The sequence below is a fragment of the Strongylocentrotus purpuratus genome, unplaced genomic scaffold (genome assembly GCF_000002235.5).
Source record: "Strongylocentrotus purpuratus isolate Spur 01 unplaced genomic scaffold, Spur_5.0 spur5_scaffold_5, whole genome shotgun sequence".
Lineage (NCBI taxonomy): Eukaryota > Metazoa > Echinodermata > Echinoidea > Camarodonta > Strongylocentrotidae > Strongylocentrotus > Strongylocentrotus purpuratus.
In genome coordinates this window covers 44,701,935-44,762,882 of record NW_022145611.1, presented here as the reverse complement: position 1 = coordinate 44,762,882, position 60,948 = coordinate 44,701,935, and the positions used below count along the sequence as shown (strand labels likewise).

Sequence of the window (60,948 nt, the reverse complement as noted above, 5' to 3'; positions counted from 1 at the left end):
ATTGTTGTTAGGCCTAATATTATTATTAAGTGCCTTGGTATAACCAGCTTATGGAACATAATCATTTGAAGTTTGAAGTGATTAAATCTGTCGAGTATTTTCTCTTTGACAGTAGATAAATAGGTCTCTTAAAAAATATTTTCAAACCATTTTAAAATCAGATATGCAATCTCAAAAGAAAGGCGTTTCCAAAAGTTATATTTCAGCTGAAAGTATGTAATGGGCCTTTTGAAAGAGCGCATCTGTCTTGAAAGCGTGCATCTTCGCAGACCGTTGTCAATAAATAAACATTGTGTGTTAACACAAAAGTGATAAAAAAAAATACAAAAGGGATAATGTTCATCGTTTCTGAAGGGTCTTTTCAAAGCTGCTTGAGAAGCTTCCGTCATGAAACATGGTGGAGTAAGAAGGACAAGACATCCGACAACTTCGATCTTGTTAATGACTTCCATAATTATATCACAAGAAATAGCCGATTCAACTTTAAATTAACACAAAGAGTAGGTAGTATTGGAAAATCGTTTTATTACATTGCCATAAAACATTGGAATTCCCTTCCTAATGATAAAAAGGAAATAGACAACTTAGCCAATTTTAAGAGGAAATTAAAGGAATACCTAAAACTTGAGAGGCACAGGAGAGAATCAAATGACATGTTATATGATTGACTTTTTTCTTCTTCTGCCTGTTCTGCCGGTTCATTCTTTTTAATTTTGTATGTACTTACGTTTTTGTAGGTGATAGAAATTCAACATATTCATCATCATTTTCCTCCTCTTCTTCCTCCTCCTCCTCCTCCTCCTCTTCTTTTTCTTCTTCTCCTTCTTCTTTTTCTTATTGTACTTAATATTATCATTTCTATCATCGGTTTAATGTTGTTATTATTTTCATCATTATTATCTTTAATAAGTTTCTTGTCTTATCTGTCTGTAAATATTACTGTTTTAACTAATTAATTATGTACATGTATGCCGGGGCCCCCAGTGGAAATAAAATCTCGAGCTTTCACGGGCTATCCTATTGAAGCTGAATTAACTTTGATATGTTATTCTTGTTTATTGTTGTATGTTGGAAGCTTGGCGAATAATTTTTTTTTAAAACAAAAAGGAATCAATCAATAAAATAGTGCAGAACCTTGCAGTATACACAACAATACTTATATCCTACCTGATTTGACGATCAACCATTTCTGATCGATTCCACAATGTTTCTTTCACAATGGAATTGCGTGATCTGGGGGGGGGGGGGCATTTCATGAAAGAATTAGTCGGTGGTTTTCACCGACTAATATCATTTCACCAACAATTTTATTGTCACCGACTATTTTCAAGGCCTCTGATTGGTCAAATTTAGTCAGTGCTGACTAAATTGTCGGTGAAAATGATATTAGTCGGTGCAAACCACCGACTAATTATTTCATGAAACGCCCCCCCCCCCCTCCCCAGAACTCAACTTTATTTTAAGTATGATAGTACATCTTTAAGTTGTAAAGCGCTTAGAGTCATTTATATAAAGCGCTTTATAAAAGCTAAATATTTTTATATCATGGCATGGTTTACCTGATTCTCTCTTGCACTGATCAGCAAACTTCACTTTCTTACATTCTGACAGCGTTGCTTGTCGAAGCTTTCTTTTAGCGCCTGGAAGGTAGTTAAATAAGACATCAAAAAATGTTTATCCTCTGATTCTTTCAAAACTCATCTCAAAACATTTCTTTTCAAGTCTTGATCTTTTTTTCCTGTTTACACGCGCCTTGAGCACTCCACAGAGTGGATTTGGCGCGATATAAGTTACATTATTATTATTATTATTATTATTATTAGAACATCAACTGCACCCTGTTGATATATATGCCTACACCTGCAACACAATTGTTTGGATGGAATATTCTGTTATCTTCTTTTGCGTCATTATGCAATGCATTTAATAATAATAAGTCTGAACTGAGTAAAATAACTGGCTAAGGCTTTCTCAATCTTTACTTACAGAATTTATGCGTCTTCAGTATTGAGGTTTGGGCATGTAATCCGAGAGAGTCATCAGAAGCGACTTTGAGGTGTTCGTGACTCGACGCAACTAAAAGAAAAAAGAGTATAGTATGCAAAACAAGGAATGGTTTTAAGTTCAACAGTGCGAATATTTTCAAGGAATGTAATGTGTGAACGCTCGCCTAAAACATTCTTTCTTTTCATCGCTATCCAAATCGCACTAACTGTTCTCAGTGTGTAAACGAGACTAAAGAAGGGCTCCCACTTAGCCGAGTTGGAGCCTTGAGTTGTGGCGAGCTGGCGCGATCTTATGGCAAGCAGTTTTATCATTAAAACATATTTCTTGATATCAAGAAATAATTTTACGTTGTAATGCAATGGTAATTCTTGATATCAAGAATTTGATTTCGTGATATTAAGAACTGAATTTTTCATATCAAGAAATATGTTTTAATGATAAAACGGCTAGCCATAAGCTTGCACCAGCTCGGCCTGCTTTACGATCCGTTTCGAGGGTTCGACATAAGAGTCGTGTTGAACCGTGAACGGTTTATGACCCGGTCACAAATACCATTACGAACTGCTACGGACGCCGTAAGAACGATTTTCATACCATTTCGTAAGATTCTTTTGAGAAGACCGTACGAAACCAACGGTCTACAAACGCTGATTTCGTACGGCCTTCTTATGAAGGTCTTACGAAATGGTATGAAAATCGTTCTAACGGCGTCCGTAGCACTTCGTAATGGTATTTGTGACCGAGTCTTTAAATGTTTTTAAATGTTGTTTTTTAAATATTTTTTTAACGGATTATCTACCTTAATTATGATAAAGAATAATTGTATTAATAAGTCTAAAGCAAATCCATACAAATCTAAAAACAGCAAACACTACATTAAGATTGTGGCGGCTGGGGAGGGGGGGGGGGGGGTATTTAAACTGACTCACCAGCGAGGGTGGGTGGTTTCTCATTATCTCTCTTTCCGTGCTGCACATTTTGCTCCAGTTCAGGCTCTAATTTTTTGGGGAAAAAAAAGGAATGAAAAATAGAATGAATTTTGTTAGCCTATATAATGGTTAAAACGTTTTATATGATTTCTTTTTGCAGCACGACGTCATATTCACACTAGTGACAATTTTTTAAAAATAAATATATTGGTGCACTTAAACATAGTGTTAACCATGATATTAGAATTCAACAAATCACACTCTAAACGGTATTTTACATAAACACTAGCCTAATATAAACCACAAAGTTCAATTGTATATCCTGCAAAGTTAATTTTGAATGGGGTATGGACAATTTATGCCAGTTTCTGTTTTCTAACGTATCTTTGACATACTCGACGTTGCTTGACATGTATTTTAATGCTGTTTTTAAGCAAATTTTTAAACAGATTGTCAACGTAATTACGATTAAAAATATACGATTACGTAAAAGGAGATCTATATTTGCAAATAGCCGACACTACATTAAGATTGTGGCGGCTAGGGGGGGGGGGGGTGTTTAAACTGACTCACCAGCGAGGGTGGGTGGTTTCTCATTATCTCTCTTTCCGTGCTGCACATTTTGCTCCAGATCAGGCTCTAAATTTAAAGAAAAAATTGAAATAAAGATATAATAATTTTGTTAGCTCATATACAATATGGTTAACACATTTTATATGATTTCTTTTTGCAGCACGACGTCATATTCACCCTGGTGACAAAACCTTTTTATCTTTTTGTACACTTAAACTCACATTTAACCATAACATTGGAATTCAACACATCACACTCTGAACGGTTATTTATAATTATAAACAATAGCCTAATATAAACAACAAAGTTCAATTTTATGCCCAGCAAAGTTAATTTTGTATGTATTTTAAACATATTATCAACGAAGTTATGATTAGGAATATACGATTACGTATATGCAGATCCATACAAATCTAAAAACAGCCAACACTACATTAAGATTGTGGCGGCTGGGGAGGGGGGGGGGGGGGGGTGTATTTAAACTGACTCACCAGCGAGGGTGGGTGCTTTCTCATTATCTCTCTTTCCGTGCTGCACATTTTGCTCCAGATCAGGCTCTAATTTTTTTGGGGAAAAAAAGGAATGAAAAATAGAATGAATTTTGTTAGCCTATATAATGGTTAAAACATTTTATATGATTTCTTTTTGCAGCACGACGTCATATTCACACTAGTGACAATTTTTTTTAAAATAAATATAGTGGTGCACTTAAACATAGTGTTAACCATGATATTAGAATTCAACAAATCACACTCTAAACGGTATTTTATATAAACACTAGCCTAATATAAACCACAAAGTTCAATTGTATATCCTGCAAAGTTAATTTTGAATGGGGTATGGACAATTTATGCCAGTTTCTGTTTTCTAACGTATCTTTGACATACTCGACGTTGCTTGACATGTATTTTAATGCTGTTTTTAAGCAAATTTTTAAACAGATTGTCAACGTAATTACGATTAAAAATATACGATTACGTCAAAGCAGACCCATACAAATCTGAAAACAGCAAACACTACATTAAGATTGTGGCGGCTGGGGAGGGGGGGGGGGGGGTATTTAAACTGACTCACCAGCGAGGGTGGGTGGTTTCTCATTATCTCTCTTTCCGTGCTGCACATTTTGCTCCAGATCAGGCTCTAAATTTAAAGAAAAAATTGAAATAAAGATATAATAATTTTGTTAGCTCATATACAATATGGTTAACACATTTTATATGATTTCTTTTTGCAGCACGACGTCATATTCACCCTAGTGACAAAACCTTTTTATCTTTTTGTACACTTAAACTCACATTTAACCATAACATTGGAATTCAACACAACACACTCTAAACGGTTATTTATAATTATAAACAATAGCCTAATATAAACAACAAAGTTCAATTTTATGCCCAGCAAAGTTAATTTTGTATTTATTTTAAACAGATTATCAACGAAGTTATGATTAGGAATATACGATTACGTATAAGCAGATCCATACAAATCTGAAAACAGCCAACACTACATTAAGATTGTGGCGGCTGGGGAGGGGGGGGGGGTGTATTTAAACTGACTCACCAGCGAGGGTGGGTGGTTTCTCATTATCTCTCTTTCCGTGCTGCACATTTTGCTCCAGATCAGGCTCTAAATTTAAAGAAAAAATTGAAATAAAGATATAATAATTTCGTTAGCTCATATACAATATGGTTAACACATTTTATATGATTTCTTTTTGCAGCACGACGTCATATTCACCCTGGTGACAAAACCTTTTTATCTTTTTGTACACTTAAACTCACATTTAACCATAACATTGGAATTCAACACATCACACTCTAAACGGTTATTTATAATTATAAACAATAGCCTAATATAAACAACAAAGTTCAATTTTATGCCCAGCAAAGTTAATTTTGTATGTATTTTAAACAGATTATCAACGAAGTTATGATTAGGAATATACGATTACGTATAAGCAGATCCATACAAATCTGAAAACAGCCAACACTACATTAAGATTGTGGCGGCTGGGGAGGGGGGGGGGGGGGTATTTAAACTGACTCACCAGCGAGGGTGGGTGGTTTCTCATTATCTCTCTTTCCGTGCTGCACATTTTGCTCCAGATCAGGCTCTAAATTTAAAGAAAAAAATAACGATTTTTGTTTAAACATCAAAACATTTAAACATCAAACCGCGACACAAGTAAGGAACAGCAACGATGACATATAGGTTTGTATATTTATCGTTAACTAACAATCTCCTAATTTGATATCTTGGAAACTTCTTTGAATGGATTTGGGGTTGACAGGCTGTTGCTCCGCGGAAAGTTGTTAAGACCCTAAAATCAGCCCTATTAGTGCAAGCTTTATTCGGGAAAGCATCATGCAATATGAGGGCAATAAAAAAAAAAACTGGGCAAAAGACAACAGCCCCCCCCCCCCTCCTCCGGCAATAATGTGAACCTATTAAACATTCAAATAGTGGTGACTATACATACCGTTGGTGGTAGGTGCTACTTGTTTGTCAGCTTCGTTACTAGCCTTCTTTGAATCAGCACCTGGGTAAGTTAAAGACATTAAATTTCATTTTTATAAAAATCCAGTCTGATTTAATAACCCCAACACTGCCTGGGCATGATTTCTTTCTAAAACATGTCGTTCGGTGCCATTTTAATGGAGATTTCAGAACCCGAATGTCCATATTCTAGAACACAACATAACGATGATCATGTTAAAAAATGAACGTACTGTTCCTTTTTTTCAATTTCCTTTCAAAATAATATTTTTAATTAATAATTTGGTAGACTTTTTCAGCTTCTTCTCCCACCCTTTTGTAGCAAAAGTGTAATATTAATTTCATGAAATTTCATTCTGAAATGTAATTGATATCATAGACCAACACTTTAAGTATTTTATTGTACTTGCAAATAGGGGACACTACATTAAAGTTAATTTTTATATCACAAATAGGACATACGTTTACATATTCATAATTCCTGTAAAAGTCTACAGAATCAGATGTTGGCTACAAAAGGGACAGAGTATCTTTAAGAGGTGTGGATAAAATTACTTAAGTTATGACAATATTATATTTAAAAAAAAATAAATCATAAATTACCAGCGTGGATGGGCGATTCTCCGGTATCCCTCTTTCTGTGCACATCCGGCTTCAAGCGAGGCACTACGTTTGAGAAAAATAAGCAAAGAAAACACTTTTTATGATCCGACTTTTGTTATTCTTACTTAATTATCAAACGCGACACAAATAAAGAACAGTAAATGGGGCAATAAAACGGTGTATATTTATCATTAAACTTCAAATTTCCAAATTGTATATATTTTTTTTTTGTAATACATTTTTATCAATCTCGCAAGTGCTACACTATTTTGGAAACGGGAAGAGATTTCTTAATTATTTATTTGAGACACTAATGAAGAAAAGTAAACGGGAACCAATTCACGGTGTAAATGCATGAAATGCTTTTCAAGTAATATCCCCACCCCCCCCCCCGCAAAATATTTTGCAGATTTAACTTTATGCCTGTATGTTTTTATATATAATTTATATTTTTATTACATATCTTCTCTTCGTCAAAATATTTTTTACCATACTTCATGACGTCTTTCGTGGTGGTTGATTATTTATGGCCTCTTATTGGCCAGTTATTCTTCATGTGAGGTTATCTCTACTTTCTCTCTCTACTTTTAATGCATTCATAATAAACTACATTAGAAGAATATTTCTCAAATCTTAATAATGTTACCAGTCCCCATAAAAAAGACAAGAATATTATTCTTTTAAATTAGACGATTATTCTCAAAACCAGTTAAATGAGCCCATCTTTACTTCTTCAATTAGCCACTTTGATTTCATATTCCAGTGAAATACCTTGATTAGGAACCTTTTTGGAAATCTAAATAATTTAAAAAGAAATGGACAAACCCTATAGATCCGTACTGTATTGTTTGATATGTTAAATGATTTTGTTTCAACTTAAGATTAAAGAAGTACCTCCACTGACAAGAGGACTGTCGTTATTTTTCTTTTGTCGTCTCCCGGGTCGTTTTCTCCTCTTGGGAATTTTCTTGTGTATAGATCCCCGTATAGATTGACGCACGTTTGATTGGCCCTGTTTGGAGTTAAGGAGAGGCAGTCCCTCGTCCACGGGAACGTTAATTCGCATGAACGTGAGAGCATCTTCGGTCTTCTGTTTAAGCTCTTCAAGGACTTCCTCGTCCTTACAGAGGAAGGTAAAGCTGCTCAGCAGTTGCAGCTTTTCCCTGCACATGACTGCAGCTGCTTGCAGCTTCGATTTCCTCGTTGGCAGAGGAATGTAATTAGGAGTGTCCCCTTCATCACCTACTTCCTCGATATCAAGTAAAGGTTCATTGGCATCGGTTTTGTAGACAAAGCTGTCTACATCATCATCCAATGTGAAATAGGGTGACTGGCGATATTTATCGGGCAAACTCTCCCATGCATACCCATCAACATGAGTGATTATGGCAAACATATGTTTGCATGGGAGATTCGCCCTTTGCCAGTCCCGACACTCACAGTGCGCCATTCCGCCGGAAGAAAGTGACACCCTGTATGGTCTGTGACCTCCACAGGTTTCACTTTTGACCTGCACAAAAAAATACAAACCATGTCAAGTCAAATAAACCAGAGATAAGTATTTGTTAAATTAATGTATAACATTAATAACACGAGTTACCTTATTGTTTCCATTTTAATTGGGTCAATGTTCAAAAATTTCGTTACAAAGCGGTCTAATATACCACTAAAAGGAGTTTATATTACGAGCAACAACAACAATACCGCTTAAAATTATAAAGTAACAAATAAGAACTATGCCAATGCAAAATAGGAGTACGCATAATATGCATTCCAGAAGAGTGAGAAAAAATGATTTGCTAATTTTTTAGTCGTACATGAAAAATGTCATCTTCAACTAGCTGAATATCCTTTCTCTCGAGCACTTCTGCCTTTTCTATTCTAGCCATGCAATGTTGAACGAAGGCAGGAGGCCTGTTCCACAAGAATGGCGGAATGCCATCGTTGTATGAGCGTCCATAGGCCGCGTCCGCCTTCACGTTGGCCATGATGTACCTGATTGTATGACAAACACCACACCAAAAAACAAAATTAACATTATTATTTACTGGTATATATATTTGGTTACCTATCCTAGAGGATTGATAAAACAAATTACGAACGCATTACGTTTGCCGAATCTTATGTTGCATACAACATGTCGAAAGTAATCACGGATCAGAGATAAATTTAGGCAATAGGTTGTCAAATATCATTTTGCGTATAATTATGATGAGTATTTGCTGTTAGAGTGAGCTGGTAACATTTAACACACATCTAATATATATTTATAAGTTAAAACTTCAAGGCCATAAAAGCTACTGGCCGGGTACAGTTACCTCATTTTGATCAATTGTCAATAACACTGGGTTTCACGAAACTGTCAATCTTTTTACTTTTATATCAGTGAAGACATATTTATACGAACATGTCTATTGCACGGGTTCTACCCTTTTATTAAAGATAGCGATATATGAGTATGAAGCATCATATTTCAACAGTTCGCTTTCATATCTATGCATTATGTTACCAGTTCCGTTTGAACGAAATAGCCCTGAATTTGAAAAGACTATAGGGAAGAGTATAATGAAGCATATTATAAGTTTTTACAAAATTATTCCCCATCTACATTCAGTTTACTTCGTGGCCAACCCCACCCGGGCTACCTGACCCCACAAACATTAACCTACCGTCTCATTGCACTTGGTATAAAGTCGATGATAAGAGCTGCTGTCATGCCAGACAATGAGAAGTCTCCTTTTGCGTTCAAGAACTTCTCCTTGAATACTCTGTTTTGTCTTTCTAGTCCGTTGTTAGTGAAGGCTGGAAGACCGTCTGTTCGGTATGACCAGGACCAGCGCTAATAATAACAGGGACAAAAATTGTGGGTATATCACGCTAAATTCAAATTAACTTTAAGCATCCCAGTATAAGCATCAATTATAATTAAAATAAAAATACCAAGAACTGTTGGGAACAAAATGAGGTAGAATGGCACAGTTCAGCAGATACAAGAATAAATAGTTTTCCTAATAATGTTTGCATAGTCTACCTCTACGTGTGGAAGCCATGTTGTGTCAAACCAACGCCGTAGTTTGGGGTTCTCCGTCCAGGGAGTTGAGCTTTTCAGTTTCGTAACTGCTTTGTCCAGATCCTCACGAGATAGTACGTGTGCGCAGTTTCGCAGGAGAGACAAGACATTCTCCTCTGCTGATCCTACTCCGTTGTCCTTCTTCCGTATCCATCGAACCCAGGCTTGTTCCCGGTGGAAATCGCACAGGAAAACTTTCGCGGCTGAGGAAGAGAGATTCAGATGATAATATCTCAATTATAAGACAAAGTCCACCCAATTAAAGCATTACCATACCAATGTACAACATGCAAGGTAAACACGTGCATGTTATCATATTTATAATTATTACGATACACTGGAAACTGTATCACTTTAAGCCCATTGATTTGTACATGATTGTGATGACAAGCTGATAATGGACACCATACAAACAGTTTTACATCTCACCGCCTCCGAGTTTTGTGAAACAAAAACGATTTTGTTAACCATATTTCAGACTCCATATAAGAAGACGTACTCTTAAAGTCATTGGAAGCAGCATTATCGTGATTATATTAAATACAATGATACTGTTATGTTACAAAATTTACTTCAAGTTTGAAGGCGAGGGCAGCCTAATATCAATCTAAGTATCCAGACTTAATTATTTTCCATTTTTTCATCCTGCTGTACATTTCTATTAAGTTCATTAATAAAATTCTCTCAGAGGCTCAACTTACTGGTACATTGTTTTAACTTATCCGATTTCAAACAAGTGTCTACAAACATAAATTTACTCTTTGATAAATCTATAAAGCAAGGCTTGAATTGTAAGTAAAAATATGTTTATTTCGGGTCTACAAATAAACAACCTTATGATAATTACTGTTGGATAAAGATCCCAGTTTCATAAAGCAGCAACATTACATCTGAATGAAAATAATACCAATACTCACCAGGAAACACTTCCTCTATCGCATAGATTTCCCTCTCTGAGAAATCGGTCATGAAGGCTGAAGGCTCCCATTTAAGTTGATCTTCTGCCATCCATTCGCTGATCATCTTCAGACCTTTCACGATGACTTCACGTGTTTCTGATTGCACGACAAACTGTGCAACTACACTATACCCCACGTTTGTTTTGACTGCGACGAAGAACAGCGGGAGTGCGTAGTGAGATGTTTTGTAGGTGGCATCTAAAAATGTCATTTCATTGCCATATCTGCAATAGCAATATTGTGCATGACAAATTATTTTTGAACCGGTCGTCGTCTATGTTCTAATTTTAAAATTTCATAATGTGCCCCCAATTAATTTTATTTCAATTAATTTACAAAACATTTCACACTTAGTACAATATGTTTGCGTCCATCATATACCCATTGTAATATTCAGATAACAGGGTTCTCCTGCTGATAATGGTCTTTGGCCAGGAGATAGGAGAGAGAGGAGATAGATGAAAGAGATAACAGTGGTCGAGTAAGTAATGATTATATCAGTCATTTGTAACTGCAGTAAGTCCTTTAAAATAGATGCAAATCAATTGATCAATGTAAATGTAACAAAGAGTAGAAAAAAGAGTAGACTTTACGATGTTCATTGTACTAAGCAAGAAGCATGTAGAATCAAACAAGTTTAATCCAAACCTAGAGAGAAGATGCCTCTGAAATTTTGTCTGGTGGCAAAAGAAGAACTCATCAGGGGACGAGGATGAAGGCAGGACTTCGTCGTCTTCGATTACAAAGCTTCCCTCTTGTGGTGGCTTTGTCGGCAGTTGGATGAAAAATCTGTCTTCTGGATTTTGAAATTGCCATTCTTCCACCTGCTTCTGAAGGTTGTCTTGATCTACCTTTGAATATCTAAATCAGAGTGAGGAAGGCAGTTACCACAAGATGAAGGGAATATATAAATCCATATACCTCGTCATTGAGAATTAATGAAAATGTCAGTTCTTTCAAACTATCTATAAGAAAAAAGAGAGTCAGACTGAACATTGATGGATTTATTTGTGCTAACAATTTCGCTCCGACGACCGCAATAGAAAATTGCACTCCCTGGATAAGACTGGCGTCGATGATTATTGTACCATCCACTCTTGCACACCAGCACTATCAATGAAGCAGTGGTAACAAACAGAAAGTATTCGAATAACAAGTGGAAAGAAAGTAAAGAAAGTATAAACAAATTGCTCAATGGCCCATTTTTTTTGTGTTCAAGTACTCAAGTGTGTAGCCCGTTTTTTCCTTTAAAGTTACCCTTTTCCATCTGATCAAACATCCCTTTTTATTTATTACAAGCGCCCTTTTCGTTAATGCAATTTGTCCTTTTTCAGTTTGTTTTAAAGTTCCTCTTGTTATTTCTGATAACTGCTTGTTTTCTTCTTAGAAGTGCCCCTTTTCCATTGTTTTATGTGCCCCTTTTCTATATTTTTATTTTCATATCTGCTTTCAATTATGTGACCTTATGCCGTTCATATAATCTCTCTCTCTCTCTCATTAATATACGACACTCCCATCACAACGCTTTGCTTTCCGCCCTTTTCAAAGCGATTTTGCTCTTCCATGAGACCCCCTTCCCTCCCGGCTCCCCCCGCCAACAAATTAATAAATAAATAAAGTACAAAAATAAATAAATAAAGACTATCTATAATTTCTCGTTTAATCTATCAATCTATGTAGACACGGTCTTTTCCAAAATTGCATAAAAGCTGGCTTCTGTTTAATTGCTCTGTTTGGAGTGTCCTCTTTTACCAGTATCACACTCGCAATATATCGTAAACAGGGGAACGATAAGTCGGCGAAGGAGTAAAGAAAATGAAATTATCGTCACAGCTTTGCAAAATTGGCTATTTCGCCGTCAAAACCACCTGATAAACACAAGTCCGTTAAAATTAAATTTTTACAAAATCGTCCAAATATATATTTCATTCCGTTGATTCAGAGCGATATATGAAATTTACAAAAAAATCTTCCTCAAAATTAATATACAATTACTCATTAAATTTGTTACCATGAGCATGCAATATCCTGCACATAACAGACAGACGACTATGAGGCTGTTCACACCGCAATGAGATAGCAAGGTCTATCGTAGCACCCCCTTTTTTCTAGCGCGGTCTAGCGCGCGCTATCTCTGCCGGTGTGAACAGCCTCAGAGATCTGATGGAAGGAGGTCAACTCTTCAACATACTCATAAAAGGGCCGGAATGGAAACGATTAAACAGTAAACAAAATAAAACATTTTAATATCCACTTTTTACAATTATTTTAAACATGGATCCTGGCTTACCTCATGCTCATCTTAGCTGAGTAGATGTGCTGTGCAATGCATTCGTCACTTGGGAAATACCCTGTATCCCAGGTTGAAGGCCTATTACTTGGGTCGGGAAACAATTCGTTTTCGACGAAAATCCGTAAATGTCTCCTCATCTCACCCACTCTACCAACGCCGAGACCCACCAACTGATTGATCTTTGCAGAAACGTCCTTACTCAGTGGTCTGAGAAGCCCTGTCAGCTATTTTGTGAAAACGATAATAATAAAATCTAGTTTGAAATTCGTATTTCCTATAAATTTAGTTTTTACAGCAAAAGGCATTCTAAAGTATCGTTCTTTATAGGTAGTTAAATTATCGAGGGCAAAATCTAAGATATTACTTGCTTAGTTACTGAAATGACATTCATAGAACAGTAAAATTCCTTTATTTTGTATTACATATAAAATATAATTCGATCGAAGTATTACACTATATTGACCGAATTCAACTTGTAGTCTTTATTTATTTTCTACCAAAAAAAGAGAACAAAGAAATGAAACCTTTCCCTTTCATAATTAAATAATAATAATAATAATAACGTTTTATTTACCCAGGTAGCCACTTCATTTATGAAACTGCTCTTCCTGCATAACGTAATATGTATTACTATTACTACCCTTCTCCAATCTAATATGCTGAGCACAGAGCTAGAAGGCAGAAGGTCCCACTGTTATAAGTATTTGGTATGACTCGGCCGGGGTTCGAACCCACGACCTTCCGGGCATGAGGCGGGCGCTCTAACCACTGAGCCACCATGCTGATTATGCTTTGACTACATTTCGCCTGCGATGAATTTACGGGGCCCGAATCCCGCCCGTATCCCCATTTCCGTGCGGCCTCCGTGGGGAGGCAGGAGGCGGTCGTGAGATTTTCGTACGGATTCACGGGCTCCGCGACGACTACGATTTTGTTTAGCGGGGGAGTTAAAGTAACCACACGAAGGATCCACATTACTTCCAAATTCAGAAACACCGATTCCTTCCCCGACTTAGTAACCGGAGATGTTTCACTGAAGGGTAGTGAATACGTTCGAGACCTGGGTGTTTTAATCGACAAAAATCTTACATTTCAACAGCACATTAAAAACGTGTGTAAATCGGCATCTTTTGGAATCTTCAAAATCGGGAAAATTAGGAAACTATTTGACCGGCCCACAATTGCAAAATTAACCCATGCATTTGTATCCTCCCACCTTGATTATTGTCATTCAATTTTTTCTGGTCTTCCGCATTCGTCCCTACTTCCACTTCAAAGAATTCAGAATACTGCTGCAAGGCTTGTTACTCTCTCGAGAAAGTTTGAGCACATAACCCCAATATTGCGTTCTCTTCATTGGCTTCCCATACACCATCGTATAACATTTAAAGTTCTTCTTCTTACATACAAAATTCTCCATGACCAAGCCCCTAAATATCTTTCAGATTTGATTTCCTTACGTTCTTCTAGTTCTTTAAGACCTCTTCGATCATCATCAACCTTGCAGTTAACCCTCGGACCTCGTACCGTTACAAAATATGGCGATCGAGCTTTCTCAGTAAATGCCCCTATCCTTTGGAATAAATTACCAGAGCACTTTCATAATATTCATTCTCTTGACCAATTCAAGTCCTTGCTGAAAACGCATCTTTTTAATTCATAAATGATATTCTGCAGTTGTGAGTCGGTCAAAGGAGGTGCACACCGTCTTTTTTTTTTTGTTCGATCTTATGTTTGATCCTATGTTTGACCTCTTGTATGTATGTTTGATCTCACTCTTATCTTATTTTTTATTATTATATATGCATGATTCATTGAATAAAGAACAGATGTATAAGTTGCGTGTTTATTATAAGTTTTGGTAAATAATTGTTTAGTCAGAATATGGTGCGCTTAGAGACACCAGTATTAAGCGCCTTATAAATATTGTGTATTATTATTATTATTGTTTTGAATTCATGCAAAACTCATATCATTGCGAAGGGGGAAGCCTTGCCGATCAAATACAACAACTCTTCTCTTCAAAAAAAAATTTCAGTGAACATGGGGGCTACAGACGCCGAAAAATCAGCACAGAGGCTGCACGGAGGCTACGGGCTACGATGTTTGTGTTTACATTATCTACGAGCATCGTGCCATTTCTTGTATTGGCCCTCGGGGGCAGAACGGGACACATCCGCACAGAGGCTGCTCGGAGATTGCACGGAAATTTTGCAATTTCAATGCAGTAGCCGTGCAGCCTCCGTAGCCTCCGCACGGAAATCGTACGGAGCCCGTGCAGCTTCCGTGCAGAGGTTGCGCGGAGAAGGCGCGGTGACCGTGCAGCCGCCGTGCCGTGCCGTTTTAAGCGTTTTTTTTGTCTCCATGTTTACCCCAAAATTCGTGCGTTTGCTGCATGATCAGCGCGAGTCCTCCGCGCGATGACCGTGCGGGGATCGTGCAATGATACCTACGACATGACATGTCTACAGACCACGGGCTTTCGATTTTTCACATTTGTAGAACTTTCTGCGATACAAAATCGTAGAGCCGGCGGAGCCCCACGGAGCCCGTGAATCCGTACGAAAATCTCACGGCCGCCTCCTGCTTCCGTACAGAGGCCGCACGGAAAAGGGGATACGGACAGGATACGGGCTCCGTAGAGTAATTGGAGGCAAAATGTAATAATAATAATAATAATAGTTCATATTTATAAAGCGCCTGATACTGTGTTTCTAGGCGCAGCACATTATTACCCCGGTCATAAGTAAAAGAAATGATGAAATAAACCTTTTCAGATTTAGCTAAAAAATGTAAACTGAAATAGTTAAATTACCTTTCCCAGCTTGTGGACTGATCGATGCTTCTCTTCTTCAGGAAACTTTATGTAAACCCTTGTTTCCTTCTGAAGTTCCTGCTGTTTATCGAGACAGGCATGAATGCTTTTGCTTATTAATTTTCTCTCGTAGTCTGTGTTTCTCTCCATCTGTAACACAAACAGTGTATAAATTGATTTTGTTTATAAAAACAACAACCGCGAACAATTCCAACATCATGAAAGATTAACGAAAACAAGTTTACGCTTCGTACATCTGTAAAAGTAAATGAAAGTGGCAAGACAAACAAACATTATAATAGTCATCTGTTATGATTTATAATATATGCACATTTTGGACTACAACTGGTATGAATGATTTAAACATACCTTGAATCCTGTACACAAAACCACCTCTTTGATAATCAGCTTCGCAGAGCAACCTTTTTTACGAGACGGTTGACGCTTCTTGTAAGCCCTCTTCATTGGCACGGGGTGATCCTCCTAAAACATGTGAACCAAACATTATATAAATATACTCATTTAAAATCCCTATGTATTACCTCTATGGAAAGGCAGAGGAACTTTTTTACGAATCTGTAACAATCTGCCCCTGAGTTAAGTATAATATACCAGGAACGGTTCATTATTCAGTGAAGAGTGTTGTAATAGGCAGCCTAATCTAGTGCACCATTAAGGAGTGGCCGTGTCGAAGGAAAAGGGGACAGCTAAGATAATGAGTGGAAATTTGATTTCAATCAAATATTGGAATTAATTTTCCATTTGAAAAAAGTTAACTCTTTCAAAAATAGAAAATGGTTTCAATCTATATCTAAACAAAAATTAAAGGAACTAATGACTGGAAGTATTTTTAATAGAATAAATCAATGAATAAAGGTAAAAGGATAATAAATTACAGATATTGCTGTTTATTGTAGATTTAATTTTCCTTCTGGATAACAATAACAAATTTCTGTTCGTTTATTTAAACATTTAAACAGCTTACACCCAGTAAATAATAAGATAAGATTGATTGATCGATCTCTAATTGAAAACAAGTCTGAACTATCATGGAACCCGCGGGACTTGAACCTGCATCTACTGCTTGCCAGGCAGCGACTCTACCACCGGGCCATCACTGGTCCATGGCACAGTCAAGATGAACTTGAAACAAATACCCAATCTCTCCTGATTCCTTCTGACTTATTATTATTGATTAGTCCGCCATAGGACAATAACTTTTATAAATGTAAGGAAGCATTACATTTATGAACAATTTCTGTTCTATCTGAGAAGTTTGTAGTTGAAATTAACAATTTCGCAAACAGTGCAATTGGGGGCTCCGACACAATAGGCTACTTAAATGATAACTTTATCTTGACGTTACACACTACAACACAGTCATGAAAATCAAAAGTTGCTAATTTATATTACTCGGGATTTTCTTTTCGATAGAACCACCCACCCTCACTATATAAAAGCCTCATTTTGTTTTGTCTCTACATTTAATACTACTTGAAAAAGGAGATATGTAACTTAAATTAACAAGGAGGTATGAAATAAACATGAATAAACACGAGTAAGATTTCAAGTTTTATAAGAAATTAATTTCTGGAGAAGTGACGCATTTAGTCTGTTAAATTGCTTTCGTTTGGTAATTGATTGCTTTCGTGAAAAGTGGAAAGAGTGGAAAATCAAACCATGAATCTTTTTTCCTTTTCCATTGTTTCCCTCTGAATGCGAGCACCATGCCTCTCGGGGCCAAACATGCACACATAAGTGTCTGTGCGGACAGTAATAAACGGATGAATGTTGCCATAGATAACACCAGTTGCATCTGTAAAGCGGATTTCTCTGGGTTTCATCATCACTGCAAAAAAAAAAAAAACAACATTTGTATGGTTTTCAAATCGACTTGACATGAAGCAGAGACGACACTCCGGGGGATGGGACAGGGGGAACATTGCACCATTTTTTAAGTACCCCCAAAGTGCCTCTTTTTACATAGGAAATTGTTCCTTTAAATTTGTAAAAAGTGACTCTTTTTACTTTAACAAGTGCCCCTATCACTTTTTCAAAAATGCCCCTTCCCTCTTTTAACTCTGATAAGAGCCCCCTTTTTCTTAGATGAGCCCTTTTTCCTTCGAAAAGTTCGTTTTCTTGCTTTGCAATAAGTTTGCATTTTCCATTCTCATAAATGTCCTTTCAATCTCTAGGTGACCCTTTTCAGATAAGATAAGTGCCCCCTCCACCTCTAATAGTTGCCCTTTTTGAATCTCAGAGGTGCCGTGTATAGTTTGACAAGTGGCCCTTTTCCTTTGTTAGAAGTGTCCCTATAGGTCCCTTCCCCTTTTCATAAATATCCCCTTTTTTACAGCTCAGATGGGGGATCTTTTTTATTTTTATTATTTAACTATTCCTTTGATAAGTGGCCCCATTACAACAATTATTTGTCTTCTTGTCATAAATGCCCCCTTTCATTCTCGTAAGTGACAAATTTCATCTCTGGTAAATGACCCCTTTTCCCCTCTGATAATATTATTGCCCCTATTTAAATCCGAGAAATGCTCGTTTTACTTTTATACAAGTGCCTCTTCCCCTCCTGATAAGTGCTCTTTTCATCTCTGATGAGTGCCCCTTTTATCATTTTGACACGTACCCTTCGTCTAGTAAATGCTCATGTTTTTTCCTTATAAGTGCTCCTTCTCCTTCTTATAAGTACATACCCCTTTTCATTTCTGATAAGTTCCCTGTTTGTTTTAACATGTGCCTCCTTTTCTTTCAATTAAGGCTACTTCCCCCTTCTCTTAAAAGTTCCCTTTTACCTGCAATAAATGCCCCTATCAAAATCTAATTAGTGCTCTTTTAACAAAAAATGCACATGTTCCTTTATTACAAGTGCCCCCTTTTCATTCTCAAAAGTGCTTTTCTTCGTCCCTGGTGAGTGCCTCTTTTAAGGTGTAATAGGTGCCCCATTTTCACCTTTGATAACTACTTAACGCTACTTAATTACTATAACGCTTAAGTAATACCTCGTATGATGTATAAAGAAAAACAAAATATTGAAAACATCCCTGGTAACGTAATCACAATATATTGGTATATACCAATGTCTAAAACAAACAAAAAACATTATATTTTCGCTTTTAAATTTCCCTTTGTAGGTACCCTTTTTTCTCTACATAAAATGCCCTTTTTTATTGGTGCCCCCCCCCCCCGACTCTGGAAGTTGCTCCGTCGACGACGAAGATCAACATTCTAGCAAGAATGTGGAGGCTGAAATGAATTCAGACAAATGTAGAATTATTATCTTTCCCTGTCTTATTACCTTTACTTTTCTATAATTTTCGCTTTCTACCTTTCCTCCATATCGCTTTATGCTTCTTTCATCTCTTATGATATTCTTTATTTTATATCATTCTATCACTCTTACTTTCTGTCTTTCTCATGTTAGACTTATTTTTCCTTCTCTCGTTTTCTTTCCTTATGTGCGTCATTGTTTTCCTGTTTTCACTTCTCATGTTATTCATTATTTTTCCTTTTCTCATTTTCTATGTATCTTGTGTGTTTTTTTATTCGTTGTTTTTTCCATCCATCATTTTCTCTTCTGTGTTTAAATTTTCTATTTCTCATATTTTCCTCTTCTTTCTTTTCCTTATGGAATTCATTGTTTCTTTCTTCTATCACCGTCTCTTATGATCTTCTTTTTTTTTATAATTCTATCACCATATTAGTATTTCTTTCCGCATGTTTTTCTTCGTTTCTTCCTTCTATCATCTTCTCTTATCTTAGCTTCGTTTCTACTTATAATCACATTTTCTCGTGGTATTCTTAGTTTTTATCATTCGTTTCTTCCTTGTACCACCTTCTCATATGTTATTGTTTGTTCTCTATCTTTCCTTACATTACTCAACGGTCCATGAAGTGAATGAGAACGGGGTCCCGCTTCGACAAGCATCGGGCTATATTTAGGTAAATAACATTCGGGGAAAAGACAGTCTCCGTAACGTTATTAAAACGGGACCCGTGCCCGGACCCGTGCACCCATAAGTGAAATTAAGAAAAGGAAAGAGGAGAAATAAAAGAAGGAAAAGACGAGGTATGTGTAGAAACATACCTTTCATAGAGCTACTATCACTCTAAAAATTTTCGGGCAAACAATTACTAAATTTTTACCCAACATAAGGGCGATTATGTGTCCAACCAACTTTAGGGCAAATTAAAGATTTTGCTTGATTTACCCAGTGTTTGATAAAAAGAAAATACCCAACAAAAGAAACAAACACACATTTACCCAATCGGAAATTCACCCAATCTTACTAAAATGTGTAGCGTATTAACCACTATAGTTGGGCAAATGAGTTGGATAAATATCATGTATAAAAGGACTTTCATTTATGTCGCGGCGGGACTCAAACCGCGGACCTTTGTGATCCACAGTCCTGTGATATATCCACTCGACCACGACACCTCTAAGAACAGAACCCTATTTACCCTTACGTTTACCCAGAAACATCTGCCTGACTAATTTTTAACACCTAATAATTGGGTAACTAAACATGTAGTAAATGGTCGGGAGAAAATAACTCAATTGTTGGACAAAAATGACCCAACTTTAATTTACCCAATAACATCACCCAATTATTCATCGGTAACTTCATGGTTGGTAGGAAATAACCCAATTAATGAACAACATTTGCCCAATATCGATTTTTTTTTTTTAAACCTTTCATTAGGTAACTTCATATAGTAAATGGTTGGGAGAATATAATCCAATGAACACAATTTAACCATATTCGATTTACCCAGTGGCATTTGCCCAACTTTTTGTTTACAGTGTACTACTTTCGTATTTGATTGTGTTCGAATTGTTCTAGAATGAGATCGAAACCTTTAGTTTTGGAGATTATGTTCGAGTAATTTCCATTGCGTTAATTCCAAACTGTCAAAAAGACGACTGCTTCATCGGGAAACATCAAAAATTAATCTCCCGATTGCCAGTCCGCCCGCCCTTGTCTGATAACTGCAATCATCCCCCACTCCTCAGATCATATAATGGGAAATTTGCTTGAGGTGAATATCATGTGTATTTATATTAACATCTAAATCTCTATATAAAGATAATTTTTTGAAACTTACGACCATCCTGTTGACGAGCCTGATTACTATTGTAGTCGCTAAGACGGATGAAATTTACACCGGACTGAATTTCAAAATTCTTCTTCACCTGCAGTGCTTGGTCTGAGGTAGAAACCCATCCCCGGTAATTATTGTCATCACCTGGGCATTTGCTTAGTCCCTCAATGTCAAAGCCCATGCCTGACATGGCAACGGATGAACCTCTATAAACTCAGAGGGAATATGATGAGTTGTGACAGAGTTTTTTACGCCAAGATAAACTCGTATCCTGATGATCTGCTATCCATGACGACTCTCTCATGAACTACATCTACTATCCCCAAGTCAACCACGTGCAGATATCATGGTTCAAGCTTTTTAAAGTCACATTACGCGTTATATTATTTAGAACTAACTAGATGCTTGTGCCAAAAAAAATTGCAAAATAATTCACGGCGAGATCATTAGTGTTGAATTCAGAGTATACTAACCGCCTCTGAAATGCATGAAATGAAATATTTGAGATCAATTGGAGAGTCTTCTGATATGAATACCATATTATAGGCAATCATTAATTTGGATTAACCTCAACAAAATCCGCGATAATTAAAGTTTGTATACATCACGGTCATAATTATGATATAATTATTAAACATAAATGTCTAATTGATGTTCATGATCAATTTAAAACGTAATAGCATGTTGCGTAATAGGCTTCAGTGCTTCACGGTAGATCCGAACACTTTGCATATGACCCAAGTAAAATCTTTTTCTATATCTGCTTGGACTAGAAAGTAGGTCCAGGTTGTTAAGTCGGTAACCTTATTGAAACCACTTGATTGGCAAGATAAGGTGTCAATCAATATTCGTCCTATGCAAAATATAAGTGATACATCTATTAACTTTAAAATGTATACATTGAATTTATTTATTTAATACTGTAGAGTCTATAGATGAAGAGTATGGCTTGTAAAATTATGTATGTCAGAACCTGTTTCTTTACAAAGGTTTTTATTATAAACCAGGGATTTTTTCTTTAAACTGCTAAACCACACTCATTTGTTTTTATAATTCTTCCTTCAAAATGTAATTTATGTGCTTGAAAGTATTCTTGATAGTATGAGCCCGGGATGTATTAGAGCAGAGGCTCAGCGGGTGTCCCGGTAGATGGGATTTATGAACAAGGCAAAGTAATTTAACCAAGGTCCTGTATGTGTCAGATCGAGGTCAACAATGTGGCCTACCCCCAGAGTACCCTTTCTCAGACGTCATCAATGTCCAGTGAGTCACAGATTATTATTTATTATCTGGAAACGCATAGTTGTTTGTGTTTTTTTGTAATTTAAGGACCAGAGGCGATGGACGTGTTTAAAGGGATCCGGTAACTTTGTCTTAGATTCTTTAGAAATAATCCTGGATTTTAGCTCATGCTGCAATGATAATTATAAACCTTAAGGTCAGTCAGGAACTCCATGACTTTTAAAAGCCGATCGCCTGTCTGATTTTCAAGATATTAATGATTGGAATTACACATTTTTAAAACCGTTCGCCGAAGGGTTTTCATTACACTGCAGTCTATTGGGGAAAACTATTATGGTAAAACCGGTCACTCAAAGATTTTTACTTTTTTTAAGGCACTTCTTGATCATTTTGAAACGCGATTTTTTTTTTTAGGGCTTCAATATTACATCATATTACAGACACTGGTAACATGTAGGACCGTGTATCTCAGATTTAACATTGTTAAATTTTACAATTTGGGGAGCAGGAGGGCATAACACAAAAAGGGGGCACTTTCGAAGAGTTTTAGAGCACATTCGAAAGAATATTTAGAAAGGGGTAGAAAACAGATAAAACCGAAGTATAATTTTTTTGGTTCTTTTCAAGCCATGCGTTGGAAATTTGGAATTATATTTACTGTTTCATCATTATTTATTTCCGACAAATAAAGAAATGCAGTGTCAATAAAGCAGAATGTTATCTTTTGTATGATTGCATTTTTGGATGAACCTAATTAAAAGCCTTTTTAATGTCTTATTAATGATATATATCTCGAATCAAATCAATCTTAAGGATGTCATGGAACAACTTAACATTATCAATCTTCCGAGTCCGTTTTCCTAACTAATCTTTGGACACCGCGGTCTTTATAAACGCACCAAACGTATTACCAAATTTGAAGCATGGTTTAATGGTGTGTTGGCACCGGCGTTGGTTCGTTCGAAACTCGTACAGCCTTTATACTGTTTTATTAATGAGATATATCTCGAATCAAATCAAACTGAGTAATGTTATGGAACAAATTAACAATATCAATCTTCCGTTCTCCTATATTCCAACCCCGGGTCTTTATAGACACACAAAACGTATTACTAAATTTGGAGCATGGTTTAACGGTGTTGGCACCAAGATTAGTGGCGGTCGTTCGTGTGAGACTCATACAGCCTTTATACTCTTTCATTAATGAGATATATCTCGAATCAAATCAAACTGAGTGATGTTATGGAACAACTTAACAATATCAATCTTCCGTTCTCCTAAATAATCCAACCCCGGGTCTTTATAGGGCACAAAAAATGTATTACTAAATTTGGAGCATAGATTAACGGTGTTGGCACCAAGATTAGTGGCGATGGTTCGTTCGAGACTCATACAGCCTTTATACTGTTTTATTAATGAGATATATCTCGAATCAAATCAAACTAAGAGATGTTATGGAACAACTTAACAATATCAATCTTCTGTTCTCCTAAATAATCCAACCCCGGGTCTTTATAGGGCACAAAAAATGTATTACTAAATTTGGAGCATAGTTTAACGGTGTTGGCACCAAGATTAGTGGCGATGGTTCGTTCGAGACTCATACAGCCTTTATACTGTTTTAGTATAGAGATATATCTCGAATCAAATCAAACTGAGCGATGTTATGAAACAACTTAACAATATCAATCTTCTGTTCTCCTAAATAATCCAACCCCGGGTCATTATAGGGCACACAAAATGTATTACTAAATTTTGGAGCATAGTTTAACGGTGTTGGCACCAAGATTAGTGGCGATGGTTCGTTCGAGACTCATACAGCCTTTATACTGTTTTATTAATGAGATATATCTCGAATCAAATCAAACTAAGAGATATTATGGAACAACTTAACAATATCAATCTTCCGTTCTCCTAAATAATCCAACCCCGGGTCATTATAGGCCACACAAAATGTATTACTAAATTTGGAGCATAGATTAACGGTGTTGGCACCAAGATTAGTGGCGATGGTTCGTTCGAGACTCATACAGCCTTTATACTGTTTTAGTAATGAGATATATCTCGAATCAAATCAAACTGAGCGATGTTATGAAACAACTTAACAATATCAATCTTCCGTTCTCCTAAATAATCCAACCCCGGGTCTTTATAGGGCACAAAAAATGTATTACTAAATTTGGAGCATAGTTTAACGGTGTTGGCACCAAGATTAGTGGCGATGGTTCGTTCGAGACTCATACAGCCTTTATACTGTTTTAGTATAGAGATATATCTCGAATCAAATCAAACTGAGAGATGTTATGGAACAACTTAACAATACCAATCTTTTGTTCTCCTAAATATTCCAACCCCGGGTCTTTATAGGGCACACAAAATGTATTACTAAATTTGGAGCATAGATTAACGGTGTTGGCACCAAGATTAGTGGCGATGGTTCGTTCGAGACTCATACAGCCTTTATACTGTTTTAGTATAGAGATATATCTCGAATCAAATCAAACTGAGAGATGTTATGGAACAACTTAACAATACCAATCTTTTGTTCTCCTAAATAATCCAACCCCGGGTCATTATAGGGCACACAAAATGTATTACTAAATTTGGAGCATAGATTAACGGTGTTGGCACCAAGATTAGTGGCGATGGTTCGTTCGAGACTCATACAGCCTTTATACTGTTTTAGTATAGAGATATATCTCGAATCAAATCAAACTGAGAGATGTTATGGAACAACTTAACAATACCAATCTTTTGTTCTCCTAAATAATCCAACCCCGGGTCATTATAGGGCACACAAAATGTATTACTAAATTTGGAGCATAGATTAACGGTGTTGGCACCAAGATTAGTGGCGATGGTTCGTTCGAGACTCATACAGCCTTTATACTGTTTTTTTAAATGAGATATATCTCGAATCAAATCAAACTGAGTGATGTTATGGAACAACTTAACAACATCAATCTTCCGTTCTCCTAAATATTGCAACCCCGGGTCTTTATAGACACACAAAACGTATTACTAAATTTGGAGCATAGTTTAACGGTGTTGGCACCAAGATTAGTGGCGATGGTTCGTTCGAGACTCATACAGCCTTTATACTGTTTTATTAATGAGATATATCTCGAATCAAATCAAACTGAGTGATTTTATTGAACAACTAAACAGTAGGCCTACTAAATGTCCATTTTCCTATAAACTGTCATTACAAAACTAGCTAGATTAGGGATTGTATAGCCGCTCCGAGGAACGTTTGCTATTTCAATTCCCTGCTTGTACTTGGCTTCACGGAGTAATTTGTCCTTTATAATGATTCTCTTCATTCCGGAGCAATGTATGTAGTAATGCTTGCGAACGTACTCTTGTACTAGTACAGTACATGTACCTGTGTATAAGACAGATCCTTAGACAGAGTACGCACGCCGCACGTCTGTGACGTAGGGAATAATGAATATTCATATCGCCGTTAATCTTGGTGCCAATATATGCTACCTTAATAAACAAGCCAACTCGCTCCTTGTAACTGGCGACCATTAAGACCACGGCCAACAAGGAGGAAGATAGCCACCAATAATGAGAGTTATAGTGTCTTCAGATTGTACAATCGAAAAGAAAAAAGAAAATTGTGCACGTCACGGTTGACGGTAACAGAAACATACAGGAGTAAGAAACTAGATTCGTATACATATCCATACATGAGTTACAAAGAAAAAGAAAATATACATAGTTGAACCATATAATCATATCATCATGTCATATCAAACCTGTGAATTAGCCATAATTTAATATCACGTAAAGATTTGGGTGCATTCCTTAAAGATACATGATAAAAGTGGGGCTTGAATTGAAATTCACAGAGTTCCAATAGTGTATAAGTGATTCAAATAAAGGATATTTAAACTTAAAAACTTTAAATGTTGTTAAAGGGAGAACCAAACGTTAGCACGAGTGCTTTAAGTCGGAATTGGTTCTCCGAGTTTCTAAAACTGTAATTATGCAAAACGGTCATACCAAATGTCAATATGTATTCACACACAACAATTAAGAAGCAACATTTATTTTGACTTAATATCATATTATTTGATCCTTATGATTCATCTCTGCTTAAGAGTTTAATTCTGAGATTTTACGAAATGATGAGCTTTTTTTTCTTCTCTTATATAGTATGGGCACTATAGCGTACTGATGGGTAGGGAGAGCTTGGGGGCACTGGCGTAGGAGCGGTTAAAACACGGTTTATTTCTAATTCGAAGTCCAGTGATTTACAAATGTTGCTGAAATGACATGATTTTCGGCGTTTTTAAATCACTTTTGCCCATTACGCCAGAGGCGGCACTCCTGTTGGGGGGAGGGGAGGGGCTCTGTGCCACCCACTTTCTCAGGTACCCCCAAAGTGCCCATTTTGACATAGGACAAGTGCCCCTTCTCTTTTCTAATTTACTGTCCCTTTCCTCTCTTTTCATCTCTGATGAGTGGGCCTGTGATATGATATCATTTTATATCTACATGTATGTTCAACAAATGACCTATATCATATGCCCATGATTATTGCTACCGCAGATTGTAATGCGGCTTCACATACATCTAATAAATACAACAAGTTGTTCATATTTGAGTTCTACAAAATCCAGCCTCAAGAAGACTCTTATTATAAATCATAATTCGTGTACAACACTTTACATGGTGGCAGCAGTGCCAGGACTTTGCTAGACCATTTTGAGTGCAGGTGGAGCCCGGATTTGGATTTTATGGACAATTTAAGCACCGTTTACCGGCCAGGCCTAGGTTGGGATTTCGTTTACGCGCATCGACCCCCTGTGCTAATTTGGCTCGTGTGTATATGCGGTATGGAACTGACTAGCACGTACGAAAAATTACGCGCGCTAACCGCGGAGGAATTTTGAACGGAACAGTGTGAGTCGATTGTTTACATTGTGAATGACGGAAACTTCGCGATTTGAGCAAGTTAGTTTTCCTCTACAACGATTTTGGACTGATATTCCGCTGAGATGAATTTTGAACTGAGAAAGGTGAAGCTCTGAACAGGTCAGCGATATATTTGAGGGACGTTTGAGTACTGCAGAAAACGACACTGATTATTTGGTGAGTCGCAAATATGAGATTTTAAACCCCATACGAACTGAGACCGAGTGAGCCTACCGTCCGATAGCACAGCACTGATCGAGAAGTGATTATTTGCCCTACATTCAGGACCAGCTTGATGCGGAGGCAGAACCAGAGCCTAGAGGCTCGCCAGGAGCAGAGCCTAGAGGCTCGTCAGGAGCAGAGCCTAGAGGCTCGTCAGGAGCAGAGCCTAGAGGCTCGTCAGGAGCAGAGCCTAGAGGCTCGACCGGGACCGGGAACAGTACAGTACAGCTAGGGCGCTATACTCCCAGCCCTGCATTTTGGTTTGGAACTGAGCCACACGGACTCGGAGCTCATCGGGAGGATCGACGACGTCGCTGGAGCTGGACACCTCGATCGACACCTACATACTCCTATAGTAGTATAGACCTATATGAGAGTGAAACCTGGGAATACAGATCTCCGTGGAATAAGATATGAACTTGAACTGAGAGACACTAGATTTTAATCAAGATTCAACATTTTGAAATAATGGACGCCTTGCTGAATTCATTATTTGCACATGTTTGAATAGAATAGTTGAATCACCAACCTGACCAGGATCATTTAATGTGAGTAAATCCATGGATAGTATTGAAGGACCGGCTTATATTTAATAGAGACATGGAAGAGTTGGACTGACAAAGGAATAAATTGCTTTGGAATTGTATTATTGATGATGTTTGTTGCGATGCAGTATAACGAATGCCATAGATATTTTGTCTCATTGCAGTATTGATAACACAGGATAGGGTGTGAATTTTAATGTAACCCTACTCCTATTTGTATATTAGGATAAGGCACACTATATGACCTTACTCCTTTATGTATAAGGCTGAATATGACTAGTAGTAGTTTTTTTTTTTTTATGTGACTTAGACTTCTAGGCTATATTAGATTTTATTGGCTGTTACAAAGTCACACACACAAACAAACAACATGGGAGAGATGACAGGAATCAACCCTCCCTGCATGGATTGGGCATCCAAAGATTTGCCGACTGAATTTAGAAATTTTCAATACTATTGTGAGTTGATATTTTCAGGGCCGCTTAACAAGAAGTCTGACCAAGAGAAATGTACATACATCCTGTTGTGGCTGGGTCAAGAGGGTATCAGGATTCACAAATCCTGGGGAAAGGACTTCAAGACCCCAGCTGAGGTCTTCGGAGCTTTCATAAAACATTTCGAACCAAAGACCAATTTCCGTCTGGCAAGATTTCAGCTGCAGAAATTGGCACAGGAACCAGCCGAAGCCATAGACGACTTCATGGCCAGATGCAAAATACAAGCACAAAAATGCAAGTTTGCGGACATTGAACTTGAAGGTCGCCTCATAGAACAGATCGTCATTGGCACCTCAAGCAAGAAGGTACAGCAAACATTGTTGGCCAAGGATGAGAAACTGACGTTAAATACAGCTTTGGACATCGCCAGAACCCAGGAGGCAACTGAGGCGGATATGAGACTCCTTCATGGTCAAGCCGTCAACGTTGATATGACGAAGCAACATATCCAAAGGAAGAAACAGTGCTCATTCTGTGGACTGAACCATCCACCGAGGAAGTGCCCTGCTTATGGCACCAAATGCAGAAACTGTGATAAAATGAATCACTGGGAGAAATGCTGCCGACTGAAGAAACAGGAACAAGAATCTAAACAGCAGTGGCAAAGGAAACAAGAAGCTACAAAGACGTATCCGAAAAGGTCGCAAGCACAGAGATCAAAGAGACTCCATGAGATGAAAGAAGAGGAAGAAACAGAAGAAACTGACGACATGCGGTTTGAGACCATCTGTGTAGACCAGATCAGAAAGAACGAAGCCTTCGCTGTGATCGGAGTTGAGATCGGAAGAGGACCAGCGACTCTAAAAGCCAAAGTTGACACAGGATCTGAAGGGAACATTCTTCCATTACGCATTTATCAGAAGATGTACCCTGATCGCGTGGACTCTAATGGGGAACCTATCACAGGAAAGCTAAGAAAGTCACCGATAACGATAACAGGCTATGGTGAAAAGAGTGTTATTCCACAAGTAGGCCTACATACGCTGAGCTGTAACCACCAGGACAGACAAGCAAATGGAGAATTCTTTGTGGTGAAGACTCAAAGACCGGCCATCCTTGGACTTGAGTTGTGCCTGGATCTAGGATTAGTAGTCTTGAATTGCAGTCTGATGGAGAGCCATGATAGTCCCATCAAAGATAGAGAGCATTTGAAGATTTTGTATCCCGATAGATTTGATGGAATCGGAAAATTTGATGGGAAATACCACATCGTGATCGACAAAGATGCTGCTCCTGTGATACATGCAGTTCGACGATGCCCGATAGGCATAAAGGATGACATCAAGAAAGAACTTGATGAGATGGAGAGTCTTGAAGTGATAGAAAGTGTCACTAAGCCAACAGACTGGGTATCAAGCTTGGCATACACCCAGAAGCCCAATGGAAGATGGAGAATTTGCCTTGACCCAAAAGACTTAAATAAGGCAATCAAGAGAAGCCATATGCCGATGCCAACCATTGAAGAAGTCCGACACCAGTTTGAAGGAGCAACAGTGTTCAGTACCCTGGATGCCAGACATGGATATTGGGCTATACAGCTAGATGAAGAATCAAGCCATTTGACGACCTTCAATAGTCCCTTTGGTCGTTACCGTTTCAAAAGACTACCTTTTGGCTTGTGTGTTTCTCAGGACGTGTTCCAGCAACGAATGAATCAAATACTAGAGAAATGTCCTGGAGTCATAGGAATGGCCGATGACATAGCAGTCGTAGGAAAGACGGCAGTGGAACATGACGCCAACTTACACAATCTGATGCGCGTCGCAAAGGAGCATGGACTCGTCCTGAACTGGAACAAATGCCACATCAAGCAAGACCGAGTGAGATTCTATGGCCTTGTCTTCAGCAAAGATGGAGTGCAACCAGACCCACAGAAGACAGCAGCCATATCAGCCCTGAACGCACCACAGAACGTGACAGAACTCCGAGAGTTCCTAGGCATTGTGACCTACATGTCACCATTCATTCCAAGACTTGCCTCACTGACTGCACCACTTCGGGAACTTGTGAAGAAAGATGTGATATATAGCTGGACTGAATCACATCAGAAGGTGTTTGAGACCATCAAAGATATGATCTGCAAGGAGACCACACTTGCTTACTTTGATCCAAAGAAACCTGTTGTCCTAGAAGTAGATGCATCGATGAAAGGCGTTGGAGCAGCCCTCACACAGGAAGGGAGACCAATAGCGTTTGCCTCAAAGTCCCTCACTGACACCGAGCAGCGATACGCTAACATTGAGAGAGAGATGCTAGCAGTTGTCTACGCATGTGAAAAGTTTCACACGTTCGTCTTCGGCAGAAGTTTCACTATCCTCTCAGATCACAAACCACTAGAGATGATCACTCTCAAGAACCTTGGAGCTGCACCCCCAAGACTACAAAGACTACTGCTCAGACTCCAAGGGTATGACATGACAGTGAAATATAAACCTGGAAAGGAGATGCTTCTGTCTGATGCCATGTCAAGACTCAATCCTCTGCCTCCTGAGTCTCCTGAAATGCACATGAAAGTTGACTTTGTAATGTTCTCAGACAAGAAGCTACTGGAGATCCGCACCGCAACATCAGAGGACTGTGAACTTTGCATCCTGAGAGATGTAATCCTAGAGGGATGGCCAGAAGAAAGGCGTAAACTTGACAAAAGCCTGGTCAAATACTGGCCATACAGGGACGAGATGTCCATTGAAGACGGGATTATCCTGAAAGGTGCAAGAATTGTCATCCCCAAATGCCTGACAAAGGAATACCTGAACAAGCTACATGAGGGACATCAAGGCATCATCAAATGCCAACTGAGAGCAAAGAGCTGTATCTTCTGGAATGGCATAAATCAGGAGATCGAGATGATGGTACGGAAATGTTCTGTATGTCAAGAATATGGGAACTCCCTGCCATCAGAGACTCTGCAGCCACATGAAATTCCTGTCAGACCTTGGCAATTTGTCACAACTGACCTCTTCACACTTGATGGAAGAGAGTACCTTCTTGTTGCTGACGTATACTCAAAGTATCCAATTGTAAAGCAGTTACCACAGCAAGCAACAAGTAGTGCTGTCATCAGACTGCTTAAGGAAATCTTCTCTGAACAAGGAACCCCCGAGAGACTAATGAGCGACAATGGACCTCAATACAATAGTGCCATATTCGTAGAGTTTGCCAGAGACTGGAATTTCCAACATGTAACCTCAAGCCCGAGATATCCACAATCCAATGGATTTATAGAGAGGCAAGTACAAACTGTCAAGAACACCATGAAGAAAGCTAAGAGAGATAACATAGGCGTCAACAAGGCATTGCAATGCCTGAGAGCCACTCCATTGGACAGCCATCTACCATCTCCAGCAGAGCTGTTACTGGGGAGGAAGATCCAAACCAACATACCGACCAGAATTCGGAACCAGTCACCCCAAAAGGATGACATCTACCAGAGACTGCAGACCAGGCAGGATGACCAGAAGAAATACTTTGACGACAAGCACGCTACCAACCTTCCCCCACTACACAAAGGACAAGAAGTCAGAATCCAAAATCAAGAGACTGGTAGATGGGACAGAGGAAAGATCACAAACAGGAGACCAGAACCAAGGTCATATGAAGTAGAGACATCATCAGGTTACACTCTGCGACGAAATCGTAGGCACATCAAACCAACCCAAGAGAGGGACAGCATGGAACAAAACCGTCAACATGCTAGTGATAGACATAATGATGTACACGACCAGCAGAATGCACAAACAGAACAAACACAAAGCAAACCAGACACACCATCGAATCACCACCAACCATACACCACCAGATCAGGTCGTACTATTAAGAAACCAGAGAGATACGATATGTAAAATATTGATATGGTTGGAGATAATTCAAATAATTGTTGTCTTTTGCTTTCTTTAACAATGTTTACAAGGTTTTGAGTAGTTAGATTTAAAGAGACATATTGAATATGTCATGTTTTGTTTATTAATTAAGTTTATTGCATTATAAAGCAAGATGATAACTGAAGTCTGATCAAAACATTTTAGATAAATAAGCAAACAATTCGCATTCAAATGAAAAACAAATGTGATAGAATTTTCAAATTGTTTTTTGAAAAAAACAACAACAACAAACAAACAAAAAAAAGGGACAAAATTGTAAGTTCATATTAGCACAAGTTTAATTTCTTAAGCAAAGAATTTTAAAAAGATATTTTAAACAGTATGGATCTAAATATGAAATTAAGTTTTCATTGAGAAGAGGGATTGTGATATGATATCATTTTATATCTACATGTATGTTCAACAAATGACCTATATCATATGCCCATGATTATTGCTACCGCAGATTGTAATGCGGCTTCACATACATCTAATAAATACAACAAGTTGTTCATATTTGAGTTCTACAAAATCCAGCCTCAAGAAGACTCTTATTATAAATCATAATTCGTGTACAACACTTTACAGGCCTACCTCTTTTCAGTAAAGCTCTCATTTATTTTTTTCTTCTGTTACAAATTTTTTTTTTTTCTATTTGAAGACATCATAGCGCGAATTCTATTGTTTTCTGGGCTAACTACGCCCGAATCCTTATTGGTTGCGGTTATTGGTCGCTAGAGAGCTAACTTGCGCGAACGTGTACATGAATACGTGTAGACCGCAAAACACTTATCCACGTACAATAGCGCTGTGCACGATGTACTGTACAGCTCTAATAATAAAATCAAACGTGGCAGGTTGACTTTATTTTCTTTCCCCATAAAAAATATACATTTCGATTTTCTCCATCTTTTAAACAAGTAAAACTCAGAATATCAGAAGTTTTTTTCAAGGTGAATACATTCCTACGTATAATTTGAAGGAAAAAAAAACAGTTTAAAAGTCAGTGTTAGTGAACTATATTATTCTTGTATCCAGTATTTTTTGTATGACGTCTATATATTTATATATATATATATATATATATATATATATATATATACATATATTATATCCATGTATATATGTATATATTTTATATATATATCTGTATATATATATATATATATATATATATATATCTTTCTATCTATAACTATCTAGCTATCATGTTTCTATTCATAACACCCATGCTATAAGGCAGCATTTCATTGATGCTTTTGCAATATGTTTACATCATAGGCCTATGTTTCTATTTTCTCAATTTCCTTGTGGTATTATATAGAGTCAAATTATAGTGCAGGCTAATAGCATCTTTGCTTAGCTCTGTCTATATACCAGCCACATACGTTATTTTGATTAGATTTATGCTACCACCACAATTTGATCTGCATGTAATGGTTTATATAGCAGTTTGGTCTACAACCAATTCATATATACTTTTGATCAGAATATTGTAGAATGACAGGGGCGGATATAATTATATAGGTGTTTTTTTTAAGTGTCGGGGGCAAAATGATTTTATTTTTTTGTAGTGCTTTCACTTTCACTTTTATGAAAGTAGCTCTTGATTTATTGATAGGTCTTAAAGTCCACGGTACCCATCAAGTGAAATATCCCAATCCAGTGGTAAGAGGCAGCTTTGAACCTCAAGCATTATTCTTTAATTGAACTCCCTTATGAAAATTCAGGCTAGTATGAATGTGATCATAATTTATGAGCTTTTCATTGTATACCCCTCTCAACACTAAACCATTCTCTGTCTATCAGTTCGCTCGCTCATATACTCTCCATGAACAACGCTTTCTGTCGACCACATTTTCTCCTTAATTATAAGTTCTCAATAATTTATGACACAAGTCATTCACATCTTAGCAACCACAACATTGACGGATCCAGGCGGGGGGGGGGGGGGGGGGGGGGGGGGGCGTGCCCCGGAAAACCTCGAATGCATCTGACCTGCCAAGTGCATACTAGTACAAAAGCCTTGAATAATAATTTATATCACATCATCCCCCTTTCCACTCATAGCCCCCAAAGGCATCTGAAAACGTGATTTACAAAAAAATGCCCGTCAGAGAATTTATATGTAAAACAATTCCTGAAAATATGATGACCCTTTGTTTTAATTCAATTATATTTTGCTTTGTCACTGATTTTTCCCCACCCCCTCCATCGAGAGAACCTGGATCCGCCACCGCTCACACAGGCACGCACATTACTCATTCGATTGTCTATTTTCGTTCTAATCTTCCTCATTCCTTTTCAACCATGCACTAGCTGCCTCTCCAGCGACTTCTTTCATTCTTGTATCCCTTTTCTTGATCTCCGTATATACTCCGTATATCAGCCATAGTCGAAAGAATTCTACGGTAGGCAGCCAGTGAAGACGAATTCGTTTTATCAAATAATGGAAATGCAAGCATTACTTTACACAAATAGAACTTTGTTATCAAATAGAACTTTGTCATTCCTTGCTCATTTTTCATGATTGAGGTGTCACATGAAAGGGCAGAAACTGAACTTTCTGGAAATGTGATTTTCTCTTTGAAATTCAGATACCTTCCGCCAAATGACTTTTTAGTTTCCTCTCTTCAAATTGATTTCTATCACTCATGCGTGAAATGTGCATCATTATGAGTTGCATCAAATGAAAGAAGAGGATCTAAGCTTTCCAAATATGTGTCATTTGTTAATTATAATTATGACTAAGTTATAATAAAAGATCGATAATTCTCGGTTTCGTTTTTTCTGGGACGCATTGTATAGCATCGTGTATCATTAACCAACTAAACGAGAGAAGGAAAAAAAAAACAGCATGCAGGCATAATGTTCTACACATTGGTTTAAACGGTTGATTATCAACGTGGATATAGTATTGTGTAAAAAATGTTCTCCATAAGAAGGAACATAATTATATAATTATGATACGATATTCCGAATCATACATTGCTTTATAATTCAGAACAATATTCATGCTGAAGCCCGTGTGTTAAACTGTCGGACCATTATCGTAACAGCATACGACCCGACGATGCCGATCGTTGTTGAGTTAGATAATATCTATGATTTCAAATAAGTATGACAAATTACATATAAAAAGCCAGTTTCAGAGTTTTATGAATTAATGAAATGACCGACCTAACTGATATATATGTGACGAGCATATCTACTGTGACATCATTATCATTATTAGTATTATCATTAATGTTATTATCATTTTTATTATTAGTATTATTATTATCATTATTATTATAATTATACTCATATTTATTATCATCATCATCAGCATCATCACAATCATCATCACCATCTCCATCATCATCATCATCATCATCATCATCATCATCATCATCATCTTCATCATCATCATTATCATCATCATCATCATTAATATCATCATCTCGGTTTGTGTTGTTTACTCCTGATCTTGTACGTCAATAAATTAAACGAATCCAGGCACATGACCAACTCCAAGATCACATGACAATACGGAAGTTCAGCTGGAAAAAGAAACATGCGCGAGCAAGCTGATGAGATCAGTGGAGCTGCATGTGCAGCTGCGATGAGCTGGCGAGGCGACGAGTACTAGTGCAGTGTCAACACTCGATCTCCACTGACGTACATCAGCTGTCATTAATTCTGTTCTTGGCATGACTTGAGTTTCACGAGAAAGTATGATGCTGATTTTGATAATCATCTCACTATTCGGTCTGGGACTGGGTCTCACATTTCCAACAAGGAATGGACTGGAGAGAAATGACATTTCACTGTCATCAGTTGCTGATGATGGCGATCCCGTTTTCCATACACAACCAGAGCAGATTCACATTTCTGCTACAGGTTAGTTAGTTAGACATCCCACTTATAAATCAGCTTATGTTGTTGTTTTAGTTTTTATTGGCATGTATCATTATGTTATGATACCGGTAGTCTTGAAAACAGTTACATATGTTGTTCCAATGTGAAATCCTTCTAATATTTGATCGAGGATTACAGGATCAACCTCATCTCATCTCGTAATAAAGTTGTAGATCTGTAGATGTTTGTGATGATTTCTTGAACATAAAGGGTAGAATTAGTTAGATCTACCTGTAGCAATCGATGCAATCCAAAGGCAGCTATAGTCTACATGTAAATATATAATTAGAAAAATCTTTATTTTATTTTATTTGAAGTACTAGATCTTGAGTCCCCAGGTCGAAATTCCATTAGGATCCGATCCTATTGGACCATCAGAAACCATTAGAGCTATTGGTTTCAATAGGGAAAGTGAAATGATGGACCCACAGAAACCATTAGAAAATATCTATTGGACCAACACAAACCCACAGAAAAAATGCTGATGGACCAATAGAAAGCTTCTATTGGACCAGCATCCACCCATGTCTTCTATGGGTTTGTGTTGGTCCATTAGATATGTTCTTCTATGATGGGTTTCTGTTGGTCCATTAGATATTTTCTATAGGTTCCTGTTGGTCCACTAGAGATCTTTCTATGGGTTTCTAATGGTCCCATATTCTGAATTCCCTATTGAAACCAATACTGGCAATAGTCCAATGGCTTCTATTGGTAAATCAATAATGATCAATCCAAATCGATTTTAGCAACTGTCCACCAAAAAAAAGTATATTCTAACCTCAATTGCATTAACTCCATCACACAGATCACTTGAAGTGAGTTTAAGAATATCCTTTATTTTAACAGAATGCTTGTACTATTGTATATAATAAACATACATGAATTGTTTCTTGGTTAGTATTTTATAGTAATCATTATAATCAATATATATCTATTGCTAAAACGTGAATGAAATTGTAACATGATTAAACAAATAATCTATTGGTCATTAGTTGCCAAAAGAAAATAAAAATCACAAAATTGATGTACATTGTCATAAGTTGCTTAACAAATTATGATAAATTTAATTTTCTGTGAACACGTATAAAGTAATCATGAATATGCATGAGATAGATTTAGCTGTTGATTTCTATTGGTTTCTATTGGACCTATTGGTTTCTATTGGTCCTATTGGTCCTATCGGTTCTATTGGTTTCTATGGGTCTTATTGGTTTAAATTGGTCCTATTGGTTTCTATTGGTCCTATTGGTCCTATTGGTCCTATCGGTTCTATTGGTTTCTATTGGTCTTATTGGTTTATATTGGTCCTATTGGTTTCTATTGGTCCTATTGGTCCTATTGGTTTCTATTGGTCTTATTGGTCCTATTGGTTTCTATTGGTTTCTATTTCTATTGGTTTCTATGCTATTGGTTTCTATTGGTTTCTGATGGTTTGAATGGTTTCTATTAATTCTATGGGTCCAACAGAAACCAATAGACTCCAACAGAAACCATTAGAGACCAATAGAATTTTTCTAATGGTCTCTATTGGTCTCTATGGGATTTTCGACCTGGGTCTAGATCTATTTATAATGATAATTAGACCAAAAAATCAGTCTAGCTCGTTTGGGGATATGTTCCACAGAGATTACACCTGACTTCATGGAATCCCAGTATCAAAATACAAAATATGTTTTAGAAACGCTCCTCCAAACAGACAGATTTTACTGCATCGTACAGTATGTGCTCCAAAATCAAAATATAACTTTTTGTTTTGCTTATTAAAGTTATATAATTTCACAAAAAAGCACCCAATTTTTCTTTAAATTTGCATTATGTTATACTTATACGAGTCATTGTACTTTCATGTCTGAATACATGATCACTTTTTCATGAAATTCCTGCTATTAAAACTTAAAAAATACCCTTTCGTGAAATCCACAAATATCCCCCAAAAATGACTCATTTCTTGGAGAAATTGTTAACTATCATAATAATAATAATAATATCAGATAGTTATATGGCGCACATATTCACCATGCAAGGTGCTCAAGGGGCTCCGAATATTGCCCTGCTCTGCTAGGCTGCCGATTTTGGCGCCCACAGCGTCAATATGAAGTGACACCGCCAGGTATATTCCAATCTTTTTGGTGACAGTATCATCAACAGGATGCACTATTGTCTTATTAATTTGATGCACTACCCAGTCATTACTGAGTATTTTTATTATTGTTGTTGTTGTTGTAGTAGTAGTAGTAAAGGCCTTATATAAAATTGAATCAGTTGGAGGTTACGTCTCACTCTCCTTTGGTTCTAGTTTGCCATTATAACTATTTGCTTTTCATTCATTGTTTCATTGCAGGTGATGTATCTGAAATGACAGTAACATGGAGCACCTTAAATCAAACCAGACAGTCAGCAGTGGAATATGGTCTGTCATCTGGCAATTTAAGTTCTGTTGCCATGGGAACATCAACTAAGTTTGTTGATGGAGGACCTAAGAGACACACCCAGTTCATTCATAGAGTCAGATTGATAGGACTCAAGCCAGGAGAACTCTACAGTAAGAACTCAACCACTCAACCTACATGATCGATTGAGACAACTTTGAAGTTTTTTAATTTGATAAAGTTCTAAGTTCTACAGTTCTAAAGTTCTACAAAGACAGCCAACAAGCTAACCCAACATTCAGGCTACATAAATTAATTGTAAAGCTATACAAGACATGTTTAAAAGTTTCTACTTTACAATGAATTTGACTTTTAAAGTCTTGCACAAAATATGTTCAATATAGAATTGATGAAAGACTGACTGCAGGTCATTCTTCAGTAAGGCGTCAAAATAAAAAAGATAATATATTTGACAATACTATCAGGATATTTCTGTTACCCCCTTTACCCTTAATGTTTTCCTCCTTCCCAAGCATACCGATGTGGAGGTGATGAGGGCTGGAGTTCACAGTTCACATTCAAGACTTTCCAAGCTGGTACTAATTGGAGTCCAAGATTTGCTGTCTATGGGGATATGGGCAATGAGAATGCTCAGTCATTAGCAAGACTTCAAATTGAATCTCAAGAAAGAATGTATGATGCCATTCTTCATGTCGGTAAGCATAATCATTTCTTTGTCTCTAAAAATTTGATTTCAGCACATACAAATGAAAGATGCAATTACAGTAGTTACTATGACACACTTATTATACTCAAAACATAATTTATAAACTGATACTATAAAAAACATATATATTCACAACATCATAATAAATAAATGAACTGATGCATCAAAAACCAGAGTCAGCATTATTTTCACAAATTGCACAGGGCTATAAATTACAGAAAAATATAACAAAAACACACATAAAGTGTTTCTCAAGAAATTGAAATTTAAGATGATGATGATGATGACCAATGTTCTGTGGCAAGACATTATTCTTCATTTGCTGCTTCCCACCTATGTGTTTAAAAGTACATACCTAGCTCTAACTGAAATGATACACTGTGTAAAGAGTTTTGACCAGTTCTGCAAAGTCACATAGCAGTGGACCATGTTTCTAATGTTATATCTCTTAATTTTCTTGTTTTACAGGTGACTTTGCCTATGACTTTTCTTTTAATGATGGAGAAACAGGAGATGAATTTATGCGTCAAATTGAATCAGTCGCTGGATATGTGCCTTACATGACATGCCCTGGTAATCATGAATATCACTAGTAAGTAGTCATAGATTCATACAAAGTAGCATTGGTGTACAACCACTGTGGACTGTTGGTGACTTAACTAGTGTTCCTATAAGTATTACAAGAAAGTGGAATTGACTTGTAGATGACTTAGATATGAATAATACTACTAAGCGTCTACATTTACATGCATCTATGTGTGCAAGGAGAATATCATCACCCAAAGGACTGTCTGTAGTGGTGTGGCAGGCTTGTAGGAGGCTCCAATGTATATAAACCTTTCTCTCTCTCAACAGTTCCCTGATCTTTTTTTTTTAAATAAATATATGAGCACATTTAATATTTTCCATAAATTATAAGAATATCTGACATATTCCTGACTGATATAGTTGACTCTCAAGCTTTTTCCAAGAAATGCAGATATTTTTTTTAAATGTAAATTTAATATCATTCATTGCACACACACACACACACACACACAAAAAAAAATTCTTGCAATATTTTACCGGAGCTAGTAAAGCTAAATTATTCCTGTGGGTCTCTTTTGTTGAATGTGTACTTTGTAGAGTTAGAATAGAAACAGTCAAACAAAGTTTCTAATTTTTTATTTTAAAAGATAGTATATTTTGTTAATTATTATATACTGGTATATAGAGAGAGAGAGAGATGTTTCGGATAACTTACAGGCTCAAGTACTTTTCAGGGGGTGCTGTACATCTATATGTGTGAAGGTGAGATTGTTTCCTTACGTGTGCTATTTTCTATGTGTGATTTGTAGATATATGTTGTCTAACATAAATCAAAACTCATTTTTCCTGTCTTCACAGTAATTTCTCCAACTACAAAAATCGCTTCACAATGCCAATGTATGAAGATACTAAGAACCTCTGGTACAGGTATGTATACTCAAATTCTTGTCCTCTTTTGAGGAGTACAATATCCTGAGCTTGAAGAGATATCTTGGCCCATTTTTATCAAAGAGAGACATACATGTAGGGAAAGAAAAGCAGAAGGTTGCACAGTCTGAGGAAATGGGGAAATAGATTCCAACTTAGTAGACCTCACATCCCTCACATCCCTCACATCCCTGTACATATTGGCAGGCTTGTTCATTTCGGGGCTCCGCACTAATTTTTTGCTATTTATTTATCATCATTGTTATTATTTTTCTTTGGGAAGGGGGTTTATATGCCTTGAGCCCTATGTAGAAATTCTGAAACTATGGAGGTCCGCACTTAGGGTGGTATTCTCGAAAGTGGACAAAGTTTAACCTGGCCTAACTTAATCCATGGAGTACTTAGGCCAGGTTTAACTTTAGACCATGTACCAACTCAATTTCATTTCATTTTCCTCGAAATTGGCAGTGAATGGGCCTTTAGTTCTTTCATCTGCGATGTATAACCATCTCCATACTCGAAATTCATATCCAAAACCGACTCCGTCAAAAATCTCTAAAATTCTTGAAAAATTTACCCCTCAAATTCTAAAATTGCCATATCTTTCTCATACCAATTCCGATTAATCTCAATTTCTCACAGTATCTTTATCTTACATATTTTTAGAAAGTGCTTTGAATGAGATTTAGAAATGTCTCTACAATGTGTGTTTGAATAATAAACTTTTACAGTATTGTACATCTGTGAACATTTTTGCTACAGAGATATGATACAATATGAAGAATCTTTGGAATCCTTTCATCTATTCTGATTTCAGCTGGAATGTAGGACCTGCACACATCATTTCTATCTCAACGGAGGTATACTTCTATGTGTACTATGGTCTTCATCTTATCATCGATCAAATCAACTGGCTGAAGGCTGACCTATTTGTAAGATTTCCTGTCAAACTTTTTTCTTCACCTTTATTGGATATTATTCCTTAGCACTTAAATATTATTATCAAGCATCGGAGCGGAGCTCCCTGGAGTTAGCATCACCTGTGCTTGGGAGGGGAAACCAAACTTAATCACTGTGCCCCTAGGGCCTGTCCTCATATTTTACCTGCATTCAATGATTTATTCAATTTTTGTCAAAATTGTCATCGGTGAGTTACAAAGTGACTTTTCTGGGTCTAAATCTAAGATTAAATCAATTTTTTTTTTCAATGGACTTAAATTTGCATGAGCATAAATTAAGTTTTTATGTCAGCAGGACAAATTGTTTTTTCTTCTTGAATACATGGAAGTGTTTTTTATCCTTTGTAACTTCTTGTTTTCTTTCATTTTGAGATGTATCATTATGAGTCATATCTTATCTGTGAATGGATCAATTATAATAGATTTTATCTTCTTACAACAAATCGATTATCAAGCAAACTCAAATAAATTTTAGACATGATTTGTAAATGAATTATACAAAATCAACAAAAAACATAGTGATTTATTATAAATTCAGACATTTCAAACCAAAGATTATGCTAATACGTTTTGCCAGTCTTACAGAATACCATTGTCACCCCCAGAAATATTACAAATGCTGACTACATACTTATCTTGAATTGTGTGGCATTTCTGAGTTGAGCTCTTTCTCCTAAACTTTTGGTAAAGTCATCCCAGGGTATATAACAAAGCCTATTCACAGCTGATACGATGTCAACATATCCCATGATGCATCACATGAAATTGACTACCGGTAAACTAGCTGGCGTCGCTAGAGTGTGCTGAGGATTGTGAATGGGTCTGCATTAGCATGGTTACATGTTTATCATAAGTGTTATGTTTTAAACAATGACATTATTTGTAACAAGAATTCAAAACTTTATGATCTGAGAAATAACAACTTCTGATTTGTTTTTCTTGCCAAAAGGAAGCAAACAAGCCAGAGAATCGGAGCCAACGTCCATGGATTATCACAATGGGTCATCGTCCAGCTTACTGTACCAATAATGATGGTGATGACTGCACCATGAGTGTTAGCATTGTAAGTATCCATATACAAGTTAGAAAAAGTATTATGTTAAAGCAATCCATCGTATCATGAGAGTTCCGAATTGTGAGATTTAAGTCACTGAACTATTTACAATGCATTTCAGCATTTTTAAAACCTTTTTTTTAGTCAGGGCACCCTTTAAAGAAATAAAAAGTTCTGCGTCACCTAAATCCTAAATTCATTTACAGATGATTCATTTTGCATCACTCTGACACTCATCAAGTGCCATATACACTTGAGCACATTTGTTTCTAAATTGCGAGCGAGTAAAGCAAGCAAGCAAAAAATAATGACTCTTTTGATATATTAAAAATGAGAAAAGATATTACTTTATAATCAACACACTAGATATATAGAATAAAGTGCGCTGCCAAATACATGATTACAGAAATCATTATGTGCGGTTAATTTGATGCACGAATATGAGGATAATCATGCCATCTCATTGCCCAGAATTATCCTGTTTGTAGATGTTGCGAGCGTTGTAAAATTTCATTTTTGTATAAAAGATGTAATATATATTAGGGCACCTTTGCTGTCAAATTGAAAGCTATTCGGGCACCTCATTGCTCAAATGTGGAGGTATTCAGACACTTCGCTGCCAGAAATCATCATTCTAAAGGTTGCAGGCAAGCGAGGAAGAAAGACGTTTATCTTTAAAATTACTATTTCCTCATGAGATTACATACTTTAGCGGGTTCTAATAATTTGTTATCACAAAAAACGCTGCTCATTTCCTGAATGGAAGTGAAAGTGTTCTTTATGATATTGTAACCCGTTGTGATTGTGAATGATCATGTGACATACTTTCGGAATCGAATGATGTAAATGCCCATTTACAACTTGCTCCAAAGTCCAAATTAGCCAACCTCTGTAACAATTCAATTGGCCAGAGAAGAAAAAATAAGAAAAATGGGTAGATGAAACCTTTAACAGAGCTGGACAAATAATCTACCGCATATATACCACTCTCCATCCAGGTGTATGTGTAGTAAATGGGTACCACCTGGCAGGATTTTATTTCTCAGTGCTTTGAGCACCTAAGAGCAGCAAGGCTAAGCCAGGGTAATTTGTAGGCACCCTGATGGATATGCAATATTAGTGTAGCTATCATTATTATAATTTACAGCTAGGATCAGATCAGTGAGTAATTGCCATACATGGCATATCAGTGACACTACAAATGTGCCGATTCGAAAGTCCCATACTCTCAAACAAACATAGCCATTGATAACTTTCTGTGTACCGGTACACGATTTCCCTTTGACCATATGTTAGTTAATGATCTGCTCCATTGTCAAATGTGCAGTTGATTGTCTTCCTTCTTTTATATATCTTTTAAATACAGATTCGCAGTGCCTTAGAAGAATTGTTTTATGATAATGGTAAGTACCGGTAATATACTTTGATTCAATTGTGACAATTGCATTATGACTCTACTTGTATAAGATTAGGAAATGATAACCCCAAAATTTCACATAATATGTACAAACATTCATATGAACTTAGTAGACACACTATAAACCTTTTTTTGCTTGTTCTTGACAAAACAAAACACAAAACATCCATGCATGTTTAGCATGATAGACCTAGATATTTTGAAGATGAAAACTTCTATATGATATGCTATATCTTAACTGAGATAAACTGGTTCATTCTTTTTTTTGATACTGTATAGTTTACATTTTTACACTGTTGAAATAACTTAGAATCCTTTGTTTTTTGTTTGTTTGTTATATTTGCTTTACATTATGCTATGAATGCTTTGGGAACTACGCTTGCACAAGGTACAATTAAGGGCTTTATTTATGTAGTTCCCCATTTCTTTTGTATCAAATAAATAAGAATTGAAGAAAACAAAATCATTTTAGTGGGTCATTGCTTGACTTTTAAAATTAGATTATATGCTTTTGTAAACTTTGAAATATGGATTCTTCATTTTGTGCCAGGTGTTGATGTTGAATTCTGGGCCCACGAACACAGCTATGAACGTCTTTGGCCAGTCTACAATCGCAAGGTTTATAATGGGAGTCTATCTGAGCCTTATAACAATCCAAAAGCACCTGTTCATCTCATCACAGGATCTGCTGTAAGTATGCACCGGCATTCTCTGAATAGTATCAGTCTGAATGGATAATGTGTTTTAATTTTACAATAGCAACAGATGATTTTTAACTTGGAATGTTAAAGTTTATATTGTCATGAGGGATTGAGTTGGTTGTATGATACATAAAAACATCCCATGATACAGGGGAACTGGGCTATTTTAATCCTTTAAAAAGCAGGAGGGGGTGGGGGGCTAAAAGGGGCCCTAAGATCCTGGCAACCGAAACTCTGATCAACTACAAATTTGGCATGGGGATAGATGTCCACGAGATCTACAATATTGCATAGATAAAAATTCAGCCCCCCCCCCCCCAGTCTTTTTAGGGTTAAGATGTTCATTGTTTTTATGTCAATAAATTGAGTAATTGTTTATTTATAACACTTCTGATACAGCTTCATTTTTTTCTTTTTCTTTTTTTTAAATGATATTTTATTTGGTACTCAAAACAATTTAACATAATATAATATAATACAGAGTTATGACATGATTAATAAAAACAATATAATAAAATCATTTTTATTGTTTTTACCCATGAAGTGTGTCTATTTTCTTCCATTAGGGCTGTCGGGAAAGACGAGATCCTTTCACACACTCTGAACCCTGGGATGCTTTTCGATCTAATGACTATGGATACCACAGGATGCACATCATCAATAATACACATATCAACTTTGAGCAGGTTTCTGATGATAAGGTATATTTATTCCCTAAATTTTAATAATAATAATAATACAATTTTTATAAAGCGCATTATAAACAGTTTCTCTATGCGCATTACAAGCATGAATGACAAGAACTACAATCACATAAAAGGAGTCAACAAAGAGAAATATACAAATCTTATAACTTCTAAAATGACTAACTTAACATAGTAAATAACATAATAAAAAAATGGCTAATTTAAACATACATCATCAATGCTACCCATACCAATGCGGTGAATCGCTGTTTGGTCTACATCCAGCCCGTCTACTATCCACATGGTCTTATTGTCATTTTGTCTACTTCTCATTGGGTCTTATTGTCATTTAGGCTAGAAACCAATTGGTCAAATTTCCATTTGGTCTTATCTCAAATAAGTTTATTAATCATTTAGTATATTGTTCATTTAGTCTAATTCCCATTTTGTCTACTATCCATAAGGTTTATTAATCATTTGATAATTATTATTATCTATAATTAAATGATTATTAGAACATAAGGATAGTAGACGGCAAAATGGGCATTAAACAAACTGGGAATTAGACTAAATGAGCAATAGACCAAATGGGAAAAGACTTCTTGGAGATTAGACCAATTAGAAATTAGAACAAATTACTATTAGCCTAAATGGTCAATAGACAAAATGATTATTAGACCATGTGGATAGTAGACGGACTGGGTAAAGACCATGCAGGGAATAGACCAATTGGGTAGTAGACGAAACTGCTCGGAAACCAAAGAGCAATAAACTGTCTATGCTTCACATATCAAATTTGAACATATCTCAAATAAAAAGGTAAATTCACTCCTGACACTACTCAAACACTCATTAAAGCTATAATACCAAGGCTAAGGGATTATAAAAGTGTTGTCACTTCGTCCAGTGTAGTGAATTGGTGATCTGATGGAAATATATAACTGAAATGCTCTTGAAGTAGCTACAATCAGACTGATAATTAGTCCAGAATCTGGCCTATTTAATTTTGATCATTTTGATCATTAAATTAGGACGCCCGGCTGGTGAGCATAATTATGAGTTTGTTGATAACGCCATCTTCGACGGCTTGAATCAGGTGTGTAGGGAATTATAAAGGACCGGGCAGATTCTGGACTAACTGATAATTGGTGCCTAGTTGAAAGCAGCAATATACACTGTCGCTCATAAAGGTGGAATATTTTTTTAAATCCCAATTTATGGAATTATTTTAAAAATTATTTAAAAATAATAGATCTAGATAATAGTATACATTCTCAGATTTTTTTGAACAATAATTTCCCAATGTGTGCTTTGCGTGACTGCTAAAGCATATGTATGCTACTATGCTTATCAACTGGGGGACCTATGTCCTTAAGTCATAAATGACAGTAATGAGGATTAATGCCCCACAAAAGGGCAATAATATAGCACATCGACACGGTTTTGATCCATGGGCCTCACAGTTACGAGGCCATTGCTTTGTCACTGAACCATGACTGTACGCAGCGGGGGCTAGGGTAGGGGGCAGTTTCCATAAATAAAAAAACAAACAGAAAATGCAATAAATTTTCAATAATTTATTGCATTTTACCTCGGTTCCCAACATAAACAAATCTTCTGTGTGCCCATGCCTTGAGCCATAATGCATGGCCGTTCAGAGGATTTTTTATGTTGGGGACTGGGGGAAAATGCAATAAATCATTGAAAATTTATTGCATTTTCTGTTTTTTTTTAATTTATGGAAACTGCCCCCTACCCTAGCCCCCGCTGCGTACAGTCATGGTTCAGTGACAAAACAATGGCCTCGTAACTGTGAAGCCCCAGGATCAAAACCGTGTCGATGTGCTATATTAGTGCCCTTTTGTGGGGCATTAATCCTCATTACTGTCATTTATGACTTGAGGGCGTAAGTCCCCTAGTTAATAAGCATAGTAGCATACACATGCTTTATCAGTCCCGCAAAACACACATTAGCAAATTATTATTGAATAAAATCTGAGAATGTATACTATTATCTAGATCTATTATTTTTAAATAATTTTTTTAATAATTCCATAAATTGGGGTAAAACTAAAATATTCCACCTTAATGACCGACAGTGTAAGATCAAAGTCCTTTTCTTGTGAATGATGATTAAAGTAGATTATTCATTTGATGTTTTTCAGGGCGGAGCAGTGATTGACAAGTTCACTCTTATCAAGGAAAAACATGGACCTGAAGCATGGCTTTAATATCTTGTCCAAAGATGGAAGAAATGTGTAAAGAAATCACCATGCACTCTCAGAAGAGAGCTTTAATATCTTGTCCAAAGATGGAAGAAATGTGTAAAGAAATCACCATGCACTCTCATAAGTGAGCTTTAATATCTTGTCCAAAGATGGAAGAAATGTGCAAAGAAATCACCATGCACTCTCATAAGTGAGCTTTAATATCTTGTCCAAAGATGGAAGAAATGTGTAAAGAAATCACCATACACTCTCATAAGTCAGCTTCAAGGAGGGTATTATTAGTAAATCATACAATAACGGAGATGGAAACATAGTGATGTTTTTACATCTTTTGGTACATTATTTTCGTATTTGTATCTACCGTTTTGAAGCAGCAAATACTGTTTCATAAGTTATTTTCACAAAAGGTTTGAGTAAACACATAACAAATGAGATTATTTGTATATAAAGGAGATGATGATGTTGGTGATGAACAACCTAATGGGAAGTGGTGTAATTTACTATTAGGATATACCTGTATGTATATATTTTAGCATGGTAAACCTAGATAGAATGTGCAATACAATTATGCTGCAATGTAATATTCAATATTCAATTCCAGCACCTTTCAACGTTAGGATAGTATAAAAGGAAATTTGTTTGTATCAGATGTGATGTTTATAATTATGTAGATATCAAGTGTTGAAGATAATTTCTGTGTAGTTTAACCTAGGAAGTGTGATTTTCTTAAAGATAACACCTGAAAAACAATTTGACCGGTTTTACCGATACCTGCATCTTAATTTTTTTGGGGGAAACATATTTGACCTTGGGTTTTGTACACCATTGACTCACAATGTCTGATTTATGACAGTCAAATATAATCAGTTTATCTTCTAATGATGCATACTGATACCAAGTTTGAAAATGACTTTGCTTGATAGTACTTGGGAGGTGAATGAAAAAGCTTACAGCATATTGAATGGTGTAATCATATACATGTATCTCATCTTTACATGATGTAGTCAAATGCCAAAACAATCAAAAGGAAAAATACTGATTTACAAATATAGGACTATTTAGGTATATAAATGACAAATATGGATGGAAACAAAACACAAAGGCTCATATGCATTTTCTTTATCTATATGTTATAAGATACAGACATTTCATTCCAGCATAAGTCATTTATATTTGCCACTGTGTAATATTATTTTTGTTGTTGTTGATTTATTACTTTGTTAGTGGCAGTTTACCTCATCATGTGCGACCAAGGCTTATGGCTCAATGTAAATGCAGTTTGTAAGGGCCTTGATTTTTTTATTTTTTCATTTTCTGGTGTTGATTCAAAATGTTAATGTGCCACTATTATTATGGGGGGGGGGGGGTACTGAGATTTGGTTTCGACAGGGGTGTGCTGCTCAAGCCTCACAACCCCTACCCAATTTTTAAGGGTCATTTTGGGGGATTTTTCTCGAAGTAAGGCCCATTTTTCACAATTTTCGGTTGTTTGCAATGCCAACACCCCAACAAAATATTTTTTTAATGATATTTTTGATAAAAATGTGACCCATATGTTTAGGGTTTTTTTGTTAAAAAGTGCACACCCCTGTTTGTCTTAATATGTGAGTATCCCCCCTCCCCAGGTTATTGACAAACAAACAAGATATTTCTAATTACATATTGCTCCACCAAGGAAATTATATATGGTGGTCAATTTATATAAAAAATAGCATGGAAAAAGTTTCTTGAATGTTTATCATTCATTGTACATGTATGTTACCACTAAATCCCTTGAGTTTCCATGCATGAAATTGCATACAGTATGAGTGTTTGGTATAATTGGAAAGGATAATGATTCTACAACTTTGATATGAATAATTCAGCATTGCCTGTATTTTGGTTATATCTCAAGACAATCAAATCAGCTTGGCACATCAGAAGTTAAAATGTATTTTTATTTACCGGCAGGGTATTGATGATAGAGTGGGTTTAATCTGTTTGTACCGGCCATGGTGATACAATACTTCAAAATCAAGTTCTTTTTTTTTCTTATGCTTGCTCTCTTTGCTTTTCCCCTATTGCTTTGTGTAACGTATTGCTCTATCCCCATTTGCCTCTCATTGCTTGTAAACATGTTTATTTGGTATGCCTTTTGTTGAAATAAAACTGGTATGCAGTATGAACCATAAAAATGTATATAACCCAAACCTATATGAGTGAAAGGGCTTCTCAAAAATTATATCCTCCTCTCCTCTTTGCCTATCACTTTCTTCCTTTCTTCCTTTCTTCTTTTTATAATGTATGTTATGTATTTGTGTATTCGGGCGTACCCATTACAAGCTCCGCTTATCGGGTTTCACGCCTTCTTCCTTGTAATACAAGTTCTTTAATTATATTTATGTTCCTACATATAAATTGTATTGTTTGAACAGATGTCAAATATGTTTGTCAAATTGAATGGAAGAAAATAAATGTTCATTTGAATTGAATTGAATTGAATATTCCTTGCTAAATTGATTTTAAAAACGCCATACCAAATATAAGTAGTAATTTGTTTCAAACGTTTAAAAGCTGGTAACTTCAGTCATATATAGTTGATCATATCAAGCGTGATGATTGTATGTAATTCCATTCATATTTGACACTTTTTAAAATGAATTAAAATGCATTGACACAACCGACTTCCATAGCTTTTCACATGCCAATATTCACTATTCACTCATCACATTGATTATCTCTCAGTAGACAAGTTTCAAGTTTTATTATTACTGTAGTGATGTATACATTATACATAAAAGTAATGGGTACAAATTTGTGGATTGATGAAGACTAATAAATTTAAGCATGATGCACTTTTAACTATTTTATTTCTTTATCCTGACATGTATATGATGTGACATATATGGTGGAGGCATTTGGCATATTATGAGCTAGGGACCTTGATTGATTCCAAGCAGAGACATTTTCCTCAACCTTTATAAAAAATGACAGAGGGAGGACAGTTATAATGCCAAAAGGGGAAATTTGATCTAAAGGGCAAGTCTGATGCATTTTGCAAGTTGAATAAAAATTTGATAATGAAGAAAAATTTAACAAAACTGAAATTTTCATCAAAATTGGACGAGAAATGAGAAATTTATGGAATTTTCAAGTTTCGTCGCACACACACGGCAACCTCTTTAAGAGACAAAATGTAGATTACATTATTTTTATGAAGAGGAAAAACTGACATGGATTGTAAACTACTATCATGCTATGTATATTGTGTATGCTTGATCAGTGATTTATAAAAAATAACTTACAACTTCAGTGTGTAAAGTTCATGAATTTTAGATGTTGTAGACGCTACATATAAAATATTTCTTCTTCTTCTTCTTCTTCTTCTTCCTCGTTACATGCTACTTCATACAACGAAGATTACGCACTGCAGTGTGGTGTGTGCCATGTCCAATATGTGTGTACCGGGTAGGCATCAATCCAGGTGCAAAACAACAGTAAACAAATTTATTATCACAATAATTTTGTAGACTCCTGGATGTCGGGGGGGGGGGGGCATCCCTATATTAGCATCTTTCACAAAAATAGGCCTACTTGAATATAATACCTGAGCTCGAATTAAGGATAGCGAAAATAATTGTTTATAATTGGCATTGGGACAGTGCATGCCCATTAAGCCTACATTCAGGTCTGTATCAAATGTAAATTGTGTTTTAGTTGCATACAACAAATCCAAAAGACCATGCAGCGAACAAAAGCATTTGGCAACAAGTAAAATTGTTTTTGAAAGACCAACAGGTTGCAATCACAATATGGCTCAGCCAAAAGACATTTTCAAAGTGAAAATTTGTCAAATCTATTGGTATAAAGAATATATATATATTGGTAAATAATTATTGATGAAATAAGTGTGATGTCTACTAGCAATCCATAATTACATAATTACAAACCTTTAGGTCAGTCAGGAATCCCATGAATTTTACAAGCCGATCACCTGTCTGATATGATTGGAAATAGAAATACTTTCGTTTTCTTAACGGTTTGTATACTGGTAACACTATAGTCTATTGTAAATATGTAATAAGCATGATAAGGTATGTTTTATAATGTACTACTAGCTAGCAATCTGTGAACTTTAAAGTGACTCGGTAACATCTCAGAGGGCCATGTATCTCAGATTTAACATTGTATAAACGCATATATGCCCCCCCCCCCCCACCATGTCCATTTTCTAAAAAGCATTGATCTACTTCTGATGTAAGCTCTAGATCCCTTTCCTTTCTAATAACTGCCACTTTTCTCCCAAGTCTGATATGCATACTGGCATAAACCACCTTTCTACCGTAGTGAGTGCTCTTACTTTTTTTCTGATGATCAAAAAGGAGGCAGTCCATATGTACGGAGCCCCGGAAGTGACATGGAGAAAAAAATTTTTTCTCGTTTTCCTGAGATAAATTCTCGTTTTCCTGAGATAATTTTTCGTTTTCCTGAGATAATTCCCGTTTTCCTGAGATAAATTCTCGTTTTCCTGAGAAAATTTTTCGTTTTCCTGAGATAAATTCTCGTTTTCCTGAGATAATATTTCGTTTTCCTGAGATAATTCCCATTTTCCTGAGATAAATTCTCGTTTTCCTGAGATAAATTCTTGTTTTCCTGAGATAATTTTTCGTTTTCCTGAGATAAATTCTCGTTTTCCTGAGATAATATTTCGTTTTCCTGAGATAATTCCCGTTTTCCTGAGATAAATTCTCGTTTTCCTGAGATAATTTTTCGTTTTCCTGAGATAAATTCTCGTTTTCCTGAGATAATATTTCGTTTTCCTGAGATAATTCCCGTTTTCCTGAGATAAATTCTCGTTTTCCTGAGATAATATTTCGTTTTCCTGAGATAAATTCTCGTTTTCCTGAGATAAATTCTCGTTTTCCTGAGATAATTTTTCGTTTTCCTGAGATAAATTCTCGTTTTCCTGAGATAATATTTCGTTTTCCTGAGATAATTCCCGTTTTCCTGAGATAAATTCTCGTTTTCCTGAGATAAATTCTCGTTTTCCTGAGATAATTTTTCGTTTTCCTGAGATAAATTCTCGTTTTCCTGAGATAATATTTCGTTTTCCTGAGATAACTCCCGTTTTCCTGAGATAAATTCTCGTTTTCCTGAGATAATTTTTCGTTTTCCTGAGATAAATTCTCGTTTTCCTGAGATAATATTTCGTTTTCCTGAGATAATTCCCGTTTTCCTGAGATAAATTCTCGTTTTCCTGAGATAATATTTCGTTTTCCTGAGATAAATTCTCGTTTTCCTGAGATAAATTCTCGTTTTCCTGAGATAATTTTTCGTTTTCCTGAGATAATTCCCGTTTTCCTGAGATAAATTCTCGTTTTCCTGAGATAAATTCTCGTTTTCCTGAGATAATTTTTCGTTTTCCTGAGATAAATTCTCGTTTTCCTGAGATAATATTTCGTTTTCCTGAGATAACTCCCGTTTTCCTGAGATAAATTCTCGTTTTCCTGAGATAATTTTTCGTTTTCCTGAGATAAATTCTCGTTTTCCTGAGATAATATTTCGTTTTCCTGAGATAATTCCCGTTTTCCTGAGATAAATTCTCGTTTTCCTGAGATAATATTTCGTTTTCCTGAGATAAATTCTCGTTTTCCTGAGATAATATTTCGTTTTCCTGAGATAAATTCTCGTTTTCCTGAGATAATATTTCGTTTTCCTGAGATAAATTCTCTTTTTTCCTGAGATAATATTTCGTTTTCCTGAGATAAATTCTCGTTTTCCTGAGATAATATTTCGTTTTCCTGAGATAATTTCCGTTGTAAAATGAACAGTTAAAATGAATTGAAAAAATACAATTTTCTTCTAATTTTATAACGTTTTGGCATCTGAATGCCCCCCCCCCCCCCCTGAGTACGATGTCATATATATTTACTGTAAATTGCGAGCGAGCGAAGAGCGCAATTAACAAATAAAAGACACTAGTCTTACTCGTACAAATTTAGGTACAATACCAATTTGGATGATAAATCTATCTTGATTCAAGAACACTTTATTAACAGACTGCCCGATTACAATAGGGGACAGCCCACGAGGCCGACGGCCGTCAGCCTAGGGCCTAAATCCAGTTTTAGGGGGGTATTCAGCAGGCGCGGATCCAGGATTTCTTAGGGGGGGGGGGGCCAAATTTGAAATTTTGCGAGCCAAATATTGGTACGTAATGGTGACGAACAGTGACGTAATGCAGGGGGGGGGTCGGTGCAGGGAGGGGCGAGTTTCCCCCTCCCTCCGCAAAACGCGGAAGCTTTGACGTTTCATTAAATTATTAGAGAAAGAAGACGATTCGTTGTCGAGTTCTCGACTCTTTATCCTCGTCTGAATTTAGGTTCCCCCCTCCCGTGCGAAGCGCGGAAGCTTTTACGATTTATTAAATTATTAGAGAAAGGAGACGATTCCTTGTCGAGTTCTCGACTCTTAATCCTCGTCTGAATTTAGGTTCCCCCCTCCCGTGCGAAGCGCGGAAGCTTTTAAATTTCCTTAAATCATTAGAGAAAGAAGACGATTCGTTGTACCGTTTTCGAAAATAATCCTCGTCTGAATTTAGATTCTCCCCCAACCCCCTCCTCCCGCGCGAAGCGCGGACGCTTTTACGTTTCATTAAATCATTAGAGAAAATAGACGATTCGTTGTACCGTTCTCGAAAATAATCCTCATCGGAATTTAGTTCCCCCTCCATCCCGCGCGAAGCGCGGAAGCTTTTACCTTTCATTAAATCATTAAAGATTCGTATTACCGTTCTCGCCTCTGAATCCTCGTCTGAATTCAGGTTCCCCCCTCCCGCGCAAAGCGCGGAAGCTTTGACGTTTCATAAGATTATGAGAGAAAGAAGACGATTCGTTGTACCGTTCTCGATTCTTAATCCTTGTCTGAATTCAGTCCCCCCCCTCCTCTCCTGCGCGAAGCTTTGACGTTTCATTATATTATTAGAGGAAGAAGACGATGCGTTGTATCGTTCTCTATACTCTTAATCCTTGTCTGAATCAGGGGCCGTCTTAGGGCCCCTGGGGGGGGGGGTCGAGGCGGCGGAGCCGGCCCCGGAAGCTCAGGGGTTTTAGGCGTTTAATTAAGGTCAGATGAGCATTTTTTTGTATACCTTATTATTTTGTGAGACTGGCACGTCACTATTTGGCGTGGGGTCCAGGGGGCGGAGCCCCAAAATATCAGGGGTTTTAGGCATTAAATTACCGTCAGATGAGCATCTAAGGGCCCGCCGTAGGGCCCTAGGTGAAATCCAGGGGGCAGAGCCCCTGGAAGCTTAGGGGTTTTAGGCATTAATCACGGTCAGATGAGCATATTTTGATGCCTCATTATTTTTCAACACTAGCAGTTAACTATTCTTTCTTTCTTGCTCTCATTCTATTTTATTTCTCTTTAATATACTTTTTCAAAAAAGTAGGGGGGGGGGCTCGGGGCTCCCGATCCCCGCCGTACCTCGGGCCCTGACAAGTAGGAATCAACTAAAAAGTGAGGAAAAATCTCGGAAATTATGTCATTTCAGCATTATTAAAGTAATCCACCGTTGTGGAATTAGAAATAAACCACGTTTGAATTTGATTTCCCCCAAGCCCCCCCTATCAGTACGCCAGTATCTCCTCTTTTCCTTTTTTTCTTTCCCTTTCCTTCCTTCTCTCTTATTTTTTTGATTGGGGGGGGGGGTCAACAGCCTGGGAGGCAAGGCCCTTTCGCCTTCCCCAATCTCCTTCTTCCCCCTTTTCTTTTCTTCTTCCTCTTCTTTCTTTCCCTTTTTCTCTTCTTTCTCTTTCCCTTCTTTTCCTTTCTTCTCTCTTTTTTTTTTTTTTTTTTTTGCGGGGGGGGGGGGGGGGCCAAGACCCGCTCGGCCCCCCCCCCCCTGGATCCGCGCCTGGTATTCAGTTATTCACATCACCTTGTAGGTCTCAATTATTGTCGAAATTCGATATATTTATGAAGATAATTATCAATTCCAAAAGGGCCTTAAAGGGGAAGGCCACCCTAAGAATATCTATATTTTAATAAAAGGAGACAAATAAGACAAAGTGATTAATAAAAGTTTGAGGAAAATCGGATATGAAATAAGAAAGCTATGAAATGTTCAAGTTTTAAACAAATTAAAATCGATCAAGAAAATCGGGAAATCTGTGATCATATAACAAACGATGTCTGGGGTTCGAAAGTTATGCAACATGTATTGGTCGGGAATTATCTCAGGAAAACGAGATATTATCTCAGGAAAACGAAATATTATCTCAGGAAAACGAGAATTTATCTCAGGAAAACGAAATATTATCTCAGGAAAACGAGAATTTATCTCAGGAAAACGAAATATTATCTCAGGAAAACGAGAATTTATCTCAGGAAAACGGGAATTATCTCAGGAAAACGAAATATTATCTCAGGAAAACGAGAATTTATCTCAGGAAAACGAAAAATTATCTCAGGAAAACGAGAATTTATCTCAGGAAAACGGGAATTATCTCAGGAAAACGAAATATTATCTCAGGAAAACGAGAATTTATCTCAGGAAAACGAAAAATTATCTCAGGAAAACGAGAATTTATCTCAGGAAAACGAGAATTTATCTCAGGAAAACGGGAGTTATCTCAGGAAAACGAAAAATTATCTCAGGAAAACGAGAATTTATCTCAGGAAAACGAAAAATTATCTCAGGAAAACGAGAATTTATCTCAGGAAAACGGGAGTTATCTCAGGAAAACGAAAAATTATCTCAGGAAAACGAGAATTTATCTCAGGAAAACGAGAATTTATCTCAGGAAAACGGGAGTTATCTCAGGAAAACGAAAAATTATCTCAGGAAAACGAGAATTTATCTCAGGAAAACGAAAAATTATCTCAGGAAAACGAAAAATTATCTCAGGAAAACGAGAATTTATCTCAGGAAAACGGGAGTTATCTCAGGAAAACGAAAAATTATCTCAGGAAAACGAGAATTTATCTCAGGAAAACGGGAGTTATCTCAGGAAAACGAAAAATTATCTCAGGAAAACGAGAATTTATCTCAGGAAAACGAAAAATTATCTCAGGAAAACGAGAATTTATCTCAGGAAAACGGGAGTTATCTCAGGAAAACGAAAAATTATCTCAGGAAAACGAGAATTTATCTCAGGAAAACGAGAATTTATCTCAGGAAAACGGGAGTTATCTCAGGAAAACGAAAAATTATCTCAGGAAAACGAGAATTTATCTCAGGAAAACGAAAAATTATCTCAGGAAAACGAGAATTTATCTCAGGAAAACGAAAAATTATCTCAGGAAAACGAGAATTTATCTCAGGAAAACGAGAAAAAAAAAAATTCTCCATGTCACTTCCGGGGCTCCGTAATATGCGATTATTTTAAGGTCTTTAAAAAAAAATATATAGCCTTTAATTGTTCATCATTTCCACATTCTTAAATTTCATTTAAGTCACACCTTACATAATTTTTAAATAAACTTATGTTTGCCACCTGGGAAGGGGGGGGGGGGGTACTCAGATTTGGTTTGGACGGAGGTGTGCCGCTCAAGCCTTGAAACCCCTTCCCATTATGAGGGGTCAATTTCCAAAATTGAGCTTGGATGATCCACTGACCGCCTCTGTCTGTCTATGGCCTGGTAAGGTTGACAGTTTTGCAAATTTTGAAAAAAACAGACCCACTTTTATTTTTTTTGGTTTAAAATGGGACCCATGTTTAGGGATTTTTGTTGAAAAAGTGACCCATTAAAGCGGCACACCCTCGTATGTCCTAATAGGTGAGTACCCCCCCCCCCCCCCCCCCCCCCCCCTCCGGTCATGTCACTGGTAACCGTACTACGGAAGTAAGTCGAAGTAAATTGTCTTTGTACTATAAAGCTAGCTGCATACACTAGTACTAGAAGTGAGCTGAGCTGCACTGCACTGGCCTAGCGCGCCTGGGCATGGCAGTGGCACATCTCGCACTGTGAACTGAGTCTGGCTCTAGATCCACTGACCGCCTCTGTCTGTCTATGGCCTGGTAAGGTTGACAAATTACAGTTTTATTACAGAATTCCCCATACCAAACTAGCTAGCCCTCTCCAAAATAAGCTGCTATTGGGAGCACATAATAATATGCACACCCTATCATCCAAGCTCAACTTCAAGTGCTAGCTGTTCAGCTCAACCTCAACTTCAAGCTCATCTTCTTCAAACTCAAGTCAAAGTTCATCCCCAGTCTTTGAAATCACGCATCGTTTTTTAGGTAAGAATGCCGTGATTTACTTGACTTCTATAATGCCCGGATTACATTTGGCCTGCGATTAGTCTGAGCTAGTATCCCCTTTTCAGTGCGGCCTCCGTACACAGGTACAGAGGCAGGAGGAGGAGACTTTTGTAAATCGTACGGATTCATGGACTCCGCGGTGCTCGATCCGAGGCCTCTATGCTTTACGATTATGTTTCGCAGAAAGTTATACAAATTTGAAAAATCGTAACCCCGTCATAGATGTCATTACACAATCCCTGCACGGGCATGGTGCGGAGGACTCGCGCTGATCGTGCAGCAAATGCAAGATTTTTTGGTGAACATAGGTCTAGCCTTGAGGCAAACAATACGCTTAAAAACGGCACGTCGGCTGCACGTTCACCACGCCTTCTCTGCGCAGCCTGTGCACGGAACGATTTCCGTTCGGAGGCTGCGGAGATTGCACGGCTACTGCATTGACATTGCACGATTTCCGTACAATCTCAGAGCAGCCTCTCTACGGATTTGCCTATATCTCATGATCTAGATCTTACCCCTGAGGGTCAATACAAGAGATGGCACGATGCTCGTAGATAATGTAAACACAAACATCGTAGCCCCGTAGCCTCCTAGTACGATGCCCCCAAAATTGCATGAAAAACCAGAGACTAATTTATCGTACGGTGCCCAGTGCAAATGTAATCCAGGCATAAGTAATAGATAGTACTTAGTAGCGGGTCTTATCTTGTGAGTTGTGGTTTACTCCAGAGCATCATCATGTATTATATACCTCACTTAAGAAATCTAGCCTTCTGATTAGTCGAAATTGCAGTCCGTAAAACCATTTAATAGTCCCAAGAGTAAAATTCCAGTTACCGGGAAAATAATAAAATCTTGCTGACGTGTTAAAATGTTCTTTGAGCGAGCGCAGACACCAAGATTGCTTTTTGTCAGCGATTCCCAACTGATCAAAAATTTCATTCATTTTTCCGAACGTGATAACCAGACAGTTTCTCAGATTTTCTGTGATGTTTTAACCAATCTTTACTTGTTAAAAGGATAAGGTAAGAATTCTTGGTAGATTTTTGTTTGAATTCGGCATATAAAAGGGATATCGACTGCTTTAATACTTGAGGACTGGCTGTTTCTATACTGGCTCTCGGGAAATTTGCCACTGCTGCTATCACCCTGAGGCGCGCTCGGGTGAATTCAGTTCCACTTTAAAAAAAATATGGTGACCGTTAATTAATGATAACAATACATGGGCCAGCTGGTTGTGCGTACCAGCACGAAAGAGCCAACATCGGCATTGGCTAGAATATAACGTAAAAGGGGCTTTTTAGTTTATTCAACGGCTGGTTCAAATTATCGAATATTTGTGGTGGTACACAAATATCAGAAATCATTATATTTATGGATATTTCAGCTGTCTCTGAACCGATTTTGATCAAAGAAAGGTGATTTTGTCATTTAAATTGTATGTTCTTTCAAATTTGACTCTCAGTTTATCATTATCTCACAAAAAAAATATTTTGTGTAGCGCTCTCTGCAACAGATCTTAAATATCCCTTAAACAGACTATTGATACAGCCAGCTAGTCGTAAGGCTTAATAAAAAAAATTATGTTGCTCTTTGCAAACGACCCCAACATCTTTAAATCTATGGGCAGCTTTTTGTAAAATTTTATTTTTTTACCGTTTTTTAGAAGAAAAAATGTTTAATGAATTAAAAAATAATGTACCCTGTATAACTATTTGGCCTAAAGCATACAAAACTGAAAAAGGTTGGTTAAAAAGGGGAAAAAAGCATAAAAAGGAAGAAAAGAGAATAGACTGTGACCCCCCCCCCCCCCCCCCAGGTGCTGGCATCTAAACTTGTAAAGTAGTATACACAGCAGTGAGGGCATTAAGAATTACCCACACCTTTGGAACATTTTTGTTTCAAGGACAAACACAATTTTAGAAAAAAAAGTGAGAAAAAAAATTACCGGTAGAGATAATTCAAGAAAAAATATCTTTAAAAAAAAACGCCTTTAGGGGGAGAAAAAAAAAGAAAAAAAATGTGGAAAAAATAATCTCAAAAGAAAAAAAAAGTTGAAGAAAAAGTCAACCCTTGGTATTGGTGTAATTTGTGTAATTGGTGACATACAGTCCTCAAGAGGGCAACATGCATTGATTAAAAATATATTCATTTCACCAGCTGGTGAATATACATGTAACCATCGAAAGTGACCGGCCAGTAAAATATAACTGTTATAATTGATATCATGTGACAAGCTCTGGACCAATCACATCTCGGTATCAGATAAGCTATCTAATATTTAAGTTATATTGACTGCCTTCATTCAGGGCAATATGACATATATTGCCCGAAGGTGAGGGCGATTATAACAATCCGTATTGCCCTGAATTAGGCAGTCAATATTACTATTATTATCCACATCAGATATCTAGAGCAAACAAGAAAATTTCAATATCTTATACTCTTATATTGTGAAAAAATACAGTAGCCTACAGTAGGTACACTGCACAGGTTTTCCTATCATTAAAAGTGACAAAAACATTGTTAAAACCTGCATTCAATTTTGTCTCTCAATCAGAAATTGAGTGGATGCTTATAATTAGGATTTAAACAAAAACTATGTTTTACCCTCTTTTGTTAATTGATGTTAAGATGCAGCTCTAATGGAAGAGGAAATAAGGTCCTTTTGTGTCTATAATTAGTTATTACCTGTACAAGGGAAGCTGGCAACTTACCCAATGCTCAAAAGAGAGCTTTTTATTACCATACCCGTCACTGGAGGTTAGCCAAGCGATGCTTTGTCTGGAATTATCATCATACATGTAGCTTTCCATCCATCATTTATGATCTAAATTAGCAACATATGAGCAACTGAGTGATAGCTAAGCTCTGCACCATTTCCATAGATATTGTATCTCCTGCTGGTTTTAATCTCAAGTCAGCTCCATGTACACTGTATGATGCGAAATACTTTTCGACAGCTTATTACAATGGTATGTACCAGTACATGCATGTATATTGTTATTGACATCATTTGTGTGTATTTGAGGAATCTGCTTGCAGAGCTA

General features: G+C 36.8%; 4 protein-coding genes across 7 annotated transcripts in view; 3 read left to right on the top strand and 1 right to left on the bottom strand.

Annotated features, from left to right (window-relative positions):
• Nucleotides 1–1,978: 1,978 nt before the first annotated feature.
• On the bottom strand, nucleotides 1,979–16,369 carry LOC105440834. Its single transcript, XM_030999229.1, has 18 exons — nucleotides 16,115–16,369; nucleotides 15,746–15,895; nucleotides 12,928–13,154; nucleotides 11,286–11,498; nucleotides 10,596–10,861; nucleotides 9,640–9,881; nucleotides 9,278–9,447; nucleotides 8,426–8,603; nucleotides 7,503–8,118; nucleotides 6,609–6,671; nucleotides 5,989–6,048; nucleotides 5,557–5,622; nucleotides 5,070–5,135; nucleotides 4,584–4,649; nucleotides 4,001–4,066; nucleotides 3,510–3,575; nucleotides 2,937–3,002; nucleotides 1,979–2,076 (listed from the first exon to the last, which is right to left on the bottom strand). Exons 1-18 carry the CDS (start codon nucleotides 16,208–16,210, stop codon nucleotides 1,979–1,981), a joined length of 2,775 nt encoding a protein of 924 aa, XP_030855089.1. The 5' UTR covers nucleotides 16,211–16,369.
• A 5,684-nt stretch (nucleotides 16,370–22,053) lies between these two features.
• LOC115929635 (uncharacterized protein K02A2.6-like) lies at nucleotides 22,054–32,134 on the top strand. Its single transcript, XM_030999228.1, has 2 exons — nucleotides 22,054–22,123; nucleotides 28,272–32,134. Exons 1-2 carry the CDS (start codon nucleotides 22,054–22,056, stop codon nucleotides 32,132–32,134), a joined length of 3,933 nt encoding a protein of 1,310 aa, XP_030855088.1.
• Nucleotides 32,135–35,645: 3,511 nt separating this feature from the next.
• Nucleotides 35,646–50,930, top strand: LOC580652 (acid phosphatase type 7). Its single transcript, XM_030999264.1, has 11 exons — nucleotides 35,646–36,034; nucleotides 38,394–38,594; nucleotides 38,955–39,137; nucleotides 39,617–39,740; nucleotides 40,535–40,603; nucleotides 41,421–41,535; nucleotides 42,512–42,625; nucleotides 43,983–44,019; nucleotides 44,584–44,723; nucleotides 45,301–45,435; nucleotides 47,586–50,930. The coding sequence occupies exons 1-11, from the start codon at nucleotides 35,869–35,871 to the stop codon at nucleotides 47,649–47,651; spliced, it is 1,350 nt and encodes a 449-aa protein (XP_030855124.1). The 5' UTR covers nucleotides 35,646–35,868; the 3' UTR covers nucleotides 47,652–50,930.
• Nucleotides 50,931–57,527: 6,597 nt separating this feature from the next.
• The window catches only part of LOC592989 (BTB/POZ domain-containing protein 17), a gene marked incomplete at its 3' end in the record, with an annotated part of 11,142 nt that continues 7,721 nt past the window's right edge, over nucleotides 57,528–60,948 (top strand). The window contains 1 exon segment of one of the 4 annotated variants that reach the window (XM_003724998.3): nucleotides 57,528–57,877. Coding sequence is in view for 1 of the 4 variants with exons in the window: in XM_011665895.2 (XP_011664197.2) it covers nucleotides 60,838–60,873 (36 nt within the window). 4 annotated transcript variants of the gene reach the window in all.

What these genes read in the sequence shown, in the direction of transcription:
- LOC105440834 (XM_030999229.1), bottom strand. Translation starts at nt 16,210, where the DNA reads ATGAAGAGGGCTTACAAGAAGCGTCAACCGTCTCGTAAAAAAGGTTGC. An exon ending in CAGTCCACAAGCTGGGAAAG is followed by an intron (nt 13,155 to 15,745) that starts GTAATTTAACTA and finishes TTCACAAAATAG; the next exon opens with CTGACAGGGCTTCTCAGACC. An exon ending in GAAACCACCCACCCTCGCTG is followed by an intron (nt 4,067 to 4,583) that starts GTGAGTCAGTTT and finishes CAAAAAAATTAG; the next exon opens with AGCCTGATCTGGAGCAAAAT.
- LOC115929635 (XM_030999228.1), top strand. Translation starts at nt 22,054, where the DNA reads ATGTGTCAGATCGAGGTCAACAATGTGGCCTACCCCCAGAGTACCCTT. An exon ending in TCAGACGTCATCAATGTCCA is followed by an intron (nt 22,124 to 28,271) that starts GTGAGTCACAGA and finishes TGATATTTTCAG; the next exon opens with GGCCGCTTAACAAGAAGTCT.
- LOC580652 (XM_030999264.1), top strand. Translation starts at nt 35,869, where the DNA reads ATGATGCTGATTTTGATAATCATCTCACTATTCGGTCTGGGACTGGGT. An exon ending in TGATGCCATTCTTCATGTCG is followed by an intron (nt 39,138 to 39,616) that starts GTAAGCATAATC and finishes CTTGTTTTACAG; the next exon opens with GTGACTTTGCCTATGACTTT. An exon ending in ACTAAGAACCTCTGGTACAG is followed by an intron (nt 40,604 to 41,420) that starts GTATGTATACTC and finishes TTCTGATTTCAG; the next exon opens with CTGGAATGTAGGACCTGCAC.